We start from the raw sequence: 72,089 nt of genomic DNA, 5'->3' as shown, positions 1-72,089 counted from the left end.
TGGGCTGTATTATACCGTGCTGGACTGTATTATACCATTCTAGGGGGGCTATATACCATGCTGGGCTGTATTACACCATTCTGGGGGAGATATATACCATGCTGGGCTGTATTATACCATGCTGGGCTGTATTATACCATTCTAGGGGGGCTATATACCATACTTGGCTGTATTATACCGTGCTGGGCTGTATTATACCATTCGGGGGGGGGCTATATACCATGCTGGGCTGTATTATACCATGCTGGGCTGTATTATACCATTCTGGGGGGCTATATACCATGCTGGGCTGTATTACACCATTCTGGGGATCTGGGGGGGCTATATACCATGCTGGGCTGTATTATACCATGCTGGGCTGTATTACACCATTCTGGGGGGGCTATATACCATGCTGGGCTGTATTATACCATGCAGAGCCTTATTATACCTTGCTGGGCTGTATTATACCATTCTGGGGGGGCCATATACCATGCTGGGCTGTATTATACCGTGCTGTGCTGTATTATACCATTCTGGGGGGGCTATATACCATGCTGGGCTGTATTATACCATGCTGGGCTGTTATACCATTCTGGGGGGGCTATATACCATGCTGGGCTGCATTATACCGTGCTGGGGATCTGGGGGGGCTATATACCATGCTGGGCTGTATTATACCATGCTGGGCTGTATTATACCATTCTGGGGGGGCTATATACCATGCTGGGCTGTATTATACCATGCAGAGCCTTATTATACCTTGCTGGGCTGTATTATACCGTGCTGTGCTGTATTATACCATTCTGGGGGGGCTATATACCATGCTGGGCTGTATTATACCATGCTGGGCTGTTATACCATTCTGGGGGGCTATATACCATGCTGGGCTGTATTATACCATGCTGGGGATCTGGGGGGGCTATATACCATGCTGGGCTGTATTATACCATGCTGGGCTGTATTATACCATTCTGGGGGGCTATATACCATGCTGGGCTGTATTATATTGCGCTGGGCTGTATTATACCATTCTGGGGGGGCTATATACCATGCTGGGCTGTACAACACCATTCTGGGGGACTATATACCATGCTGGGCTGTATTATACTGTGCTGGGCTGTATTATACCATTCTGGGGGGGCTATATACCATGCTGGGCTGTATTATACCATTCTGGGGGGCTATATACCATGCTGGGCTGTATTATACCGTGCTGGACTGTATTATACCATTCTAGGGGGGCTATATACCATGCTGGGCTGTATTACACCATTCTGGGGGAGATATATACCATGCTGGGCTGTATTATACCATGCTGGGCTGTATTATACCATTCTAGGGGGGCTATATACCATACTTGGCTGTATTATACCGTGCTGGGCTGTATTATACCATTCTGGGGGGCTATATACCATGCTGGGCTGTATTATACCGTGCTGGGCTGTATTATACCATTCTGGGGGGCTATATACCATGCTGGGCTGTATTACACCATTCTGGGGATCTGGGGGGGCTATATACCATGCTGGGCTGTATTATACCATGCTGGGCTGTATTATACCATTCTGGGTGGGCTATATACCATGCTGGGCTGTATTATACCATGCAGAGCCTTATTATACCTTGCTGGGCTGTATTATACCATTCTGGGGGGGCCATATACCATGCTGGGCTGTATTATACCGTGCTGTGCTGTATTATACCATTCTGGGGGGGCTATATACCATGCTGGGCAGTATTATACCATGCTGGGCTGTTATACCATTCTGGGGGGCTATATACCATGCTGGGCTGTATTATACCGTGCTGGGCTGTATTACACCATTCTGGGGGGGCTATATGCCATGCTGGGTTGTATCACACCATTCTGGGGGGCTATATACCATGCTGGGCTGTATTATACCTTGCTGGGCTGTATTATACCATTCTGGGGGGCTATATACCATGCTGGGCTGTATTATACCATTCTGGGGGGGGCTATATACCATGCTGGGCTGTATTATACCATGCTGCCCTGTATTACACCATTCTGGGGGGGCTATATACCATACTGGGCTGTATTATTCCATTCTGGGGTGCTATATACCATGCTGGGCTGTATTATTCCATGCTGGGCTGTATTATACCATTCTCGGGAAGCTATATACCATGCTGGGCTGTATTATACCATTCTGGGGGGGCTATATACCATGCTTGGCTGTATTATACCTTACTGGGCTGTATTATTCCATTCTGGGGGGCTATATACCATACTGGGCTGTATTTTACCATTCTGGGGGGATATATACCATGCTGGGCTGTATTATACCATGCTGGGCTGTATTATACCATTCTGGGGTGGCTAAATACCATGCTGGGCTGTATTATACCATACTGGGCTGTATTATTCCATTCTGGGGGGCAATATACCATACTGGGCTGTATTATACCATTTTGTGGGAGCTATATACCATGCTGGGCTGTATTATACCATTCTGGGGGGCTATATACCATGCTGGGCTATATTATACCATACTGGGCTGTATTATTCCATTCTGGGGTGCTATATACCATACTGGGCTGTATTTTACCATTCTGGGGGGGCTATATACCGTGCTGGGTTGTATTATACCATGCTGGACTGTATTATACCATTCTGGGGGGGTTATATACCATGCTGGGCTGTATTACATCATTCTGGGGGGGCTATATACCATGCTGGGCTGTATTATACCATGCTGGGGTGCATTATACCGTGCTGTGCTGTTTTATACCATGCTGGGCTGTATAATGCCATTCTGGGGGGGCTATATACCATGCTGGGCTGTATTAGACCATGCAGAGCTGTATTATACCTTGCTGGGCTGTATTATACCATTCTGGGGGGGCTATATACCATGCTGGGCTGTATTATACCGTGCTGTGCTGTATTATACCTTTCTGGGGGGGCTATATACCATGCTGGACTGTATTATACCATTCTGGGGGGGCAATATACCATGCTGGGCTGTATTATACCATGCTGGCCTGTATTACACCATTCTGGGGGGGCTATATACCATGCTGGGCTGTATTATACCATGCTGGGGGGGCAATATACCATACTGGGCTGTATTATTCCATTCTGGGGTGCTATATACCATGCTGGGCTGTATTATACCATACTGGGCTGTATTATACCATTCTGGGGGGCTATATACCATACTGGGCTGTATTTTACCATTCTGGGGGGGCTATATACCATGCTGGGCTGTATTAGACCATGCTGGGCTGTATTATACCATTCTGGGGGGGCTATATACCATGCTGGGCTCTATTAGACCATGCTGGACTGTATTATACCATTCTGGGGGGGCTATATACCATGCTGGGCTGTATTATACCATACTGGGCTATATTATTACATTCTGGGGGGCTATATACCATACTGGGCTGTATTTTACCATTCTGGGGGGCTATATACCATACTGGGCTGTATTAGACCATGCTGGGCTGTATTATACCATTCTGGGGTGGCTATATACCATGCTGGGCTGTATTATACCATACTGGGCTGTGTTATTCCATTCTGGGGGCAATATACCATACTGGGCTGTATTATACCATTCTGGGGGGGCTATATACCATGTTGGGCTGTATTATACTGTGCTGGGCTGTATTATACCATTCTGGGGGGCTATAGACCATGCTGGGCTGTATTATACCTTCCTGGGCTGTATTATACCATTCTGGGGTGGCTATATACCATGCTGGGCTGCATTATACCATTCTGGGGGGCTATATACCATACTGGGCTGTATTATTCCATTCTGGGGTGCTATATACCATGCTGGGCTGTATTATTCCATGCTGGGCTGTATTATACCATTCTGGGGGAGCTATATACCATGCTGGGCTGTATTATACCATTCTGGGGGGGCTATATGCCATGCTGGGCTGTATTATACCATACTGGGCTGTATTATTCCATTCTGGGGTGCTGTATACCATACTGGGCTGTATTTTACCATTCTGGGGGCTATATACCATGCTGGACTGTATTATACCATTTTGGGGTGGCTATATACCTTGCTGGGCTGAATTATACCATACTGGGCTGTATTATTCCATTCTGGGGGGCTATATACCATGCTGTGCTGTTTTATACCATTCTGGGGGGGCTATATACCATGCTGGGCTGTATTATACTGTGCTGGGCTGTATTATACCATTCTGGGGGGCTATATACCATGCTGGGCTGTGTTATACCGTGCTGGGCTGTATTATACCATTCTGAGGTGGCTATATACCATGCTGGGCTGTATTATACCGTGCTGGGCTGTATTATACCATTCTGGGGGGGCTATATACCATGCTGGGCTGTATTATACCATTCTGGGGGGGCTATATACCATGCTGGGCTGTATTACACCATTCTGGGGGGGCTATATACCGTGCTGGGCTGTATTATACCATATTGGGGGGCTATATACCATGCTGGGCTGTATTCTACCGTGCTGGGCTGTATTATACCATTCTGGGGTGGCTAGATACCATGCTGGGCTGTATTATACCGTGCTAGGCTGTATTATACCATTCTGGGGGTGCTATATACCATGCTGGGCTGTATTATTCCATGCTGGGCTGTATTATACCATTCTGGGGGAGCTATATACCATGCTGGGCTGTATTATACCATTCTGGGGGGGCTATATACCATGCTGGGCTGTATTATACCATACTGGGCTGTATTATTCCATTCTGGGGTGCTATATACCATACTCGGCTGTATTTTACCATTCTGGGGGCTATATACCATGCTGGGCTGTATTAGACCATGCTGGACTGTATTATACCATTCTGGGTGGCTATATACCTTGCTGGGCTGTATTATACCATACTGGGCTGTATTATTCCATTCTGGGGGGTTATATACCATGCTGGGCTGTTTTATACCATTCTGGGGGGGCTATATACCATGCTGGGCTGTATTATACTGTGCTGGGCTGTATTATACCATTCTGGGGGGCTATATACCATGCTGGGCTGTATTATACCATTTTGGGGGGGCTATATACCATTCTGGGCTGTAATACACCATTCTGGTGGGGGCTATATACCATGCTGGGCTGTATTATACCGTGCTGTATTATACCATTCTTGGGGGGCTATATACCATGCTGGGCTGTATCATACCATGCTGGGGGGGGCTATATACCATGTTGGGCCATATTATATCATTCTGTGGGGCTATATACCATGCTGGGCTGTATTACACCATTCTGGGGGGCCATATACCATGCTGGGCTGTATTATACCGTGCTGTATTACACCATTCTGGGGGTACTATATACTATGCTGGGCTGTATTATACCATGCTGGGCTGTATTATACCTTTCTGGGGGGGCTATATACCATACTGGGCTGTATTATACCATTCTGGCGGGGCTTTATAACATGCTGTGCTGTACAACACCATTCTGGGTGGCTATATACCATGCTGGGCTGTATTATACTGTGCTGGGCTGTATTATACCATTCTGGGGGGCTATAGACTATGCTGGGCTGTATTATACCATTCTGGGGTGGCTATATACCATGCTGGGCTGCATTATACCATTCTGGGGGGCTATATACCATACTGGGCTGTATTATTCCATTCTGGGGTGCTATATACCATGCTGGGCTGTATTATTCCATGCTGGGCTGTATTATACCATTCTGGGGGAGCTATATACCATGCTGGGCTGTATTATACCATTCTGGGGGGGCTATATGCCATGCTGGGCTGTATTATACCATACTGGGCTGTATTATTCCATTCTGGGGTGCTGTATACCATACTGGGCTGTATTTTACCATTCTGGGGGCTATATACCATGCTGGACTGTATTATACCATTTTGGGGTGGCTATATACCTTGCTGGGCTGAATTATACCATACTGGGCTGTATTATTCCATTCTGGGGGGCTATATACCATACTGGGCTGTATTATACCATTCTGGCGGGGCTTTATAACATGCTGTGCTGTACAACACCATTCTGGGTGGCTATATACCATGCTGGGCTGTATTATACTGTGCTGGGCTGTATTATACCATTCTGGGGGGCTATAGACTATGCTGGGCTGTATTATGCCATTCTGGGGGGCTATATACCATGCTGGGCTGTATTATACCATTCTGGGGGGCTATATACCATGCTGGGCTGTACAACACCATTCTGGGGGACTATATACCATGCTGGGCTGTATTATATTGCGCTGGGCTGTATTATACCATTCTAGGGGGGGCTATATACCATGCTGGGCTGTACAACACCATTCTGGGGGACTATATAACATGCTGGGCTGTATTATACTGTGCTGGGCTGTATTATACCATTCTGGGGGGGCTATATACCATGCTGGGCTGTATTATACCATTCTGGGGGGCTATATACCATGCTGGGCTGTATTATACCGTGCTGGACTGTATTATACCATTCTAGAGGGGCTATATACCATGCTGGGCTGTATTACACCATTCTGGGGGAGATATATACCATGCTGGGCTGTATTATACCATGCTGGGCTGTATTATACCATTCTAGGGGGGCTATATACCATACTTGGCTGTATTATACCGTGCTGGGCTGTATTATACCATTCTGGGGGGGCTATATACCATGCTGGGCTGTATTATACCGTGCTGGGCTGTATTATACCATTCTGGGGGGGCTATATACCATGCTGGGCTGTATTACACCATTCTGGGGATCTGGGGGGGGCTATATACCATGCTGGGCTGTATTATACCATGCTGGTCTGTATTATACCATTCTGGGGGGGCTATATACCATGCTGGGCTGTATTATACCATGCAGAGCCTTATTATACCTTGCTGGGCTGTATTATACCATTCTGGGGGGGCCATATACCATGCTGGGCTGTATTATACCGTGCTGTGCTGTATTATACCATTCTGGGGGGGCTATATACCATGCTGGGCTGTATTATACCATGCTGGGCTGTTATACCATTCTGGGGGGGCTATATACCATGCTGGGCTGTATTATACCGTGCTGGGGATCTGGGGGGGCTATATACCATGCTGGGCTGTATTATACCATGCTGGGCTGTATTATACCATTCTGGGGGGGCTATATACCATGCTGGGCTGTATTATACCATGCAGAGCCTTATTATACCTTGCTGGGCTGTATTATACCGTGCTGTGCTGTATTATACTATTCTGGGGGGCTATATACCATGCTGGGCTGTATTATACCATGCTGGGCTGTTATACCATTCTGGGGGGGCTATATACCATGCTGGGCTGTATTATACCGTGCTGGGGATCTGGGGGGGCTATATACCATGCTGGGCTGTATTATACCATTCTGGAGGGCTATATACCATGCTGGGCTGTATTATATTGCGCTGGGCTGTATTATACCATTCTGGGGGGGCTATATACCATGCTGGGCTGTACAACACCATTCTGGGGGACTATATACCATGCTGGGCTGTATTATACTTTGCTGGGCTGTATTATACCATTCTGGGGGGGCTATATACCATGCTGGGCTGTATTATACCATTCTGGGGGGCTATATACCATGCTGGGCTGTATTATACCGTGCTGGACTGTATTATACCATTCTAGGGGGGCTATATACCATGCTGGGCTGTATTACACCATTCTGGGGGAGATATATACCATGCTGGGCTGTATTATACCATGCTGGGCTGTATTATACCATTCTAGGGGGGCTATATACCATACTTGGCTGTATTATACCGTGCTGGGCTGTATTATACCATTCTGGGGGGGCTATATACCATGCTGGGCTGTATTATACCATTCTAGGGGGGCTATATACCATACTTGGCTGTATTATACCGTGCTGGGCTGTATTATACCATTCTGGGGGGGCTATATACCATGCTGGGCTGTATTATACCGTGCTGGGCTGTATTATACCATTCTGGGGGGCTATATACCATGCTGGGCTGTATTACACCATTCTGGGGATCTGGGGGGGCTATATACCATGCTGGGCTGTATTATACCATGCTGGGCTGTATTATACCATTCTGGGGGGGCTATATACCATGCTGGGCTGTATTATACCATGCAGAGCCTTATTATACCTTGCTGGGCTGTATTATACCATTCTGGGGGGGCCATATACCATGCTGGGCTGTATTATACCGTGCTGTGCTGTATTATACCATTCTGGGGGGGCTATATACCATGCTGGGCTGTATTATACCATGCTGGGCTGTTATACCATTCTGGGGGGGCTATATACCATGCTGGGCTGTATTATACCATGCTGGGCTGTATTACACCATTCTGGGGGGGCTATATGCCATGCTGGGCTGTATCACACCATTCTGGGGGGCTATATACCATGCTGGGCTGTATTATACCTTGCTGGGCTGTATTATACCATTCTGGGGGGCTATATACCATGCTGGGCTGTATTATTCCATTCTGGGGTGCTATATACCATGCTGGGCTGTATTATTCCATGCTGGGCTGTATTATACCATTCTCGGGAAGCTATATACCATGCTGGGCTGTATTATACCATTCTGGGGGGGCTATATACCATGCTTGGCTGTATTATACCTTACTGGGCTGTATTATTCCATTCTGGGGGGCTATATACCATACTGGGCTGTATTTTACCATTCTGGGGGGATATATACCATGCTGGGCTGTATTAGACCATGCTGGGCTGTATTATACCATTCTGGGGTGGCTAAATACCATGCTGGGCTGTATTATACCATACTGGGCTGTATTATTCCATTCTGGGGGGCAATATACCATACTGGGCTGTATTATACCATTCTGGGGGAGCTATATACCATGCTGGGCTGTATTATACCATTCTGGGGGGCTATATACCATGCTGGGCTATATTATACCATACTGGGCTGTATTATTCCATTCTGGGGTGCTATATACCATACTGGGCTGTATTTTACCATTCTGGGGGGGTATATACCGTGCTGGGTTGTATTATACCATGCTGGACTGTATTATACCATTCTGGGGGGGTTATATACCATGCTGGGCTGTATTACATCATTCTGGGGGGGCTATATACCATGCTGGGCTGTATTATACCATGCTGGGGTGCATTATACCGTGCTGTGCTGTTTTATACCATGCTGGGCTGTATAATGCCATTCTGGGGGGGCTATATACCATGCTGGACTGTATTAGACCATGCAGAGCTGTATTATACCTTGCTGGGCTGTATTATACCATTCTGGGGGGGCTATATACCATGCTGGGCTGTATTACACCGTGCTGTGCTGTATTATACCTTTCTGGGGGGGCTATATACCATGCTGGACTGTATTATACCATTCTGGGGGGGCAATATACCATGCTGGGCTGTATTATACCATGCTGGCCTGTATTACACCATTCTGGGGGGGCTATATACCATGCTGGGCTGTATTATACCATGCTGGGGGGGAATATACCATACTGGGCTGTATTATTCCATTCTGGGGTGCTATATACCATGCTGGGCTGTATTATACCATACTGGGCTGTATTATACCATTCTGGGGGGCTATATACCATACTGGGCTGTATTTTACCATTCTGGGGGGGCTATATACCATGCTCGGCTGTATTAGACCATGCTGGGCTGTATTATACCATTCTGGGGGGGCTATATACCATGCTGGGCTGTATTAGACCATGCTGGACTGTATTATACCATTCTGGGGGAGCTATATACCATGCTGGGCTGTATTATACCATACTGGGCTATATTATTACATTCTGGGGGGCTATATACCATACTGGGCTGTATTTTACCATTCTGGGGGGCTATATACCATACTGGGCTGTATTAGACCATGCTGGGCTGTATTATACCATTCTGGGGTGGCTATATACCATGCTGGGCTGTATTATACCATACTGGGCTGTGTTATTCCATTCTGGGGGGCAATATACCATACTGGGCTGTATTATACCATTCTGGGGGGGCTATATACCATGTTGGGCTGTATTATACTGTGCTGGGCTGTATTATACCATTCTGGGGGGCTATAGACCATGCTGGGCTGTATTATACCTTCCTGGGCTGTATTATACCATTCTGGGGTGGCTATATACCATGCTGGGCTGTATTGTACCATGCTGGGCTGTATTATACCATTCTTGGGTGGCTATATACCATGCTGGGCTGCATTATACCATTCTGGGGGGCTATATACCATACTGGGCTGTATTATTCCATTCTGGGGTGCTATATACCATGCTGGGCTGTATTATTCCATGCTGGGCTGTATTATACCATTCTGGGGGAGCTATATACCATGCTGGGCTGTATTATACCATTCTGGGGGGCTATATGCCATGCTGGGCTGTATTATACCATACTGGGCTGTATTATTCCATTCTGGGGTGCTGTATACCATACTGGGCTGTATTTTACCATTCTGGGGGCTATATACCATGCTGGGCTGTATTACACCATGCTGGACTGTATTATACCATTTTGGGGTGGCTATATACCTTGCTGGGCTGAATTATACCATACTGGGCTGTATTATTCCATTCTGGGGGGCTATATACCATGCTGGGCTGTTTCATACCATTCTGCGGGGGCTATATACCATGCTGGGCTGTATTATACTGTGTTGGGCTGTATTATACCATTCTGGGGGGCTATATACCATGCTGGGCTGTGTTATACCGTGCTGGGCTGTATTATACCATTCTGAGGTGGCTATATACCATGCTGGGCTGTATTATACCGTGCTGGGCAGTATAATACCATTCTGGGGGGGCTATATACCATGCTGGGCTGTATTATACCATTCTGGGGGGGCTATATACCATGCTGGGCTGTATTACACCATTCTGGGGGGGCTATATACCGTGCTGGGCTGTATTATACCATATTGGGGGGCTATATACCATGCTGGGCTGTATTATACCGTGCTGGACTGTATTATACCATTCTGGGGTGGCTAGATACCATGCTGGGCTGTATTATACCGTGCTAGGCTGTATTATACCATTCTGGGGGTGCTATATACCATGCTGGGCTGTATTATTCCATGCTGGGCTGTATTATACCATTCTGGGGGAGCTATATACCATGCTGGGCTGTATTATACCATTCTGGGGGGGCTATATACCATGCTGGGCTGTATTATACCATACTGGGCTGTATTATTCCATTCTGGGGTGCTATATACCATACTCGGCTGTATTTTACCATTCTGGGGGCTATATACCATGCTGGGCTGTATTAGACCATGCTGGACTGTATTATACCATTCTGGGTGGCTATATACCTTGCTGGGCTGTATTATACCATACTGGGCTGTATTATTCCATTCTGGGGGGTTATATACCATGCTGGGCTGTTTTATACCATTCTGGGGGGGCTATATACCATGCTGGGCTGTATTATACTGTGCTGGGCTGTATTATACCATTCTGGGGGACTATATACCATGCTGGGCTGTATTATACCGTGCTGGGCTGTATTATACCATTCTGGGGTGGCTATATACCATGCTGGGCTGTATTATACCGTGCTGGGCTGTATTATACCATTCTGGGGGGCTATATACCACATATCACAGCGCTATGTCACAGGCTCGATGGCACAGGTGTGAAAAAAGTGACTACAGGATAAGGGAGATTTTGAATTTCTGCACACACTAGTGGACACTGGACACTTTTGGATTGTGTGAGGCCCACTGAATATCAGAGCGCTATGTCACAGGCTCGATGGCACAGGTGTGAAAAAAGTGACTACAGGATAAGGGAAATTTTGAATTTCTGCACACACTAGTGGACACTGGACACTTTTGGATTGTGTGAGGCCCACTGAATATCAGAGCGCTATGTCACAGGCTCGATGGCACAGGTGTGAAAAAAGTGACTACAGGAACACAGAGATTTTGAATTTCTGCACACACTAGTGGACACTGGACACTTTTGGATTGTGTGAGGCCCACTGAATATCAGAGCGCTATGTCACAGGCTCGATGGCACAGGTGTGAAAAAAGTGACTACAGGATAAGGGAGATTTTGAATTTCTGCACACACTAGTGGACACTGGACACTTATGGATTGTGTGAGGCCCACTGAATATCAGAGCGCTATGTCACAGGCAGAAATTGGCTAGTGTATCACAAACTACAAGGTGTATGAAGAATTGGGCAGAATAGGAATCTCCCTAGAGTGTAGGTCTGTAAGAACGGAACAAGTCCTCCACTTATCCTTCCACAGTGACACACAGATAGCTTCACTGTGGCCGTGATAACAGCCGTTACACGGTACTGAGAGAAGCGTGCACGTACACGGCTGTCCGGTGTACGTAAAATTGTCAAGCTCCGTGTTTTTTAAGTAAACGGACTGACACACGCTGTCTCTCTATAGTTTTGAATGTGATCAAACAGCAAATATATTTAACTGTTTGAAAGCTAGACAAAACTAATAGGTGCAGGTCTGTAAGAACGGAACAAGTCCTCGACTTATATCGGAGTGAGGTGGAAAGAATATGTGACTGGTGTAAAGCCAATAATCTTGTACTCAACACTAAAAAAACTGCTGAGATGGTTGTGGATTTTAGGAAAGATCAACATGAGATACTTCCAATCTACATCCATGACGAAGTGGTTCTTAGGGTCACAGAGACCAAATTCCTTGGTGTTATCATCTCTCATGATCTTAAATGGGGGAAAAACGTGGATGCTGTTATAAGAAAAGCACAACAGAGGATGTTCTTCCTGCGTCAGCTGAAAAGATATGGTTTGTCTAAGAATCTGCTGATCTTATTCTTTAATGCTGTCATCAGATCTGTGATTTGTTCCTCTCTGATAGTCTGGTATGGGGGAGCCACTGCGCATGACAAACTTCGCTTACAAAGGACTTTCAGAACAGCAGAGAGAATTATAGGCTCCCCCCTGCCTAAAATCCAGGATCTTTATGATAAGAGTATTCGATCCCACGCATTGAAAATTTCATCCGATCCCTCTCACCCGGGACACTCCTCATTCCAACTACTCCCTTCAGGACGTCGCTTCAGAGTCCCCAAATGCAGTACCAACCGCCATATGAACAGCTTCTATCCACTCTCTGTTCAACAATTAAATCGTCATGTGTAGACTATATACTGTATCTGTCTTGTTAGATGTTACTTGTTGTATCTGTTGTTATATATTATGTTGCCTCTTTGCCACAAAGAATTCCTTGTATATATGTAATATGTACTTGGCGATAATAAATTTGATTTGATTGATTTGATTTTGATTTGACTTATTCTCACAGAGTGACACACAGATAGCTTCACTGTGGCTGTGATAACAGCCGTTACACGGTACTGTGTGAGGAGCGTACACCGCTGTATGGTGTGAAAAAATGCACGCTCAGTACCTCAGCAGGACAAAAAAAAAAATTGGGATTGCTTTTAAAAAAGCAGTTTGCAGAGCAGTGGGTAAACAGCAATGCAGCTGTCAGGAAGCCTTAGAAGGCAGCCTAACAACCATCACCGCTGATCCACCACAATATAGCCTCCCCTTGCACTGCACACACAGTGACTGGTGTGTTGTACAGGCAAAATCGCTAGCAGCAGAAGCAGTTTTTTTTTCTTCTTCCCTGCCTAACGCTCTCCCTACAGAATCAGCAGCAGCAACCTCTCCCTATGCTAAGATCGGCAGAAGTAAGATGGCGGTCGGCGTGCACGCCCTTTTATAACCCCTGTGACGCCCACCAAAGCAAGCCAATCACTTGCATGCCCTTCTGAAAGATGGTGGTGACCCCTGCCTATGTCATCACTTTGCCCACAGTGTCCGTGGATCCTGATTGGCTGAAAAACAGCGCAAAACAAACTTTTGAAACGCGACTTTGGCGCGTAAGTCGCCGACCTCGTGGCCGACCGCATCCTAGGGTCGGGTTTCGTTTCATGAAACCCGACTTTGCCAAAAGTTGGCGACTTTTGAAATTTTTCGACCTGTTTCGCTCAACTCTAGTCGGTACAAATGACAGTCAGTCTAATAAAAGTCATCACCGGTTAGAGTATACATCAAATTTTGTTGAAGAAACCTCCCAATAATAACAGTATAATCTCCAAAATGAATAAAAACTCAAATTGCACTGTTCCAAATTATTAGGCACAATAGAATTTCTAAACATTTGATATGTTTTAAAGAACTGAAAATGCTCATTTGTGGAATTTGCAGCATTAGGAGGTCACATTCACTGAACAAAAAGGATATTTTGGAGTTAAATAGCTTAACAGGCCAAGTTACATGTTAACATAGGAACCCTTCTTTGATATCACCTTCACAATTCTTGCATCCATTGAAATTGTGAGCTTTTGGAGAGTTTCTGCTTGTATTTCTTTGCATGAAGTCAGAATAGCCTCCCATAGTTGCTGTTTTGATGTGAACTGCCTCCCACCCTCATAGATCTTTTGCTTGATGATACTCCAAAGGTTCTCTATAGGGTTGAGGTCAGGGGAAGATGGTGGCCTCACCATGAGTTTATCTCCTTTTATGCCCACAGCAGTCAATGACTCAGAGGTATTCTTTGCAGCATGAGATGGTGCATTGTCATGCATGAAGATGATTTTGCTCCTGAAGGCACGTTTCTGCTTTTTATACCATGGAAGACAGCTGTCAGTCAGAAACTCTATATACTTTGCAGAGGTCATTTTCACACCTTCAGGAACCTTAAGGCTGTGTGCACACGCTGCGGATTTGGTGCGGATTCATCCGCGCGGATTTTGTAAAATCCGCAGGTGAAACCGCAGGTCAAAATACCTGCGGTTTTACCTGCGGATTGCTCTGCGGTTTTGCCCTGCGGTTTTTCATCTCCTCAATGCAGGAGATGGAAAATCGCAGGGGAATCCGCAGAAAGAATTGACATGTCAATTCTTTCTGCGGATTGAAAACCGCAGATAATCCGCGCGGAAAATTCCGCACCGTCTGCACTGCGGTTTTTGATTCCCATAGGGAATCATGGTACTGTACACCGCAGCAAAAGCTGCTGCGGGTCCTCAGCGGCCAAAACCGCTGCGGAACCGCAGCAAAATCCGCAGCGTGTGCACACAGCCTTAAGGGCCCTACCAGCTGTTTCCCCATGATTCCGGCCCAAAACATGACTCCTCCACCTCCTTGTTGACGACGCAGCCTTGTTGGGACGTAGTGGCCGTCCACCAACCATCCACTACTCCATCCATCTGGACCATCCAGGGTTGCTCAACACTCATCAGTAAACAAGACTATTTGAAAATTAGTCTTCATGTATGTCTGGGCCCACTGCAACCATTTCTGCTTGTGAACACTGTTTAGGGGTGGCCGCATAGTAGATTTATGCACCACAGCAAGGCTTTGAAGGATCCTACACCTTGAGGTTCGAGGGACTCCAGAGGCACCAGCAGCTTTAAATATCTGTTTGCTGGTTTATAATGGCTTTTTAACAGCCACTCTCTTAATCCAATGAACTTGCCTGGCAGAAACCGTCCTCATTCTGCCTTTATCAGCACAAACATGTCTGTGCTCAGAATCAACCACAAATCTCTCAACAGTACAATGATCACGTTTAAGTTTTGGGAAAATTTCTAATGTTTTCATCTCTTGACCAAGACATTGCACTATTTGATGCTTTTCAGCAGCAGAGAGATCCTTTTTATTTCCTAAATTCTTTCAAACCTGTGCCCTGCTTAATAATGTGGAACATCATTCTTAAGTAGCTTTCCTTTAATTGAGCTCACCTGGTAAACTAATTATCACAGGCATTTGAGATTGATTTCAGTGATCCAAAGAGCCCTGATACACAATACCATCTATGAGTTTATTTGATAAACAAAAAAATTACATCTTTATGACACTTAAATCCAATTTGCATAATAATTTGGAACACAGTGTAGTTCGTGATGCCACCTGTGGTGTTCGGCAAGTGAGATGTTAAGCCGACGCTGCATGCAGATCCACTGGGACTGATGGTATGGTGCAGCAAAGATGTAAAAGCTCCCCACAGGTGAAGCTATTGTCCCAGGGCAGTGTAGATGTGGTCGGCACGGGAATGTAGCAGTGCCAGAAGGGTAGGAAGCAGACAAAGACACATCGGGGTGCAATTTTTGTACCTTTACTTGATAAATGCAGTCCAGGGTCCTGATTACAGATGGTACCGGAGCAGGCTAGCCTGGAAGCAGCTCAGGGATTCTCTCTCAGCAGAAGGGCTGTGCAGACTCCTTCTTAGCGCTTATTTGAGTGAAGTACTCCTAGTACTGAGTTACACTGAAGTTCCTCCTAATTCTCTTCTACTAGCACTCCTCGTATGGCAGACAGCTGTAGCCGCTATTCCGCTCCTGGCTCACTCTGTGCTATTGTGCCTCCGAGTCTTATATGGGGGTAGGGCATTTACAGCCTCCTACTCCTCTGGTGTCTGTTGCAAGACCATTAGCATCAGTACAACCGTGGAGACCAGACTCCCGTTCATGCGCTCTCACTGGGAGGGAGCGCTCTTTCCTCAGCTCAACCTCCAGCTTCTCTCCACACGTCTGCACACTTCACCCTCCTCACACTAACTGACCACTCCTTCCTCTTGGCCCTCAGAGAGCACTCCTCCCTTCAATTCCGGGTCAGAGTCCCCCCTGCTGGCCTGGAGTGGAACTGTGTTGCATGTATAGATTAACTGCGAAAGAGACCCTTCACTGCTTCCAAGCCTAGCATTACCCTCCCTGGAGGAAGGCAAAGCCACTATGGTGGCCATATTCCTGGGGTCGCCACACATGCACGCTTACACATAGAATGATTTTGATTAGTGAACGTGATAGGCCCCTCTGAACAAATGTGTTTTGAGGGAGCGCCTAAATCTATGCAAATTGTGGATAGCCCTAAATTCTTGGGGTAGAGCATTCCAGAGGATTGGCGCAGCGCGGGAGAAGTCTTGGAGTCGGGAGTGGGAGGTACGGATTAGTGCAGAGGTTAGTCGAAAGTCGTTTGCAGAACGCAGCGGTCGGTTAGGCCGATACACAGAAATGACGGAGAGGAAGGGGGGTGCTTCACTGTGGAGAGCTTTGTGGGTGAGAACAAGTGCTTTGAATTGGATCCTATAATGAATGGGCAGCCAGTGAAAGGACTGGCGAAGAGCGGACGTATCCGAATATCGATTAGCCAGATAGATGACCCTGGCTGCTGCATTAAGTATGGACTGGAGAGGGGATAGTCGAGTAACGGGGAGGCCAATTAATAGAGCGTTGCAGTAATCCTGGCGGGAGTGGATCAATGCTACAGTGAGGGGTCTTGTTGTTTCCATGGTGAGAAAAGGGCGGATTCTAGAGATGTTCTTTAGGTGTAAGCGGCAAGAGCGGGCAAGGGATTGTATATGGGATGTGAAGGAGAGATTGGTGTCAAATATAACACCCAGACAGCGCGCCTGCTGCCAGGGTGTTATTATAGTGCCACCCACGGAGAAGGAAATGTCAGATTTAGGGAGGTTAGTAGACGGCGGGAGCAGAAGAAGTTCAGTTTTGGAGAGGTTGAGTTTCAGATAGAGAGTGGACATGATATTGGAGACTGCGGACAGACAGTCACTGGCGTTCTGTACTAATGTCGGGGAATGACGTGTATAGTTGTGTGTCATCAGCATAAAGATGGTACTGAAAGCCAAATCTGCTGATGGTCTGTCCAATTGGGGCCGTGTACAGAGAGAAGAGAAGGGGGCCAAGGACTGAGCCCTGAGGTACACCGACAGTGAGAGGAAGAGGAGATGACGTGGAGCCAGAGAACAAAACACTGAAGGAGCAGTCAGAAAGATAGGAAGAGAACCAGGAGAGAGCAGTGTCCTTAATGCTTAGTGACTGGAGCCTAGAGAGTAGGAGATGGTGGTCAACAGTGTCGAAAGCTGCAGATAGGTCAAGAAGAATGAGCAGAGAGTGGTCATTGTTACATTTTGCTGTCAGTAGGTCATTGGTAACTTTGATGAGTGCAGTTTCAGTGGAATGTAGGGGGCGGAAGTCAGACTGTGAAGGGTCTAAAAGGGAGTGAGTGGAGAGGTAACGGGCAAGGCAGGAGTAGACTAGACGCTCCAAAAGTTTAGAGATGAAGGGGAGATTGGAGACTGGTCTGTATTTGTTTGTGCAGGATGGGTCGAGAGTGGGTTTCTTTAGTAATGGAGTAATGATGGCGTGTTTGAAGGAGGTAAATAGAAGTAATGTTCAGTTGTAGAAATTTCTTTTAATTGAACCTACCATGTGTGAATTCAATGTTAACATGAATGTCAATTGTGTGAAGAAAAAAACATCATTATTTCACAATACTGCTGCCATCTTTCACCCCAAACAAGCTTCCCATTCTTAGGTGTGCACATAAAAGCAAGTTCATAATTGTGGATATTTTAATAATTATTGTATCAATTTTAGCAATGGATGACATAATAAAAACAAATTAACTTTTTATAAGTGAAAGGAGGAACTCTTGTTTGAGATGTAGAATTACTCTTCATTAGGCAGTAGTGATTTGTGGATTAAAACACTAACACATGATCTGAGGTATAAATATGAAGAGCCTGAGTATTGTTCATACTTGCTTGACATTAATTACTCTATATAGTTGAGTTCTTGAAAACACAGCACAATTCTTAGGAACACTGGTTGTAACACCTTCACTAAGATCTAAAGGGATTATCCAGAACTTTAATGATTTTTGTGTAATGGGCTAAGAAATAACACACTGGTAGTTGCTGACTACCATATTTTTCGGGCTACAAGACACACTTTTTTTCCCCTAAACATGGAAGGAAAATGGGGGTGCGTCTTATAGTTTGAATGTAGCTTACCGATGTGGAGGGGGCAGTGGAGCGGGGTCACAGGAGGAAGGGGCCCAGCTGCAGGAAGCCGGCGGCAGCAGGAATGGGGTAATGCTACCATGCTACGGGTCCTGGGCTGGTATGTGGAGTCTCCTTTCCCAGCGGTGGGATTCAGGAAAATGGCTGTCGAAGGTGGCACATGTGCAGATTGAGATCTCGGACTATAAGACGAACCCTCATTTAGTGAAATTTAATATTTTTTCCTATTTTCCACCCCAAAATTTGAGGTGCGTTTTATAGTCCACAAAATACAGTACTTGCCTGCTATGCACAGGGACGATCTCTGCCATCTCAGCCAGTAATTCCCTCTCATCAAAAGAGTATCTCTTCCGGTCTGCTCTGTCTACATGGCATCACTGCTGACGTCATGCTGATTAAGTCAGCTCCCCTCATTTGAATATTGGGGAGCCAGCTGTCAATCACTATGACAAAGGCAGAGATGCCCGAGTCAACAGAGCAGATCAAGAGAGACGATGTTGCTTTGTTGACGTGATGTCAGTGGAAGCAGGGGAATCACCACTAGGTGCAGTTTGTGATCGCTCTGAGCCGGACAGAACAGGCAGGTAGCTAGCAACTAGCAAAAATAATGAAAGCCACAACTAAACCCTTTAAATGGAACCTGACTCCTTATATATAATGTACGAATCACAGGCAACAGGTATCAGACACAGTCTATATGATTTCAGTCACGATGCGGCGAAAAGTGTGAAAACCGGATCCAGATTGGATTGCATATAGAATGTAATGATCGCCGCATCGTGCCGGATGGACATGCGACGCCTCTGTTTTTTGCCGGAAACGGCAAACCTGCACCATCCAGTGTCAGCAAAAAAACGTTGGCTGCAACGTTTCTTTGCAGCGCCGGACCGGCTTTTTCAACAACCCATGCCCGGGCACTGTGAGTTTTAACCCCACAAGTGCCCGGCGCAGCACAGCGCGTGCGCGTCTCTCCGTCTCTCTCTCTTTCTCGTCCCCGGTGCGGCTCCTTTAAATGATTAACAAGCCGGATCAGGCGCCGCATCTGCATCCGGTGTCACCGCTGCAGGCCTGATCCGGCGGTCCGGCTCTCCGGCGCATGCCGCCGGAACAAACAAAACGGATGTGTGAAAGTAGCCTAAAGCTGTCTGAACCAAGTTGCACAGGAGACTAGTGGGACAGGTGGCTTTTCACTACCCACAGCCATTAACTCACAGGTCTCTCCTTATAAAAGCACACAGGGAGAGACCAATCACTCAAGGGGAATGAGCAGGGAGAAGCCACAAGGTACTCTCCTGTCTGACTAGTCTCCCGTACCTCAAAAAGTTAATTTATTTCAGGTCTTCAATACAAAAAGTGATTATTATAGTCATTACAAACAGAGTGATATATTTCAAATGTTTCTGTTACTGTTGATGATTATGGCTCACAGCCAATGAAAATCCAAAAGTCATTATCTCAGTAAGCTTATGTTTTTATTGATATCATTTTGGTGTAGATATGATGTTCTAATCACCTGTTACTGCACTTTAATCTTGTTTTAATTTTTTTCTCGTTACGCTGTTTACTGATCAGATTACTTCTTTTTATATATTAATAGATCGAGCAATTCTGAACACGGCAATACTAAATTTATGTATTTTTTTAATTACTTTATTTTCAATGGGGCGAATAGGGGATAATTTAAACTTACATTTTTTAATTTTTTAAATATTTTTTAAAACATTATTTTTTTACTTTTTACTTGCTTCAATAGTCTCCATGGGAGATTAAAAGATGCAATCTTCCGATCGCCTGTGCCACACACAGCAGGGCTTCAGCCCTGCTCTGTGTAGCAGAAATGATCACCTGCTATGAGCGTCGACAGCTTGACGGCGCTCATAACTATCCGACAATGATAACAACAGAGGTCTGCTGCAGTCCCCTGGCTGTCATGTTAACCCATCGGCGACCCGTGCTTATGTGACACGTGTGCCGATGGGTGGGGTTTGTAACGAGCTTCCGCCGCAATCAAGTTAAATGCCTCTGTTAGAGATTGACAGCAGAATTTAACATGTTAACAGCCACAAATGGATGGTGATTCCACCCGCTGCTGTTATGGGCACATGTCAGCTGTTGAAATCAGCTGACATGTGCTGGAAAAGTTGAGAGCTCATCTCAGGATCAAACATACCTGACTGAAATCATACAGTTTGTGCATTGTAAGAGAGTGAGAGAATGATCTGCACCCCCTGTATGTCATATTGTAAATGTATTATATTGTAATGATGCATTTCTCAATTGTTGCATTCATTTATACGTTTACTGTAAAATTATTGCTAGCTGCAGGGATTTTAGTAACAAAAGTGCTAAGCAATTAATGGGAAGATCAAGGAGGAACTTTGGATACACAAGGGGCTGTTTGGGCCTTCTACAGTACATCAGAGTGTCTGTAGTTACAACATTAGTTGGACAGAAAGCAGTTTGTCAGAACAAGAATCCAGTAAAAAGTGACAGAAGCATTATCCTGGAAGTGAGTACAGCTTAGTGGGAAGCTGGGAGAGGTATGAAAAGGGATCATACAGTGTCCTGCGAAAGTATTCGGCCCCCTGGAACTTTTCAACCTTTTCCCACATATCATGCTTCAAACTTAAAGCTACCATATGTAAATTTTGGGTGCAGATTCAACAGCAAGTGGGACACAATTGTGAAGTTGAATGAAATTTATTGGTTAATTTAACTTTTTGTGGAAATTCAAAAACTGAAAAGTGGGGCGTGCAATATTATTCGGCCCCTTTAACTTAATACTTTGTTGCGCCATTTTTTGCTTTTGCTGCGATTACAGCTGCAAGTCGCTTGGGGTATGTCTCTATCAGTTTTGTACATTGAGACACTGAAATTCTTGCCCATTCTTCCTTGGCAAAGAGCTCGAGCTCAGTGAGGCTTGATGGAGATCTTTTGTGAACAGCAGTTTTCAGCTCTTTCCACAGATTCAGGTCTAGACTTTGACTTGGCCTTTCTAACACCTGGATACGTTTATTTGTGAACCATTCCATTGTAGATTTTGCTTTATGTTTGGGATCATTGTCTTGTTGGAAGACAAATCTCCGTCCCAGTCTCAGGTCTTTTGCAGACTTCAACAGGTTTTCTTCAAGAATGGTCCTGTATTTGGCTCCATCCATCTTCCCATCAATTTTAACCATCTTCCCTGTCCCTGCTGAAGAAAAGCAGGCCCAAACCATGATGCTGCCACCACCATGTTTGACAGTGGGAATGGTGTGTTCAGGGTGATGAGCTGTGTGTTAGAGTCTGTGGAATGCACCAATAATTTAAAAGGAGATATGAGGTGTGTTCGCAGCCCGGGGTCCACCGTTCAGAGATGGAACCTGCTGCTGAGTAATGGTGGAACTAGATGGTGTTTGAACGCTTGCTCACACGTGGGTTAAATTTACCCAGTGTGAACGGAAGTGAACTCTGTTGCTCCACAGAGCTGCTAAAACAAACGCCGGAGCCTGTTGAACTCACAGAGCTCGACTGAGTTAGCGCTAATTAGAGGTCACAGAACTCTGTCCCAGAGGCACAGGACTAGAGTTCCTCTAGACCACCAGCGCTCGGCGCCATGGCTGTGGTGCCAGCAAAAGGATGGAATATATCAAATCACGCCAAGTGCGCACAGTACCGCTTAGGCGGACGCCACTAACCACCCCGGGTTGGGGAGGAAAGTGCTAGAGTTGTGCACGGCGTCGCCCTGGCAGTTACTGCTACCTGGCTCGGTACAACAGTGCCCTGAGAAGGGAGGCACAGTCGGACGCTAGAAAGTGCAGAGGACTGGGATGCACTGTGGCTTATAGCTTAGCCACTGACAGGCGCTGACTCTAGGCCCTAACAAAAGACACAACCAAGGGTAGGGGTTTCATAATGAGTCATTCGCAGTAACAAAGATCCATCATCATACACACCCATAAGCCACAAGAGTCTATACTAGGACATGGCTGAGCGGCCATGCGACTCTTTTATAGTGGCGTCCTTCTGGGACCTTCCCAGTGGACCAATCAGAGCAGGAACAGGACCTGCACCTGTGACCTCCGACCTTCACTGACAGGTCCTCCCACGGGCATGCTCAGTAGGCCAAATACAGGACTTAGTCCCTGGAGCGTCTGCTTGCTGCTGACTCAAACATGGTGTTACAGCAGAGCCTGAAGAAGCAACCAGAAGCCTAGCATTAGCCTGGGCAAGACGCCTGGACCGACATCTCTGCTGAGCAGAAATCTCTGTGGCCGCAGAGGAATGGGAGACTGCAGAGGACATGGCTTGAGATTTCCCCTGTGCAGTGGGGGATCTTGATGCCTAACATTACCCTCCCCCTGAGCCTCGCTACGCTCAAAGGCCGCAATGAGAAGTGGAGTGCGGATGATTGGAGTGGTCCGATCCTCTGGGCCATGACCCCTCCAATCCATCATATAATACTTTTTTCCACATACTACCTTGCAGCCCACAATGGCGTTCACCTCAAATTCATCCGAGCACAAGCTTGAAGTCCCGGCAGATGACTCGGAGAACCTGGACATGTGAATGGGCTTAAGGAGAGAAACGTGGAAGGTATCAGTGATACCCAGGTGTGGGGGAAGGGCCAGCCGGTAGACTACAGAGTTGACCTGTTAGAGGACCTTGAAAGAACCAATGTAGCGAGGTGCGAGCTTAGTGGACTCGACCCGCAGCCTGATGTTGCGGGCGGAGAATCACACTAAGTCGCCAGGGGAGAAGGTCGGAGCGGGGCGCCGGTGTGCATCGGCAGAGGCCCTCAGTCTCTCCTTGGAGGCCCAGATGGCATCCTGAGTGCGGTCCCAAATGTCACTTGCCTCCACTGCCCAGTCTGCCACCCTGGAATCGGTGGAAGACAAGGGCATGGGAACAGGGACGTGAGGATGCTGGCCGTAATTGAGGAGGAATCGGGTCTGACCAGTGGAATCGGCCACAGCGTTGTTCAACGCAAACTCTGCCCATGGTAGCAGGGATGCCCAGTCATCCTGCCTTGCTGAGACAAAGTGTCGTAGGTATATGACCAGGGTCTGGTTGGCCCTCTCTACCATCCCATTCGTCTCGGGATGATAAGCCGAGGAGAGATTCAGCTCAATGCTGAGGAGACAACAGGGTTCTCTCCAGAACCGAGACACAAACTGCGGACTCTGGTCACTGACTACCTTATCCGGCATACCATGAAGGCGAAAGATATGTTTAATAAACAGCGCTGCCAGACTCCATGCAGAAGGTTACCTCGCGAGAGGCACCAGATGCACCATTTTGGAGAAATGGTCGGTGACAACCCAGATAACTGTGCTGCCCCTGGACTTGGGCAGACCCACCACGAAGTCCATGCCGACCATCTCCCAGAGCATGTCCGCTACCAGCGGGGGGGAAGTAGCCCAGCGGGTCGTTGCCAGAGAGACGTGTTCTGGGTGCAGGAGACGCACGCCTGAAAGTAGTCTCCGACGTCCCGGGTCATATGCGGCCACCAGTACGTTCTCGCCAGGAGCTCAGTTGTCCGCTTCGTCCCGAAGTGTCCACCCCTACCCTGGACGCATGAGCCCAAGAGAGGACCTCCAGTCGCAGACGGGTAGGGACAAATAATTTAACAAAATCTCACATAAAAATAATGTAGGAAAACAAAGGCATGAGCCAAAATATAAAATAACAATTTATTCATAGATAATTAAAAAATTTCCAAAAACAGCCAAGGTCAAATAGTTACACCAGAAAAAAATGAGACAACACTATAATGTAGTCCTATGACAACTGATTATGCATGCATCAATAATTATAAACATATATATATATATATATATATATATATATATATATATATATATACACAGTGGGGAAAAAAAGTATTTAGTCAGTCAGCAATAATGCAAGTTCCACCACTTAAAAAGATGAGAGGCGTCTGTAATTTACATCATAGGTAGACCTCAACTATGGGAGACAAACTGAGAAAAAAAAAATCCAGAAAATCACATTGTCTGTTTTTTTTTCATTTTATTTGCATATTATGGTGGAAAATAAGTATTTGGTCAGAAACAAAATTTCATCTCAATACTTTGTGATATATCCTTTGTTGGCAATGACAGAGGTCAAACGTTTTCTGTAAGTCTTCACAAGGTTGCCACACACTGTTGTTGGTATGTTGGCCCATTCCTCCATGCAGATCTCCTCTAGAGCAGTGATGTTTTTGGCTTTTCGCTTGGCAACACGGACTTTCAACTCCCTCCAAAGGTTTTCTATAGGGTTGAGATCTGGAGACTGGCTAGGCCACTCCAGGACCTTGAAATGCTTCTTACGAAGCCACTCCTTCGTTGCCCTGGCGGTGTGCTTTGGATCATTGTCATGTTGAAAGACCCAGCCACGTTTCATCTTCAATGCCCTTGCTGATGGAAGGAGGTTTGCACTCAAAATTTCACGATACATGGCCCCATTCATTCTTTCATGTACCCGGATCAGTTGTCCTGGCCCCTTTGCAGAGAAACAGCCCCAAAGCATGATGTTTCCACCACCATGCTTTACAGTAGGTATGGTGTTTGATGAATGCAACTCAGTATTCTTTTTCCTCCAAACACGACAAGTTGTGTTTCTACCAAACAGTTCCAGTTTGGTTTCATCAGACCATAGGACATTCTCCCAAAACTCCTCTGGATCATCCAAATGCTCTCTAGCAAACTTCAGACGGGCCCGGACATGTACAGGCTTAAGCAGTGGGACACGTCTGGCACTGCAGGATCTGAGTCCATGGTGGCGTAGTGTGTTACTTATGGTAGGCCTTGTTACATTGGTCCCAGCTCTCTGCAGTTCATTCACTAGGTCCCCCTGCGTGGTTCTGGGATTTTTGCTCACCGTTCTTGTGATCATTCTGACCCCACGGGGTGGGATTTTGCGTGGAGCACCAGATCGAGGGAGATTATCAGTGGTCTTGTATGTCTTCCATTTTCTAATTATTGCTCCCACAGTTGATTTCTTCACTCCAAGCTGGTTGGCTATTGCAGATTCAGTCTTCCCAGCCTGGTGCAGGGCTACAATTTTGTTTCTGGTGTCCTTTGACAGCTCTTTGGTCTTCACCATAGTGGAGTTTGGAGTCAGACTGTTTGAGGGTGTGCACAGGTGTCTTTTTATACTGATAACAAGTTTAAACAGGTGCCATTACTACAGGTAATGAGTGGAGGAAAGAGGAGACTCTTAAAGAAGAAGTTACAGGTCTGTGAGAGCCAGAAATCTTGATTGCTTGTTTCTGACCAAATACTTATTTTCCACCATAATATGCAAATAAAATGAAAAAAAAACAGACAATGTGATTTTCTGGATTTTTTTTTCTCAGTTTGTCTCCCATAGTTGAGGTCTACCTATGATGTAAATTACAGACGCCTCTCATCTTTTTAAGTGGTGGAACTTGCACTATTGCTGACTGACTAAATACTTTTTTTCCCCACTGTATATCTACATAAGGCACCAAAAAGTGGTCAATACTGGTTAATTATGAATAATATATAATAATTTGCATAATGCAAGATAAAAACTATCCAAACAAATTAACCGGTGATTAATTACAAAAAGAACATTTCTTACAAGATGGTATCAGCTGCCATAACACGCATGTAAGTATAACAAATGGCAATGCGTAAACATGCAAAAAGTGTGTACAAAGGATTGCAAAAATACCTAATAAAATGTAAAATAGTTATTTGCTAAATGCAAAAAAACTCTATTCAAGCAAATTTAATTATAACCATTAGTGATATATAGATTATATGCCATTAATACGAAAAATATGCATAAAGAGGTAAAATGCAATAGGTAAATAATTATTGGGAGATAATAGATAAATAATATGCTACATGCACAATAAAAATATCCCTAATTTAACTGTAAATATGATCAAAATCCACATTTAATTACAACCATTAACAATATACAGTGGGGAAAAAAAGTATTTAGTCAGTCAGCAATAGTGCAAGTTCCACCACTTAAAAAGATGAGAGGCGTCTGTAATTTACATCATAGGTAGACCTCAACTATGGGAGACAAACTGAGAAAAAAAAATCCAGAAAATCACATTGTCTGTTTTTTTTTCATTTTATTTGCATATTATGGTGGAAAATAAGTATTTGGTCACAAACAAGCAATCAAGATTTCTGGCTCTCACAGACCTGTAACTTCTTCTTTAAGAGTCTCCTCTTTCCTCCACTCATTACCTGTAGTAATGGCACCTGTTTAAACTTGTTATCAGTATAAAAAGACACCTGTGCACACCCTCAAACAGTCTGACTCCAAACTCCACTATGGTGAAGACCAAAGAGCTGTCAAAGGACACCAGAAACAAAATTGTAGCCCTGCACCAGGCTGGGAAGACTGAATCTGCAATAGCCAACCAGCTTGGAGTGAAGAAATCAACTGTGGGAGCAATAATTAGAAAATGGAAGACATACAAGACCACTGATAATCTCCCTCGATCTGGTGCTCCACGCAAAATCCCACCCCGTGGGGTCAGAATGATCACAAGAACGGTGAGCAAAAATCCCAGAACCACGCGGGGGGACCTAGTGAATGAACTGCAGAGAGCTGGGACCAATGTAACAAGGCCTACCATAAGTAACACACTACGCCACCATGGACTCAGATCCTGCAGTGCCAGACGTGTCCCACTGCTTAAGCCTGTACATGTCCGGGCCAGTTTGAAGTTTGCTAGAGAGCATTTGGATGATCCAGAGGAGTTTTGGGAGAATGTCCTATGGTCTGATGAAACCAAACTGGAACTGTTTGGTAGAAACACAACTTGTCGTGTTTGGAGGAAAAAGAATACTGAGTTGCATCCATCAAACACCATACCTACTGTAAAGCAAGGTGGTGGAAACATCATGCTTTGGGGCTGTTTCTCTGCAAAGGGGCCAGGACGACTGATCCGGGTACATGAAAGAATGAATGGGGCCATGTATCGTGAGATTTTGAGTGCAAACCTCCTTCCATCAGCAAGGGCATTGAAGATGAAACGTGGCTGGGTCTTTCAACATGACAATGATCCAAAGCACACCGCCAGGGCAACAAAGGAGTGGCTTCGTAAGAAGCATTTCAAGGTCCTGGAGTGGCCTAGCCAGTCTCCAGATCTCAACCCTATAGAAAACCTTTGGATGGAGTTGAAAGTCCGTGTTGCCAAGCGAAAAGCCAAAAACATCACTGCTCTAGAGGAGATCTGCATGGAGGAATGGGCCAACATACCAAAAACAGTGTGTGGCAACCTTGTGAAGACTTACAGAAAACGTTTGACCTCTGTCATGGCCAACAAAGGATATATCACAAAGTATTGAGATGAAATTTTGTTTCTGACCAAATACTTATTTTCCACCATAATATGCAAATAAAATGAAAAAAAAAACAGACAATGTGATTTTCTGGATTTTTTTTTCTCAGTTTGTCTCCCATAGTTGAGGTCTACCAATGATGTAAATTACAGACGCCTCTCATCTTTTTAAGTGGTGGAACTTGCACTATTGCTGACTGACTAAATACTTTTTTTCCCCACTGTATATATTGCACACTGCTAAAACAACATATGTGCATACCAAAAGTGCAGAGTGTCAGCAGGCAAATAGTTAAATAGGAGATAATAAATAAATAATATGCTCAGTGCACAATAAAAATATCTCCAATATAACATCCAATATAACAAAGTTTCATAAATAAATTTCATAAATAAACTTGCTTCATATGGATGTAACAATTGAAATACCTGAATGGCAATGAACTCTGTGCACAATACAAATCGGTACTCAGAGTGGTTATAACTAGTGTTGAGTGATACCTTCCGATATTGGGAAATATCGGATCGGATTGGATCAGACCGATACCCCAAAAATATCGGATATCGCCGATTCCGATACCGGAAACCAATGCAAGTCAATGGGACACAAATATCGGAATGAAAATAAACCCTTACTTTCCTTGTAGGTTAATTCTACATTAAGGAAAACAACTAAGAATAATGTAGAATGTATTGGGGGAGGTGGAGGAGACATTAAAGGCATAGAGGTTTAGGCCAATCAAATGGAATAGCAGGAATTCATTTTTTTTTTTAAGACGTTCAGAGTTACAAAGATATTGACTATGTTAAGCTTTTTTATATTTTGTCAGATATTTATGTTTCACTACTTCCATGCTCTTCACCTTTTTTACTTCTCCCACACTTTCTCCTTCATCTTCCTCTTCAGGGTCATCTTCCTTATCTTCTTCAGGGTGGTCTTCAGGGTCGTCGTCTTTAGGGTCGTCGTCAGGGAGACACAGAGTGATTACCAAAATCCATTTCAAAAAGCTTGAACTTGGAAATGTAGCAGAAGGTACAAGAAGGCTGAGGAACTGCTGAGAACCAGCTGACGGTACTGGAACCAGGATGGGTACGAAGAGCCGAAGGTACAAGAGCCAATGGAACTACCGAGGACCAGCTGATGGTACTGGAACCCGTTTACTAAGCAGGAAGTACCTGTGCCAGAAAGCACTACCAAGGACCAGCAGACGTTGGTGGAACTCGGATACCGAGAAGAAGGCACCTAAGCCAAAGGCTCTGCCTGGAACCAGCTGACGTTACTGGAACCCAGGGGCACATATTCAAGATTGACTTCCAAAGAACCAGCTAATGGTACTGGAACTCAGATAGGCAGCAGAAGGTACACATGAAAAAAAAAGTTGCAAGGCCGCGAGCCGGCCGTAGTTATCGAAACCCACAGTCCTACAGGGGGAACTTGTCCTATTGGCACTACGGAACCTGCCTTCATTGCCAGATCCCGCAGCCCACATAGGAAGCACCTAAACTGCAGGCACCATAGAGTCGGCTAACCCGACCGCAACACGACAGTACAACGTATTGGAGGCAAAGTGACGTTGACACTACCCGGAAACAGCTGGCATGCTGGAACCAGGCTGGGCAGGAGGGAGTACCCGTGACAAAGACACTTCTGAGCAGCAACTGGCGGTGTTGGAGCCCAGGGTAAATAATAGAAACAGAGGGGAGGCAGAGGCCTAATTGGAGCAAGTTTAATATTTGTAGTAGTGTGAATGTGGACAGAGCAGGAGAAATTGCCGGACACACAGCAGGGGATCAGCTGACGTTACTGAACCCCAATAACACTGGAGCATGTGTTGACTGTGCAGATGGCACTTATGAGCAGCAACTGGTGGTGTTGGAGCCCAGGGATTACAGTTGAGGTGGTAGAAATATGAACACAACAGGAGACCTGGATACTGTTGCCAACCAATTATTTAATCTGGAAGAGGACTGGCAAATTCCTGCGAGATCCAGGCCTTGTTCCTTTTCAGAAAAGTAAGCCGATCAACGTTATTGGAGGATAGTCGCATGCGACGGTCTGTTAGTACACCACCTGCGGACACTAAAGACTCGTTCCGATAATACACTAGCAGCAGGGCAAGCCAGCACCTCCAATGCATACTTGCTAAGCTCTGGCCATGTGTCCAGCTTAGAGACACAAAACTTGAAGGGGAAGAGCCGTGTGGGAGAACACTGAGAGGGCAAGACATGTAGTCTGTCACCATCTGATGGAAACATTGCCTTCTGCTGACTTGAGCCGTCTGTGATGGTGTAGACATTTGTGGCGGGGACACAAAACTTTGCCACATTTGGGCCATACCGGTCTTGCCTTGTGCTGAGGCGCTGCTTCTGCTCCCTCTTTGTGCAGAGTTTCCTCCACTGCCTCGACGCACTGAGCTGCTTTGTAAAGCACTAGCAGCACTGCTCTTGGGTGGAATGGAGAACATGATGGAATGCACCAGTGTGTCTTGGTACTCCCACATTTCACGCTCCCGGTTCAACGGTGTTATGAGGCTTTGTAAGTTGTCCCGGTAGCGAGGATCTAGGCGGGTGTACACCCAATAATCAGCCGTGTTGAGAATGTGGGTGATGCGGCGGTCGTTTCTCAGGCACTGCAGCATGAAATCAACCATGTGCTGCAGACTACCAACTAGCCAAGAAACGCTGTCCCCTGCTTGAGGCGTCATCTCTGCCTGCTCTGTATCACCCCACCCTCGCTCTACATACTGACTACTAGAGCATTGTGTATCTCCCTCCTCTAGACAGATGTCTTCCTCCTCCATTGACTCCTCATCCTCCTCACAAAGTGTCCCCTGCCTAGGCCTTTGTGAGGAACCACGTTGCGCAAACTGTCCAGAAGCAGATGGCATTTGTGTCTCCTCATCCTCCACAACCTCCTCCCTTAGTACTTGCAGTGTTTTTTCAAGCAGGCAGATAAGGGGGATAGTCATGCTGACTAGTGCATCATCTGCACTCGCCATCCACGTGGAATAATCGAAGGCATGCAAAACATGGCAGATGTCCTTCATAAAGTAGAGGCCCACTCAGTGGTGGTGAAGTGTGAACGGCGAGCAGTGCGACTTGTTTGCGCCTGATGCAGCTGGTACTCCATTACTGCTGCCTGCTGCTCACAAAACCTCTCCAACATATGTAACGTTGAATTCCACCTGGTGGGTAGGTCACATATGATGCGATGTTCCGGAAGGCGGAATCGGCGCTGCAGAGCTGCAATGCGTGATCTTGCCATGCTGGAACGCCGCAAGTGAGCGCACTCTATGCGGACCTTGTGCAGCAGTGCATCAAGATCCTGATAGTCCCTTAAAAAACTCTGCACAACCAAGTTGAGCACATGTGCCAGACATGGGATGTGAGTGAGGTTGCCTAGGCCCAGAGCTGCCACCAGATTTCGGCCATTGTCACACACTACCATGCCTGGCTGGAGATTCGCTGGCACAAACCATACGTTGCTCTCCTGCTTGATCGCATTCCAGAGCTCCTGCGCTGTGTGGCTTCGATTCCCCAAAGAAATTAATTTCAATACGGCCTGTTGACGTTTGGCCACGGCTGTGCTCATATCGGTCGTAACAGGTAAGTGTTCACGGGTCCATGCGGAGGTAGACTGTGACGGCTCCTGCAGCGCTGATTCAGAGGAACTGGAGTATGAAGAGGAGTAAATGTGTACAGACTGAATTCCTGCAATCCTTGGAGTTGGCAGAACACGTACAGCGCCACTCTCAAGATCTGTACCCAGCTCCACAACATTAACCACATGGGCAATGAGGGAAAGATATCGTCCCTGTCCATGGTTACTGGTCCACGCATCGGTGGTCAGGTGGACCTTGCTACTGACGGCGTTTAGTAGCGCATGTGTAATTTTTCCCTCCACATGCTTTTGCAGGGCAGGGACGGCTTGCCTGCTGAAATAAAAGCGGCTGGGCACGTTGTATTGTGGGACTGCCAATGCCATGAAGTTACGGAAGGTGTCAGTCTCCACCAGCCTGAATGAGAGCATTTCAAGGGACAGTAGTTTTGCAATGCCAGCATTCAGAGCCTGTGCTCGGGGTGGTTTGCCGAGTATGGGCGCCTTTTCTCCCATGCCTTTGCTACCGATGGCTGTAGACTGGCCTGGGAGTGTGAGGATGACAGAGAACGTGGTGTTGTGGGTGGAATGACACTGTGTCTCTGTACAACAGTGCCAGAGGTTCTTCCATGGCGATCCTGTGAGGAAGCCGAACCAGCTGTGTGTGAGCTGGAAGAAGAGGCTACAATACGAGCTGAAGAGGTGGAAGGTGGTGCTGTAGGTTGGCCTAGGTCTTCAGTGTGTCTTTGTAACTCCACCATGTGCTTGGTCCGCACGTTTCCACTTATTTGTGGTATTGAGGTTGCTGACACTTTTCCCTCTTTTCACTTTCTGATTACACAGCTTGCATTTGACAAAGCAAATGTCATCTGCAACTGTATCAAAAAAGGACCAGGCACTGCAAGTCTTGGGAGCGCCCGTTTTGGGTTTTGAAAGAGGCATGCTCCTAATGGGTACCGAAGTGGAGGCTACAGGCAACCGAGTCTGCCCCCTCCCTCCTTTTTTGGCCTTTCGGGGAATCTCTTCCTCAGAGCTGCTCCCACCACCTTCCTGTACCTCACGCCATGATGGGTCAAGGACCTCATCATCTACACTACCCTCTTCAAACGACTGCTTCTCCTGGGTAGTCTTGACAGCACAGTACGCACCAGAAAGTGGCACCTGAGTCTCATCATCAGATGCGTACTGAGATGTGCTGACCATAGGCACTGGCCCACCTGCCTCTTCAGATTCAGAGAGACAAAGCTGTTGCACATCACTGCATACTACCTCTTCTTCAAATTCTCGAATTTTGCTTGGCTTGCCCCCTCTTTCCAAGCAGATTCAGAGAACAGAAGTAGAGATGGCTCCTGTCCAGGGCTCTCTGACTGCCTGGGCAATTTGGCAGGTGGTGAAGAGACAGATGGGTGCTCTTCAGTTCTCTAGACCTGAGAGGATCTGGAGCTAATTGAAGTCGATGCGTTAGCTGCCATCCATCCGACAACAGCTTCAATTTGTTCGTCTCGAAGCAGTGGGGTACGGCAAGCTCCTACAAAGCTGCGCATAAAGGACTGTTCCCTGGGAAAACTGGGGGAAGCTGAGTCACTGATGCCCGCAGCAGGCACAGAATCCCCACGTCCTCTCCCTGCAGAAACTCCACGCCCACGACCACGTGCCTTACTCCCTGCCTTCTTCATCTTGGTGGACTGAAAAAGATAGGCAGAAAAGTACTAAGGGCTTAGTGTGCTTATTCCTGAACAGCTGCTAACAGGTATAAAAAACACTAATTTTATAAAGTGTGGACTAGACTTTAATATGAGCTAATGTGGCCTACACAACTGTAAAGTGGAGTGTTTGGTGAACTTTATTAATTTTTTTTTTTCACAAAAAGACACTGGATGTGCCCAAAGATGTAAAACCAATAGTATCACAAACTTTTTGTAGCTATTACAATGCAGGAAGGTAACCTACAATGCAATAGATGAGGCTCCAAAAAATAGGCTAATACTAATCTGGCTGGGGCTGCAGGGCACAAGCCAGCAGAAAGGCTCCTCTATCTACTCCTATATAGTGTTTGCAAATATTCTAGCTGGATATGGATGGAACCACACTTATAGGAGAAATCTGGAAATATGAGCAGCACTAATGCAAAAAAGGACAATATATGAGGCAGTGACGCACACTGAGCGGACTACAACCGGAGGTGTCTGCAGAACACACTACAGCGTGAGCTGCACTCACACACAGAGACCTTGCAGACAGCCGTGAACAGTGCTGCAAGGCAAAAGAAAGCTACAGCGGTTAATAAAGTAGCCTGGGTAAAGCACAATATAGCAAATCGCTAGGTCACACTGTCCCTCAGAACAGCAGCGTCCTATCCCTAACTGAATTCACAGCAGAGTAAACCCAAAATGGCGGCGGCTTTTATAGTGCATCATGACATCATTTCAGCAGCCAATCACAGCCATGCCAGTAGTTACATGCCTAACATGCTCTAACAGGATGTGCCCACACTTCTTAGGATCCTCATTGGCTGAATAAAATTAAACTGGCTCATTGCATTATGGGAACTTCCGATTCCGGTATTCGATATACTAAAAGTATCGGAACTCAGTATCGGAATTCCGATACCGCGAATATCAGCCGATACCCGATATTGCAGCATCGGAATGCTCAACACTAGTTATAACAATACATGCAGTAAATTTTACAAAGTTACACATTACAAGTGTCAAACAACTTACATGGATGTCAGTATCACTGGTGCCCTCTGATCCTTGGCTACCCTGACAGCGCCGTTTCGCCGTATGGCTTCCTCAATGAGGGGCAAACTATGTGTGCTGTGTAAGCACTCGTCTATAAATATCCCCGTAATAAGCTGTTTTCAATGTCGGCATCGCCGGTACAACAATGCTCATACGCCACTCTCTGAACTCACTCCCATACACAAGTGACTTCTCGTTTACCGCTCCTGGAACGCAAGCACGAGACGCTTCAGCGTATCCATGGTGAGCAGAACGGAAAATCAGGGAGCCGTCCTGAGCCACGCTTGCGCTGACCAGGCGCTGAGATATTGCAGAAGTATATATAAATGGAAGACTAAGGCCCTGTGCACACAGTGCGAATTCTGCTGCGGATCCGCAGCGGATTTGCTGCTGCGGATCTGCAGCAGAACTGCAAGTGATGTGCAGTACCATTATAGCCTATGGAAAAAAAAAAAACGCTGTGCACATGCTGCGTTTTTTTCCACGCGGTTTTTGTGCGGAAAAAAAAAAAGCAGCATGTGACTTCTTTTGTGCGGTTTTGCTGCAGTTTTCCACCTGCTCCATTCTACAAATCCGCAGGTGGAAAACCGCACAAAAACCGCATTAAAACCGCGAAGAAATCCGCAGGAAAAATGCAGGTCATTTGACCTGCAGATTTAGTAAAATCCGTGCGGAAAAATCCGCGGGAGGATCCGCACTGTGTGCACATAGCCTAAGTGCTAAGTTGATAAATACCAAAATTAATATGAAATAAATGTGAATCATAACTGAAGTGACAGTGCATAACTAAATAATAAAATTAATTACATATTATTAATATAAATATATCTGCACGAAAATAATGTGAATACGAAATACAAATCAATAATGTATAAATATGTATATATATATATATATATATATATATATATATATATATATATAAAAATACATACAATATTTAACAGTGATATAAAAAATAATACAAGTGAAAAAAATGTGAAATAAAAATCAAATAAAAAAATATAAATAAAAATTCTTCTGTATATTCATATGTTGAGGTTGAAGACTCCTCTCGATTGTCCATAGATACGCTTGTACGCCACATCACATCAGCTAAAGAAATTTCACCTAAGCATTCCTGTTACTATAAAAATATATAAGACAAAGAATTAAAATTAACACAAAAAGACACACACATAAAACAGGATAATAAGTGGAAACAGTATTTATAGGACCAAAAATTCACAGAAATGCATTGAAACCTAAGGTTTCATTAAGCTCTTGTGGTGCCATACTTCCAAGCCAATAGATCAATTTACTTTCCCTCTGCGCTAGCGCTTTGGCAAGATTTCCCCCTCTAAAACCTAAATGGACCTGGTCAATGCCTAAAATCCTAAGACCAGAGGGGTCACTATTATGAAACTGCTTAAAGTGCTTCTGCAGAGTTTTGAGAGTGCTATAATCCTCAATGTCCAATGCCTTTTCTATATCCCTTACATGCTCCCTAGTTCGCACCCTTAATTCCCTGGTTGTTAAACCCACATAAATTTTATCACAGGGACATCGAGAGTAATATACAACTTCTTTGGACAAATGTCTTGCCCTGAAGCACCGACTCTAGGGCGACCGGAGCCACGATCCTTAGGCTCTCGGATGGGACGATCAGCCAAGGCTCTGTCTCCTCCTCCTCCAATGACACTACGGAGCGAGAGAGAGCATCGGCCCGGACATTCTTCTTATCGGACAGGAAATGAAGGGTGAAGTGGAACCGGGAGAATAAAAGCGACCATCTGGCCTGGTGAGAATTTAGCCGCTGGGCCGTCTGTAGGTACGCCAAGTTTTTGTGGTCGGTATATACCTGGAAGGGGAACCGAGCCCCCTCCAGGAGATGTCTCCACTCCGAGAAGGCCAACTTCATTGCCAGCAACTCCCTGTCCCCGATGGAATAGTTCCTCTCCGCTGGTGAAAAGGTATTGGAGAAAAAGAAGCAGAGTTGCTTCCGACCTTGAGCGTCCTTCTGGAAGAGGACCGCTCCAGCACCGACGGAAGAGGCGTCGACCTCAAAAATAAAGGGTTTGTCCACATCGGGACAAAGTAGAATGGGAGCGCTGGCAAAATGAGTCTTGATGGAGGAGAAGGCCTTGGAGACCTGTTCCGACCACACCTTGTGATTGGATCCCTCCTTGGTGAGGGCGACCAAGGGAGCCACCAAGGTGGAGAAGTGGGGAATAAACTGGCGATAGTAATTTACTAATCCCAAAAAGCGCTGCACCGCTTTAAGGGAATGGGGTTCTTGCCAGTCCATTACCACCTGCAGTTTGGCAGGATCCATAGCCAATCCCTGGCCAGAGATGATATAGCCCAGGAAACATAGTACTGTAAAATAGTTATTAAGGTTGAAGGAAGACTTTAAGTCCATCTAGTTCAACCCATATCCTATCCTAACTTGCCCTAACATGTTGATCCAGAGGAAGGCGAAAAACCCCATATGGCAAACTGTAAGCTTCACATTGGGGAAAAAAATTCCTTCCCGATTCCACATACGGCAATCAGACTAGCTCCCTGAATCAACTCAATATAGGAAAGGCAAGGACTCCTGCTCAAACAGGCACTTCTCCAACTTGGCGTAGAGGGAGTTAGCTCTTAAGCGGGCAAAGACTTTGGCAACCTCTCTCCGGTGGGAGTCCATATGTGGAGAGAAGATGAGGATGGCATCCAGATAGACAACCACTGAGGTGGAGAGCATATCCCGAAAGATATCGTTGACTAAGGCTAGTTTCACACTTGCGCCTTTTTGCGCAGCGTTGCGAGCGCACATGATACGCATGCATAAAACGCTTACAAACGCTTGTAAACGCAGCGATTTTTCGTCGCATCATCGTGCGCATTACGACAAAAAACGCTGCGTTTGTATGCGTTTTCACGTGTTTTTCCATGCATTGCATTTTTTATACGCATGGTGTCACAATCACAGGAGGAAAATCCTTGAAAATTTCTTGCAACAGACTCCACCAATGGGACAGCAGTGGGCTTGTGCTATGGGAATTCTTTGTATAGACCCAGTTTACAGCTGAATTCTTCACATTTGCTTTAATTTTCTCTTGACAACATGGATCTGCGCTGGAAGAGTTTTCACTTCAACTTGGATCTGGATATCAGGATGGCTCAGGCTTATGCCGTTGCTTGCCATCAACAAAGGGAGAGAGAGAGACAGCGAAGATGGCAGCGGCGGCGTGTGTGGATATATACGATTATTGAACTCCGGGAGAGCCGTGGAGCGTACCACACCCTCTACAGTGAGCTCCAGGCAAACCCAGATAAAATTACTGGTTACACACGGATGTCCCAACAAATCTTCAGGTATTTGCTTGGTCATGTCCAAGATGCCATCCGCAAACAGGACACACAGCTCCGTGGTGCGATTCCTTCTGAGGAACGGCTCCTGGTCAAATTATGGTACGTAGTATTGCAAAACCAATGCTTGCATAATTTTCTTTGTTCCCACATGTACTATTCCAAAGCGGGCAGAATTATTGTTCTGCCATGTAGTTAACCAAAGGCTGCAGTATTATTTTCATGCCATGTAGTAAAGAATAGGCTGCATATCTATTAGTGTGCCATGTTTTTTGTCTTTTTTTAAATTTAATTTTTTGGTGTTGTAAAAATCCATATACACAAATATTAATTTTTGTGGTTTCTCAGTTTCCCAGATTCCTGGCTACTGGAGAGAGCCTCTCTTCACTGCACTTCCAGTACCAGATTGGAATATCAACCTTGTCTGGAATTGTTGCGGACACCTGCTGGGCTTTGTGGGAGTTTCTCTGTCCCGAATTTATGCCCCTGCCCACCGCGGAAAAGTGGATGGAAATTGCTGAAAGATTCTGGACAGTCTACAATTTCCCAAACTGTTTGGGTGCGGTTGATGGGAAACACATCCGTATTATAAAACCAAAAAGAACAGGCTCTGAGTGCTCTAACTATAAAAAGTACTTTTCTACAGTACTCATGGCCATTTCAGATGCAGACTGTATTTGTTGCAGTTGACATTGCGGCATTTGGCCGTGGGAATGACTCCCAGGCTTTTAAGAGCTCTGACATGGGCCGGAGGTTGTATGGCAACCAGTTCAATTTCCCCATGCCACGGTCTCTTCCCAGCACCGAAGTTCCGCCACAGGCCTTTGTTATGGTTGGGGATGAGGCATTCCAGATGTGCCAAAACATGCTCAAACGCTACTCCAGCCAGGACTTGGACCACACCAAAAGGATTTTTAATTACAGGCTGACCAGGGCCAGAAGAACTGTTGAGTGCGCCTTTGGTGCGCTTGCGGGTAGTGCCCGCATAACCAGTGGCAGAGACCTGGGACAGGGGAACACCTGATTGACCAGCTTCCTGGCCACCAGCTGTCCGTGTTGCTGACCTGCAAGTTGCTTCCTGGCTGTCGGATGGCTGGGACGGGTCCGAGGTCGATCGATGAAGGACCGCTCCAGGGACAGGCTGCAGGGTACTGCTCCAGGTGCTGTGGAAAGAAAAGAAAAACATTACTATCATGCATTTACAAGAAGCATCAGCTGTGGAATAGAAAAGCACGGATTATTAAAAAAAAAAAAAAAAAATTATAAATATATATATATATATATATATATATATATATATATATATAAAAAATACTTACGCTCTGGTGGCAAGGACCGGTCTTAGGAATGCCAACTCACGATGATAGCAGTACTTTGTCCTGGTCCTTGCCGCTGAACCACTGCGAACCTGTCCCTCAGCACGAACATCAGTGTTGAAGCGGTCCTTCATCGAGTGCCAACATGTGCGGACTTTGTTCACTGTTGAAAAAGCAAAGAAAAAACGTTATGCAATGCACTGATGGCAACATCTGTATCATCACACATACACCTGAGTAAACTTGGCAAACATTCAATGCGGCATCACAAAAGAATTCAATACACAATGCAGTCACTGTTGATCTTGAGGACACTGGTGTGTTACTGTAAGAATATATCTTGCAAGAAACACACCAGTATCATCATCAGCAAGATTAAAAGAATGACCAATACAGCATTACAATACACAATGCAGTCACTGTTGATCCTGAGGACTCTGGTGTGTTTACTGCAAGAATATATCTTGCAAGAAACACCAGTATCATCAGCAGCAAGAGTAAAAGCATGATCAATGCAGCATTATGTAAGGTAGCGCTGTCATTCAGATAGGGGACACTCGCTTGGCAGCCAATAAATCACATCCGGCACAGGTTTCTTAACATAACTCCTTAGACCGCAGTTCACACCAAAACAGTTTATGTCTCTTTTACGATACCACACAAGTCCTTGCTGGCACCACCACAGCTCCTGCTGTCACCGATCTCCGACACCTCCGGCTGCCGTTCACACACCCCGCAGAGTTACAGGAAGCCGCTTGTCCCCTTAGTAACCTCACCGAGTTACAGCAAGCCACTTGTCACCTTCGTAACCCCGCCGAGTTACAGCAAGCTGTTTGTCACCTTCTTGACTCCCCTGAGCCGCTGCAAGCTGAGTTGAGACAAGAGAAAAAAAAACACACAACACAAAGCTTACGTGTCCTATCTGTGTGCTATTCAGGACGTCCGTCTCCTCCTGAGACCGTCCAACACACAGGGCGCATCGGGTGCTATTGTGGGAGCTGACCCTCCTCCCAGGGTCTCCCAACACACCGGCCTCACCAGGTCGAGGGGCTCGGCGGGTGCTATTCAGGACATCCATCTCCGCCTGAGACTGTCCAACACTTACGCCTCACCAGGTACAAGGTCATACCACGTGCTCCAGGGATCAGATTCTTCTCCCAGAACCTCCCAACACTGACCCTCCAGGACCTTTGCACACTGAACCCTCCAGGTACACAGTCTTTCTCAGTGACCCAGGTCAGTACAACACGAACACCTGTCTGTTACCTCTGTCGGCCACACAGGTCCTCGGGTACCTCATATCCAGAGAGGCACCCTATCACAATCCACAGTCTCTTTCTCTGACCCCGGTCAGCACATCACACGGTTTTCACGACCGTCACCTGCCGGCCGCGCAGGTTCTCGGACCCCTCTACCGCAGAGGTGTCATATAAGTCTTTTCCACTGACCCCGGTCAATATATCACACGGCTTTCAAGACTGTCAGCCCTAGTGGCTCAGCGTTGCCAGCACTGCACCTTGTGCCTTTGGAAACTGTTGCCCTTAGCAACCGAATTTTGCAGTCCTCTTCCGTTGCTCCTAGCAACAAGGCTACAACACAAGAAAACACTGGTTATGAGAATACGACTATTCCGGCAAAGGCCGGTCACTATAGGGCCGCGGTATGGCCGACTACGGGTCCTTGGTTATATTGTGTCACTTATCCTTCTGGACGTCCCTCAGCGTCCTGGACGATGGTGCTTCAGCGTCGCAGCCGCTGGGCCCAGCTGCTTTGGATCTGGCGTAGTCTTCAGGCATTCCGACACCCAGGCGAAGCAGGAGCATAACAGGCCCTAGAACAGTTCTTTGGCGGAGTGTCCCCCAGCAGGGGCAGCGGAATACCGCCCGGGAGTGGGAGAGTCGAGGCCGCAGCCCTTGAACCGAGGCGGGCAGCGGCGGTGCTGAGTGGCGGTTGGTAGGCCACCGGCGCAGCCAGCGGCTGCACTAGGGGATCCGCAGCGGGCGACGGCCCGGCCCTTGCCACAGACGGGAGCGGGGCGGTGGCGGGCAGCAATGGACAAGCTGGGAGTGGAGCGGTAGCGGCTGCGGGCAGGCCGCAGCCGCGAACCGGAGTGCGGCGGCAACGGCCGCGGGAAGCTGCAGGCAGGCCGCAGCCGCGGGCCAGAGTGAGGCGTAGCGGGGAGGCCGCAGCCGCGAGCTGGAGTGAGGTGGCAACGGCCTTGGGTGGCTGCGGGCAGGCTGCAGCCGCGAGCTGGAGTGAAGCGGTGGTCTTCTGTCGGTCATCTCAGCGCCGTCTCCCCGCAGTCCACCATGAGTCTCCCTCCTGTCGCTGTCCTCCTCTCTGGTTACTGCTCGTGGTTCTGGCTCCCTGGCGCTTCCACGGTCTCCTCTCCCGTTCTGCTGACTCACCCTGGTTGGCGTCCTCCGCCCCTTTTATATTGGCTCCTCCCCCAACCATCCTGTCAGTCTCAGCGGTCCATCTCCTTACTCTGCTCCCCGGGAACAGACCCCCTAGGAACCTAGATGACGGTCCCAGGGGTGAACCTAGCCTCTCTGCTGCCTGAGACTAACTGACTCCTTCCCTCTTGTGACCTCATCAATTGCAAGCCTCTTGCACGACTGCTGCACCAGCGTGCAGAGGCTAAATTGTAGGTGCTGCGGGTAGAGGAGCGCATAATGCCGCCGCCCCCTGCCGCTTCAGCATCTGGCTCAACTCGCCTCATTATAGCTGCGGCCCTGGACGTTCCGGCCCGGACATTCGGCGAGGGCCCTTCCTCCTACACAATCACAGATAGTCCCACCACAGTGAAGGATAACGCCACACCACAATGCATAGTCCCATCCCAAAGATGGATAAAGCCCAGCCATATTGCCTGACAGCACCCCACTGCTATCACGATCATAGTCCCACCACAATGCCACCATACACATTAGGCCGTCTGCCGAACCTGCTGCTATGTTAATCTAATGTGCAGTGTGTCGCCCCCTGTCGGTGGAACTCATACTGACAGCTGCCGACTCTTTCCTTTTTCCTCAATAGTAGGCAGCCATTACAGCCTATTAGGCTGGTGTAACCGGACTTAATTGTGCATGGCTTCTATAGACTGACACGAGGGGGCGCTCACAAAGCATTCCCGAATCCCAAGGGCCGCCCAGAGCAGAGGTCGTGTGACACAAGGTGACACGAGCTGCATCGTCCAACCCCACAATGTCATGTGCATCAGGCGCCTCGGAGGGGGCGGGGCCCTCTGGAAACGTAGGAAGCTGCGCCGGCAAGCCAATTAGAAACAGGAATCCAGGCAAGCCCCCAAACGGCCTGTCCTTGGGAGGCGCCGGTGCGGTCACTTTACCGCCATGTTTCCATAGCCAGGGGCGCAGCTGACATTATCTCCCTCATTGGCCGTAATCTCCATGTTGTTATGTGTTCACATATACTTTTCCACAGAGGCAGACAACTAATAAGGGCATTTTATCACTGAGGATGTAAGTGTACGCTCTAAATTGCCAGGATCCAAAATGTCCGTCGCCGTTCCTATACCCAGCCCAGCGTTCACACGCACGCTTCTGGTGACGTCGGTCACGTGATGTAAGCGCGCTCCTGTGAGGCTGCTCGGTTGCGTTGTATAGTCGGGGGTGCGCGCAGCTGTGGTGTTGCGGTAGCTGACGGAGGTCAGTGTGAGCGGTCATCATGGCTGGAGTCTTGGCCCGCAAAGCAGTGGACTATGTAAAGAGCAAAGAGTTCCGCGAATATCTCATGAGGTGAATCCTGGGGTCTGGCCGTGGTATTGGTGCCCGGGCTGGTAGAGGGCATGGCAGAGGCGTAGTGCGGCTGGGCACCGTGGTAATGGGTCTCGGGGTCCTCAGTACTGGGGGACACAGGGGGTGCAGCCGAGTCTCCTGCCCTGTCACTGCACTATGGGGGCGCAGCCGAGTCTCCTGCCCTGTCACTGCACTATGTGGACACGGGGCGCAGCCGAGTCTCCTGCCCTGTCACTGCACTATGGGGGCGCAGCCGAGTCTCCTGCCCTGTCACTGCACTATGGGGGCGCAGCCGAGTCTCCTGCCCTGTCACTGCACTATGTGGACACAGGGGGCGCAGCCGAGTCTCCTGCCCTGTCACTGCACTATGGGGGCGCAGCCGAGTCTCCTGCCCTGTCACTGCACTATGTGGACACAGGGGGCGCAGCCGAGTCTCCTGCCCTGTCGCTGCACTATGGGGGCGCAGCCGAGTCTCCTGCCCTGTCGCTGCACTATGGGGGCGCAGCCGAGTCTCCTGCCCTGTCGCTGCACTATGGGGGCGCAGCCGAGTCTCCTGCCCTGTCGCTGCACTATGGGGGCGCAGCCGAGTCTCCTGCCCTGTCGCTGCACTATGGGGGCGCAGCCGAGTCTCCTGCCCTGTCACTGCACTATGGGGGCACAGCCGAGTCTCCTGCCCTGTCACTGCACTATGGGGGCGCAGCCGAGTCTCCTGCCCTGTCACTGCACTATGTGGACACAGGGGGCGCAGCCGAGTCTCCTGCCCTGTCGCTGCACTATGGGGGCGCAGCCGAGTCTCCTGCCCTGTCGCTGCACTATGGGGGCGCAGCCGAGTCTCCTGCCCTGTCGCTGCACTATGGGGGCGCAGCCGAGTCTCCTGCCCTGTCGCTGCACTATGGGGGCGCAGCCGAGTCTCCTGCCCTGTCGCTGCACTATGGGGGCGCAGCCGAGTCTCCTGCCCTGTCGCTGCACTATGGGGGCGCAGCCGAGTCTCCTGCCCTGTCGCTGCACTATGGGGGCGCAGCCGAGTCTCCTGCCCTGTCGCTGCACTATGGGGGCGCAGCCGAGTCTCCTGCCCTGTCGCTGCACTATGGGGGCGCAGCCGAGTCTCCTGCCCTGTCGCTGCACTATGGGGGCGCAGCCGAGTCTCCTGCCCTGTCGCTGCACTATGGGGGCGCAGCCGAGTCTCCTGCCCTGTCGCTGCACTATGGGGGCGCAGCCGAGTCTCCTGCCCTGTCGCTGCACTATGGGGGCGCAGCCGAGTCTCCTGCCCTGTCGCTGCACTATGGGGGCGCAGCCGAGTCTCCTGCCCTGTCGCTGCACTATGGGGGCGCAGCCGAGTCTCCTGCCCTGTCGCTGCACTATGGGGGCGCAGCCGAGTCTCCTGCCCTGTCGCTGCACTATGGGGGCGCAGCCGAGTCTCCTGCCCTGTCGCTGCACTATGGGGGCGCAGCCGAGTCTCCTGCCCTGTCGCTGCACTATGGGGGCGCAGCCGAGTCTCCTGCCCTGTCGCTGCACTATGGGGGCGCAGCCGAGTCTCCTGCCCTGTCGCTGCACTATGGGGGCGCAGCCGAGTCTCCTGCCCTGTCGCTGCACTATGGGGGCGCAGCCGAGTCTCCTGCCCTGTCGCTGCACTATGGGGGCGCAGCCGAGTCTCCTGCCCTGTCGCTGCACTATGGGGGCGCAGCCGAGTCTCCTGCCCTGTCGCTGCACTATGGGGGCGCAGCCGAGTCTCCTGCCCTGTCGCTGCACTATGGGGGCGCAGCCGAGTCTCCTGCCCTGTCGCTGCACTATGGGGGCGCAGCCGAGTCTCCTGCCCTGTCGCTGCACTATGGGGGCGCAGCCGAGTCTCCTGCCCTGTCGCTGCACTATGGGGGCGCAGCCGAGTCTCCTGCCCTGTCGCTGCACTATGGGGGCGCAGCCGAGTCTCCTGCCCTGTCGCTGCACTATGGGGGCGCAGCCGAGTCTCCTGCCCTGTCGCTGCACTATGGGGGCGCAGCCGAGTCTCCTGCCCTGTCGCTGCACTATGGGGGCGCAGCCGAGTCTCCTGCCCTGTCGCTGCACTATGGGGGCGCAGCCGAGTCTCCTGCCCTGTCGCTGCACTATGGGGGCGCAGCCGAGTCTCCTGCCCTGTCGCTGCACTATGGGGGCGCAGCCGAGTCTCCTGCCCTGTCGCTGCACTATGGGGGCGCAGCCGAGTCTCCTGCCCTGTCGCTGCACTATGGGGGCGCAGCCGAGTCTCCTGCCCTATGTGGACACAGGGGGCGCAGCCGAGTCTCCTGCCCTGTCACTGCACTATGGGGGCGCAGCCGAGTCTCCTGCCCTGTCACTGCACTATGGGGGCGCAGCCGAGTCTCCTGCCCTGTCACTGCACTATGGGGGCGCAGCCGAGTCTCCTGCCCTGTCACTGCTCTATGGGGGCGCAGCCGAGTATCCTGCCCTGTCACTGCACTATGGGGGCACAGGGGGCGCAGCCGAGTCTCCTGCCCTATGTGGACACAGGGGGCGCAGCCGAGTCTCCTGCCCTATGTGGACACAGGGGGCGCAGCCGAGTCTCCTGCCCTGTCACTGCTCTATGGGGGCACAGCCGAGTATCCTGCCCTGTCACTGCCCTATGTGGACACAGGGGGCGCAGCCGAGTCTCCTGCCCTATGTGGACACAGGGGGCGCAGCCGAGTCTCCTGCCCTATGTGGACACAGGGGGCGCAGCCGAGTCTCCTGCCCTATGTAGACACAGGGGGCGCAGCCGAGTCTCCTGCCCTGTCGCTGCCCTATGGGGGCGCAGCCGAGTCTCCTGCCCTGTCGCTGCCCTATGGGGGCGCAGCCGAGTCTCCTGCCCTGTCGCTGCCCTATGGGGGCGCAGGGGGCGCAGCCGAGACTCCTGCCCTGTCACTGCTTTGTTTTCTAGATCGCCTGTTAACCCCTGAAGGACAGGGCTGTTTGAGCTTTATGGGCGATAGTTTCTTTTCCAAATTTTTAAAGCCTCACTTCCTCCACTGTGTGTGGTGCAGTTTTCCATGTATCGGCTCTCGTCCTCCAATGATATCAGGTCCGATGTGTCAATCATGAGAAATCTAGGGTGAAGCCGTATGCAAATCAGGCTGGGAGTGCACTGGGGGTGTGAGTGCCATGGTCCACGGCTTCTAACTGCAGTGACGCCCCTAGTGCACTCCCAGCCTGATTTGCATACGGCTTCACACTAGATTTCTCATGACTGACACATTGGGCCTGTACTGTAGGTATCATTGGAGGACGAGAGCCGACACATGACTCCTTCTACATGTAGCTCCGCACTGAGTGGATTCCTGAGCCTCTTTGAACGTTGGGAGCAATGAGAAAATGGAACACGTTCTTGGGAGCGCAGGAAGGAGACTCAGACAAGAGATGGGTTTAAACCACAACGCGTTTCGATGGAGGATCCTCCGTCGAAACGCGTTGTGGTTTAAACCCATCTCTTGTCTGAGTCTCTTTCCTGCACTCCTAAGACCGTGTTCCATTTTCTCATTGCTCCTATCCTCCATTGGAGGTTTTCGGCTGGAGCTGCGGTGGGGACCTGGCATCCTTGTCTGCCCCTGGGTTGCTTCCTAAGCGGTCATAAAGGAGCACTTATCACTGACTCTTATTCTCTGAACGTTGGGTCTTTCACTGTTCAGTGTAAATACATGCCCCTTTATTCCGCAGCTCAGTAACATCATGGCGGCTATTTCACACTAAATACTAAGCAGAAAAAGGTTTTGTCGCCGTGAGCCGTAGCATTATTATCTTTCTGTTAGTGAACCATGAATGCTTGATTTTTTTTTTTTTGGTGTCCAACCAGTTTTCTTTGATCCCATTCTAACCTTTTGATCACACTTTATGTATCGTTTTGGCATCAGCTCTAACAAATGCAACAATTCTGGTGTTTTATTTTAATAGGATTGCCAGTGTGATTTAATGGTATATGAAAGGGTTACATAAATGCGTAGGGTCAGGTAGTGCCTATAAAAACAAATGGCATTTATTGCTTCTTATCGTTTTCAGTCATAACTTTGCTATTAAGCTGGTGTCCACTAATGATAAAAATGTATTATTTCTATAGCGCTAACATATTCCGCAGCACTTTACATTGTAGAGGGGACTTGTACAGACAATAAAGACGTTACAGAATAACAAATCAGATACCAAGAGGAGTGAGGCCCCTGCTCACAAGCTTACAATCTATGAGGAAATAGGGGAGACACGAAAGGTGGATGGTAAAAATTGCTTGTATTGTATGGTTCGGCCATCAATATAATAGGGGGATTCACAGCGCTCCATGAACCAGTCACCAGAGGGTTAATAAGTGATGGAGGATGTGAATAGATGCTACGAGGGTCCAGATTTTGAAGAAAGTTTTGAATGGGCAGAACAGATAATTGTTATGAGGCAGTAGGCCAGTCTAAAGAAATCCGTTGTTAAGGCATGCTTAAAACTGGGTATTGGGGATGAATCGAATTGTCCTGAGTAGTGCATGCCAAAGAATTGGTGCAGCACATGAAAAGTCTTGGAGACGAGAGTGGGATGTTCAGATTATAGAGGATGTTAGTTCATTAGCAAAATGGAGGGCACAGATAGACTGAGTCGAGGGAGGAGATGTAGGGTCGTGCTGAACCGTGGAGGATTTTATGGGTGAGAGTGATAAGATTGTTTTTGGCCCCTGTAGTGGATGGGCAACCAGTGCAATGACAGGCATCGGTGTAGCGCTTGGAAAGAAATATGATGCTGGCTGCTGCAGTTGGGTTTGGCTGGAGAGGAGAGAGTCTAGTAAGAAGGAGACTGATCAGTAGAGAGCTGCAATAGTCCAGACAAGAATAAATAAGAGAGTGAGAGTTTTTGCAGAGTCAAAGGTAAGAAAAGATCAAATTCTAGAGATGTTTTTGAGGTGTTGATGACATGAGTCAGTGACTGGCACATTCCCATATAACAATAAAAAATGCAAAACTTGTACCCACATATTCCCAACAAATACAGTCCGCGTACCAAACACAAATCAGGACTATAGCGCTAACTTTTCATATACATCCTCCAACGTGGTGTTTATGATACAATGTATGAGGTGCCCTGGAAGTATCTATATTGGGGAAACCATGCAAAAACTACAAACATGGATGAATCTACACAGACACACAATCAGGAATGAAATGGACACTCCTGTGGGAAAACATTTCTCTGGAACTGGACACTGTATGACGGACTTAAAAGTCTTAATACTAAAAGGTCATTTTAAGGATGACCGAGAAAGAAAAATTTGGGAATTCAAAATTATAAAGATGTTTAATTCTTTGACACTAGGACTCAATTTAGCACCTGAATTTATGACTCACTACATGGATACAAACAATTCACGACTCCAGATAACTAAGCACATCAATCCCACTGCCTCTCCATTTGTAAGAAAATGCCTAATTGGACTTCCTTGGTATATCATTAGGAGGCATCACACCTCCCACCTCCTGAACAAATGCCCTATTGTTGTATCCCTTAAATGTTGTGCCTTTTTCTTATTAATCTATTTGTAATCTTGCCTGAAGAAGGAGCCTCTGTGCTCTGAAAACTTGCAAACCTGTTATTTTCTGGTTAGCCAATAAAGGTATCACCCTGAGAATACTTTTGTCATCATTGGGCAGAAAAGTATTCACATCGATTTTTCTGGCTAACATGGTACCACAATAAGATTTGTTATTGTACAATTGATATGTAAATGAGGCGGAAGAGCTTTTGTAGATTGGAATCCTCTGTCTCTCTGGTTCTATTCACCAACCAGTGTGGCCTCCCTCTGCTTGATTGACAGGTCCTTTGCCTGAAGTCACACAGCATTGACAGCATTGAGGCTGCCATTTAAGTAGGAAGACGTAGTGCCAAGAACTGATAGGCTTCAAGAAGTTATCCATTACTTGGATAACTTCTTTTCATACCACATGCTTGACCTAATAAAACAATAAAACCTATACTTGACTTCCTAGCAGGCACCATTCCCACTGTGTCGACATTCGGTCTCCTGGGGCTCCTGTGCTGTTGTTTTGATGCCGGGGCCCAATCAGCATCACTGTCCCACCTCCTAATTGAGCTTGAAGAGGAAGTCCGAGATCAGCTGTAGCCCGGACTTCCTCTTCATGTTTGATTTGTCGGAAGGAAGAGACAGTAACGCCAATGCTGAATGGGCGCCGACGTCATGTGTCACAACAACAGCACGAAAGCCCCGTGACCACGAGCGCAGACACCGCGGGAACCGTGACAGCACAGGTGGTGAGTATAGGTTTTATAATTTTATGGGGGCCGGATATTTTGATCAAGAAGGGGTTGTCCAATTAGTGGATAACCCTTTTCATATCTAAAGCCTCATTTTCATATCAATTCAAAAACTGATTTCTCAATAATTGTGGAATGGAATATTAATGTAAAATGTATTTCTAGACTGATTCCTTTTAAAGACTGGCATTTTGTACTCCATCCTTAATGATGGGAGTGCTGGTGTGTGATTCGCCAAACTTACTAACAGGCAAGGTCCTCTTAATGAATATGGCACATCTTGCTGCTGCCTTGTGCCCCCAATGTACACCAGCCAAGATCTGGCGCATGCTTTTTCACATTTTTTATGCCACCTTTTTGACTAAATTCAGGATGAATTTGTTCGATGCCCTTGTCCACGCCCTGTCCCACCTGAGCGCCACCGACGTTTTTTTTTCAAAAAGTTCTTCGTGAGTGGTGTATAAACACCAAGCTACAAAATTTTTATGCAACTTTGAGCTTTGCAAAAGTTTAGTGACATCGTAAGCAGTTCTACGCCATAAAACTGTGTAATGAATCAGTCCCTCAACGTCAGTTGGCTTTTTCAAAAGTGACTGTTCCAAGGTGGGTACCTATGAACCATGGCGGTTAGCTACTTGCCTGCCAAACCCATTGATTAAAGGGAATCTGTCACCCCATTTTTCGACTGCGGGCAGCTCATAGTCGAAAAATGGGGTGGCAGATTCCCCTTAAGGCTATTCAGTGTGCGAATCCATGCGAGTGCAAACTGCAAAATCTGCAGCAGAAATTTAGTTTCAGATTTCTACTGCAGGTTGTTTCAAATGGGCATCTTATTTTTCAGTAAAGAGAACCAACCCTCTGATCGTGTCTTATGTGGTGTCCTCGCACCGGAGAACTTCTTGAGCTTTCCATGGTGCTAGTTACAACATGAAAATCAAGGTGATTGCTGATTTTGACGCCTTCACCCTGCATGGCTCTGCTTGACATGTTCTTTAAATTGGTTTCCCTGCAAACATTTGAGATCTGTATTGCCTGGGTCCTTATTACTCTTCCAGCTCATTACTTTCAGACATAAACCTCATTATTAATAATAAATTTTATTTCTATAGCGCCGACATATTCCGCAGCACTTTACATTATTGTGTTATGTCCTTATGCATCCAGTAGGTTTTCTTTCTATAGCAGTTGTAGTTGAGGTTTTGCTTCATTTTGAATTAGTAGGGCTTGTTCTCATACCTTTCACCTGCCATTGCTGCTATTGGTAGCATCACATTTCCCTAGGTTTTTCCAGTGACCAGTGGACCTAAGTTTTGATCTACCAGATACTACTTTTGTGTATATTTTCTTACAATGTGTTTATTCCCTGACGAACCTTTATCACTCTGTTTAATCGCAGGGACCCCCACTACCCCTAGTCTTCCTTTTGGGGGCCCTCTAGATGCCTTGAAGGACTTTGAATAGATTGTTATTACCATAGGGCCTGCCGCTCCATTTATTGTCTGTGACTTGTGTGGATAGACGTTAAAGATTTTCTTTTTTGATAACCCCTTTAAGATGCCATAACAATAAAACCATTAACACTTCTCCAAGCATCAGGACTTACACTCGTGATTCCTTATCATAATTTCAACCATCGGGAAGCCCCTGTAAATTTTCCATGTGTATACTTAGGCCAGTGGTCCCCAGCCTTTCTGACCTTGAGCCACATTCAGCATAGAGAGGGGGCACGAGCCACATCCAGCTCCCACCCCCTTCAAATTATTGTCACCAAAGCCACCGTTACAGGTATAATGATAACCAAAGCTTTTCCACAGAAATCACTCCAGGGGTTCCCACAATCCAGCCCCCCCCCTCCATTCAGTTTTCTCCCATCAAGCACTCCCAACACACTGTCACATCCAGCTTTGAGCACCTCCTCTAACAGGTAGTACCATCCTCCAGTGTTCCATACCTAAAACATCTCTAAACCCCTAAGACCGGTAAATGTGCATCCAGATCTGCACTTTTGTGCAGGGCTACTCAAAAATTCACCATTTTGAGATGTACTCTTCATACATGTTTGCTAGACCTGGACCTAATGCACCAAGCTGGCAGACAGTCGCGAGCCACAGTTCATGCGACCGCGAGCCACATGTGGCTCCCAAGCTATAGGTTGGGGACCCCTGACTTAGGCTATGTTCACATGTTACGTTTTTGTTGCTTTTTTAATGCAAGTTTTAAGCTGCATTTTACAATACCAGCAACAGCAATGAGATTTCGATCATAACTTAAAACCATTCAGATCCCTATAAGCGAGCATTTGATGTTGATTATTGAGAGATTTAGATCGATGTTGGTCTAGTATCTAGATTAGTAAAGGCACTTAGGTATTTCTATATGATGTACTGCAGATAGGTGAGTATTCTGCTTAGGTCAAGTATGCCATTGTCCAAGTTTCTGAATGTGTTCAGGTAGCCTGTACACAATGTTGTAAAGCCCCAAGTCCCTGTGCACTTTGCTGTGGTCATGATGGAATGTATCACATGCTCGGACTGCAGTGACTATTATTGGAATAATAACCTTGCAAACACTGAATGAATGTTCAAGGATATAAGGGTGACGATGAGGTAGGAACAAATCCCACATTGCAATGAAACTGAAGTGTTTTTACCAAGTTATTCAGCTACCCCTATCTTATTGATGGGAGATAACTTTCTGGCTGCTGGCACTGCTGCTGTGCCCATCTCAATCTGACAGTCTTAGGCTACTTTCACACTAGCGTCGGTCGACGTACGTCGCAATGCGTCGTTTTGGAGAAAAAACACATCCTGCAAAGTTGCCCGCAGGATGCGTGTTTTCTCCATAGACTTATTAGCGTCACATTGCGACGTATGGGCGCACGTCGCATCCGTCGTGCGACGGATGCGTCGTGTTTTGGCGGCCGCGACGCACAGAAAATCATTACATGTTAGGTTTTTTGTGCGTCGTGTCCGCCTTTTTCGACCGTGCATGCGCGGCCGAAACTCCGCCCCCTCCTCCCTGGACATTACAATGGGGCAGCGGATGCGTTGGAAAAACTGCATCCGCTGCCCCCGTTGTGCAAAACTTTCACAACGTGCAACGGTACGTCGCCCCGTCGCACGATGCTAGTGTGAAAGTAGCCTTACTGAGACTGGAAGCAGTGGAGGGGCACATGCTCTACCTCTGCGCCATACAGACTGCCATTTTCCGGACCTTTGGTGGTGCCAGTGGTCGGAATCGTAGAACATTAGAATTGGTAGGGACCTCCAGGGTCATCATGTCCAACCCCCTGCTCCATACAGGATTCACTGAACCATCTCAGACAGATGTCTGTCCAGTCTCTGTTTAAAGACTTCCATTGAATAACTCGCCATCTCTTGTGGCAGCCTGTTCCACTCATTGATCATCCTCAAAAAGTTTTCTAATATCTAACTTGTATCTTCTCCCTTTCATTCCATTGCTTCTCGTATTTCCATGTGCAAATGAGAATTAGGGCCATCCTTCTACATTGACATCCCTTCAGATATTTGTACACAGCTATTAAGTCTCTTCTTGGCCTTTTTTGCTAAACGTTCCCATATCCTTTAACCATTCCTTGTAGGACATACTTGCAGTCCGCTCACCATCCTGGAAGCTCTTCTCTGAACTTGCTCCAGTTTTTCAATGTCTTTTTTTTTTTTTTTTTTTTTTTTTTTTTTTAAATGTGGTGCCCAGAACTGGACACAGTATTCCAGATGAAATTCTCTAGTGTTGTCTATCCCTCCTAGCTTTGCATTGTCTGCAAATTTTGTTTACCTACAGTTCCCTTTCTAGATCATTTATAAAAAAATGTTGAACAACACTGGGACCTAGACAGAGACTTGTGATACCCCACTTCAATCCCAGTGATCAGAAACCTACGAATAAAGGAATAATTTAAAATCTTGCTGTAAACATTTTTAAGGGGTTGTCCAGTCTTGGCGTTCAAGTCTGCAGTCACTCTATGTGACTGCAGACTTGTGAATCCGAGCAGCGCGGATTCTCCAGTGCGATTTGCATACTTTCAGCCATATTCCGACTTGACTGGTCCAGACTCATGCAATTCGCTTGTATTGAGCAAGGCTGCGCAGGTCTAGTCAGCATGTATGCATTTTAGTATTGCTTTATACGTTCAGGGAAAGATTTCCAAGTATATGCTAAATGTAAAGGCTCTTTTTCTCCCTTAATAGCATACATTTATATTTGCATTTCCAAGATCCCCATATATTTAATCGCCCAGTAAACTACATTTTTCAATTAAGTGGACAAAAATCAACCTGACATGTTATCAGATCTTTACCGGCAATTGACAGGCTTATATACCTCTGGAACACTTTCTATGGTGAATGCACACTGCAAGCATAGTCTGAACATAGCGTTTAAAGGGTAGTTAAAGCACGTTATCGCCTATCCAGGATAGGTAGTAATTTGCTAATTGGTTGGAGGTCCACACTCGAAACAGGGACTTCTTATCTGCATATGGAACTTTTATCGTTTAGAATGGCGTGGTAGTGCACAGGCCTGACCGCTGCTCCATTCATTCTCTATGGGTTTGCCATGAAATGCTGGCAGCCCTATATAATTGGATGCGATTGGGCATCCGCACTGCTGACCATTTTAACCAAGAGAAAGTTTCTTGTTCTGCGAACCCAACTTTCAGACCCCCATGATTGACAAATTATATCAATTGGTAGGTGATAACTAGTTTCTGCTGGTCAACCCCTTTAAATTAAGGTGTACTAAACTTGCCGAATCAAGTGATGGCCAGAGACGCCTTTTGTTGTTTATTTTCATTCAATGGCTTCAAGCATGAAAAACCATGGTGAGTAAGTAGATTGAGTGACAGTGCTCAGTTTCCAGCAGAGACTAAGCGGAGTAGTTGAAAGCTCACGGGCCTGGATAAGCAGATAATTTTATTACTGACTGTTACTCCTGTGCACTAGTGTTTAGGTGTTAATTAGAAGCTGGAGGACTATACGTCAGGGCCTGTGTGACTGGTGCATCGACATTGCTGTGTGTTTCCACTGCATGGGATTTAAGCAGCAAACTCCACCATCCAAGAACAGGTTTTAATTTAGAGGATAAAAGTAATCACCGTGATGACTAAGTTGTCAGTAAACTGTATTTGGTGGTTTTACATTTCTGTAGTCAATGTGGTAATTTTTTTTTCTCATTCTTTGTCTTTCCTGCTGCGTTTTATGGATTTCTGAAAAAATGGCTGTTAAACCCATAGTACGGTAAGAAAATTTGCCAATTTTTTTTTTCTCTATAGAATTATACTGTCATTGTTGCGTGACATTGCTGTCATAACTGCACTTTAAATGGAAGGAGAAAAGCTATTTTGCAAAATGTATACAATCCAAAGCACAGTTGGCTATAAAACTAACCATAGGTCTGCACAGGCGTACTAACATGGCAGTGACGGTGGCCTTCGGAAGGCAACTCATTTACACCTGGCTATCACATTAGGTAGAAGGGAAGAGCGATGGATGCCCAAGCAGGATCTCATTGCTTCAAGGTGTTAACAGTAGCAATTGTAGCTGTTAGAGGCAGATGCCAGCTTTGTAACGCAGATGTCATCTGTTGTATGTGGGGCATGCTCTGCTCCGGAGCCCACTCCACACACCCCAATATATTCTGCATGGTGGTGTTGAGGGGTTAACGGAGAAGGATCATCTATTTAAAAAGCTCATCTTTTAGCAAGAGCTGAGACCAATATCAAAGAGCATCCGTCTCACCAGAGAACTTGTTCTGCACCACTGGGATATTGGGTTCTTTAGCACTACTCGCTTCTGCATTGAGAGGTTTTCGGCACTGATGCCAAGATACCAGCAGGCAGATATTGTGCATGCATTCTGGTACAGCTGGATTTTGGGGGTCCAGCAGACTTCTTGTGAACAGCATCAGGCCAGAATGAGACGGCCGTATTTCACGATTTGTATACGGACCACAGTAATTGGGCTGTTCGCTGGTCTGATCAGGCTGTAAGTTCACATCGGGAGACCAACAAAAAGTCTGGGCATGTGATCCGTAAGCGAGCTGTGAAATACAGTATTAGAGTACACTCCCAAAAAGTAGAGATGGTCACCTATGTCCATCTAGCGATCCAGACTGATTTGCATCTACTAAAATTAAACCATGCAGAAATTTTATTGTGAGATGTTGATAGACAACGTGTCTTTGGAAGATTGTATTCCTTTTTCATTAGACTATGAATAAACATAATGCTATAATTTGTAACCTGTCGTAGAGTCTGTTCGTGGTTGTGCGTAACACTACTAGCTAGCAAACAATGTATTAAGTATGTACTTATTTATTCTGAATATTCACTTATTGACATTACGATCTCTATAGCACTTCTGGGGACCGGTCGCTAACTGGGGGCTTCCAATTGCTGCGTTGAATGACATGAAAAAATCACCCGAGATCATTAGTGGCCGTATGACGTTTGGTAAGTGATTTTTTTTTTTTTTTTTCCCCTTATTGCTGGTAGACTTGCCAAGAGAGCGAGGTAATGGCTCTATGGGGTTGAAATTCTAATTTGTTAGAGAAGCCACTCTGGGGCATTATGTCTGAAATGAAACAGCTTTTGACCACACTTTTTTATATGTTCCATTTATGGACTTGTAGACGTTAATCACATCCTGTTTCTCTGAAGACTAAATAAATGTAAATATTTTAATACTGTCTCATAACTAAGATATTCCATGTCCCTTGTCATTTTGTTCCCCCCTTTTTTTTTGCTAATTTTCTAGCTTCGGGACATCCTTTATATGAACTGGTGCCTAGAACTGAACTGCATACAGTGGTGCAAAAGAATATTTGATATGCTGACGATTTTTCAAGTTTCCCACCTACAAAGAATAGAGACGTCTGTAATTCTTATCGTAGGTACACTTCACCTGTGAGTTACAGAATCTTAAAAAAAAAAAAAAAAAATTTGGCACGAAAACTTTTTTTTTTTTTTTTTTTTTAATTTACAATTAGAGGTCAGATGTTTCCTGTAGTTCTTGACCAAGTTTGCACACATTGCCTCAGGGATTTTGGCCCACTCTTCCATACAGATCTTCTCCAGATCTTTCAGGTTTCAGGGCTGTCGCTGGACAACATTGAGTTTCAGCTCCCTCCAAAGAATTTCTATTGGGTTCATGTCTGGAGACTGGCTAGGCCACTCCAGGACCTTGAAGTGCTTGTTATGGAGCCACTCCTTAGTTGCCCTGGCTTTGTGTTTCTGGTCATTGTCATTCTGGAAGACCCAGCCATGACCCATCGTCAATGCTCTTACTGAGAGAAGGAGGTTGTTGCCCAAACGTTTTCCATACATGACCGTACCCATCCTCCCTTCAATATTAGTTGTACTCCTCCTTTTTACTCCAAACACAGCAAGTGGAGTTGATACCAAAATGTTCTATTTTGGTCTCATCTGAACACATGACCTTCTCCCATGCCTACCCTTGATCATCCAGATGTTCACTGGTGAATTTTAAATGGGCGTGGACATGTGCTGGCATTAACAGGTGGACCTTGCGTGCTCTGTAAGATTTTAATCCATGACGTCAGTGTGTTAGTAGCGTTAATGTTTGAGACTGTAGTCCCAGCTATCTTCAGGTCATTGACCAGGTCCTTCCTTGTAGTTCTGGGATAGTTTCTGACCTTTCTCGGAATCATCCTTGCCCCATGCTGCATGAAGCCCTATACCAAGGAAGATTGACAGTCATCTTGTGTTTCTTCCATTTTCTAATAATTGTGCAAACAGTTGTTGCCTTCTCACCAAGCTGCTTGCCTATTGTCCTGTAGCCCATCCCAGCCTTGTGCAGGTCTACAATTTGTCCTTGGGAAACACTTTGGTCTTGGTCATGATGGAAAGGTTGGAGATTAATTGATTGTGGACAGGTGTCTTTTATACAGGTAACAAGTTCCAACAGGTGCAGTTAGTACAAGTAATGAGTGCAGAGTAGGAGGGTTTCTTAAAAACGAACAGGTTTGTGAGAGCTAGAATTCTTGCTGGTTGGTAGGTGATCAAATAATCATACAATGTGACTTTCTGTTTATTTTTATATTCTCTCTCACAGCTGAAGTGTACCTACGATAAAAAATACAGAACTCCATTCTTTGTAGGTCGGAAAACTTGCAAATTCGGCAGTGTATCAAATACTTATTTTTCCCCACTGTATTTAAGATAAGGTCACACTAAAGCTGTGTAAGATGGTTGTTTTATGTCAGTGTCCTGAGAGTCCCAATATACTGCTGGCCTTCGAAGCTGCTGATTGACATTGCATGCTTATCTTTAGTCTGTGATCTTACAAATAATCTCAGATCCTTCCTTACAAGTGACTCTCGTAGTATTACTTCCTCTATAACCTATGTGCCCTCAGATTAGTGCCCAGATGCATAACTTTGCATTCCTCCACAATGAACATCATTTGCTAAGGGGATGCTCAAACATTCATTTTATCCAATTTAGCCTGTAACTTGGGATCATCTTCCATAGACTGGACTGTAGAACATATTTGTGGTGTCCAGTGCAAAAATAGAAGCAACACTATTAATCCCATCTTCTATATCATTGCTAAATGCGTTGAATAATAGCGTACTCTGCACTAAAACTTGGGGTACGTTATATAACCGGGGGACCATTTAGATTGTTGTTCACCACAACTCTCCGGGTATGGTCTTTGTGCCAGTTTTCAATAACAATTACAAACCTTACTTTCTAATCCTATAGACCAGTGATCCCCAACCTTTTCCCTCCTTGAGATCCACATTCAGCACTGAGTGTCATAAGCCTCATCCAGACACCCCTTTCCTATAGTAATCACTCCGAGGCAGTTTATCTAAATTGCTACCTAACCCCATTCAATGTTTGTGCACAATCACATCCAGCTCTAAGCACCTCCACAAGTAGTATCTACCGATCTCCAGCTTACCATACTTAAATTTTCTCTAAACACACTTTGTTTCCATGCAGGTTTCCACATTCACTTTCAGAAATGATATTTCTTGAAACTTTGTGGGCGCGTTTCTCTTCACTTACACATTGATCTCCCTATCCACTGACCTTATCCTTCCCCATCACCACCTTTCCTTAGTTTGAAGTATTCTGTCTCTATACTAGAATTTTCTGCCCCAGAAAAGCAATTCCCCTGCACTCTAGAAACCGAAATCGTTTTACTCTACACCAAGACTTTAAAAGGAATCTGGCAGTAGGATCAACTCTCAACTCTGGGGACTGATTCTCAGGGAGATCTATGACTGGATCATAGATCTTAACAGCTCATTTATATATTCGAGAGAAATCCACTTTTTTCTGAACAAGACATCGCAAATATTATGGATTAGGTTTATTACACTTTCTATGACCTGCATTCCCATGTAGACAGCTTAGGAGAGTTGATCCTACTGACCAAAAACCATTAAGACAGGATCCTAGACAAACAACAAAACCCCAAATCAATGATCACTAAAATATAACTTTTAATGAAAAAGTCTAATACTTTTTCATTAAAAGTTATGTTTCAGGGGTCCTGTCTTATTGTTTTTTGGTCCCGCCTAGCATCGGGAGCCAAATATACTCACCTTGCACTAGAGGCATCATCAGCATCCTTCAATGAAAGGCAGGCTGAACTTCAAGTCTTACATAAGGCACTGAGGCTGGACCGTAACTGCTCATTGGATTAGCAAACAGTTATTCACATATGACGTTGGCGGATGGAGAGGTAGGTCTATCACCAAGGATTAATAAAAACAGATTGGGTAGCTGATTGTATTATTTCCGGGTGTATTTTTACTACGGTGAGTGTCCATAGCTGCGTTTACATGTTTTGAAATATACTAGCGGAAGAGCCCGACGCTGCCCGGGCATAGTAACTAACTGTGGTTAGTTATAGCAAATTATAATTATCCTCCATCCCATAGGCCCGTGCCCATATACCCATCATACATATCCTCCATCCCATAGGCCCGTGCCCATATACCCATCACACATCTTCATCTCATAGTCCCATGCCCATATACCCATCACACATCCTTCATCTCATAGTCCCATGCCCATATACCCATCATGCATATCCTCTATCCCATATTCCTGTGCCCATATACCCGTCACACATCCTCCATCCCATAGTCAACCATTATGACATCATAATGAGCGGCGGGGCTTGCAACCTATGATATCAGCGTCGCCATGGCAACCATTATGACATCATAATGAGGGGGCGGGGCTTGACACACACTTTTTCTCCATTATGTAGATAGGGGCAAAATTGTTTGGTGAATTGGAACGCGCGGGGTTAAAATTTCACCTCACAACATAGCCTAGGACACTCTTGGGGTCCAGATGTGTGACTGTGCCAAATTTTGTGGCTGTAGCTGCGACGGTGCGTATGCTAATCCCGGACATGCATGCATGCATACATACATACATACATACATACATACACACTTGAGCTTTATATATTAGATTTAAATGTTAGTGCATTTTTGATGCTAGTGTTAACTTTTTTTTTTTTTTATTTTTTTATTAGCCCTCACTTGCTATTCATTGCTGTTCATGCGGTTTGCTTACAAAGTGCAGCCCCGAAACTGGTTATTGTTTGCATGTCATTTTACCAATGAGGGAGCACAACTCGTTCAAGGAACTCGGCTGATCAAGTACAAGTAAGTTCACGTCTCAACAGAAGAGTTTTTTTTTTTTTTTTGCACAATGACAAAAATAAATGTTTGTACAAAGTGTATATATGAAATTGTATTTATTAAGCGTACAGAGTGAAATAAGTATTGAACACATCACCAATTTTCTAAGTAATTCTATTTCTAAAGGTGCTATTAACATGAGATTCTAATAAAATGTCAGTAGTAACCCATCCAATCCACAGAGGCAAATCAAACTATAGCTGTCCATACAGTTGTGGAGAAGCGACACAGGGAAAAAGTGTTGAACGCATGACGAAAGACGGGCACAAAAATCCATGGAAAGCCAGGATTCCAACTGAAATATATATAAGGCAATCCTGCCACTTAGTGAAAAATATCAGCTGGTTCAACTGTTGATGGCATATAAAAAGGTGTCTCATTACCAAGGTGCCAGACAAGAAACATGACTGATTAAACCAGTGAGCGCGGTCTCAAGACCCTTGCATACAGATTAGTGAAAGGAATTAACAGAAGAGTTGTTCGAGAGCCAAGGAACACTTATGGAGAGCTAGAGAGAGACCAGAAAACAGCCGGTACAATTGTTACAAAGAAGATGAGCAATGCACTCAACCTCCATTGCCTGTATGCACGCTCACCACGCAAGACTTCATTGCTGAACAAAAAGCATGTTCAAGTGCATTTAAAATTTGCACAACAACATGTAGACAAGCCTGGGAAATACTGTGAGAATATAATCTTGTCTCATGAGACCAAACTTTAACTCTTTGGATTCCGTAATACACTGGATGTTTGAAGGACAATGGGGACTGCATTTCTCCCCAAAACGCCATGCTAACATTGTAGGTGAGAACATCATGGTGTGAGACTGTTTTTCAGCATACAGCACTGGCAAACTTCATATACTTGAAGGAAAGTCGAATGGACAGATGTACAAAGACATACTTGATAAAACTCTGCTGCCATCTACCAGGATGATGAAGGTGAAATGGGGGTGTACGTTTCAGCAAGACAATGATCCCAAACACACAGGCACGGAAACTCTCAATTGGTTTGAGACATCATGGCCCAGCCAATCACCTGACTTGAATCCAATAGGAAATGTATGGAAGGAACAAAAGATCTGCGTTTATAGAAGGAGCCCACAGAACCTTCAGGATTTGAATAGGGTTTGTGTGGAAGAATGCGCCAAAATTGCATCTGAGCAGTACATGCAACTAGTTTCTCCATACAAGAGATGTCTTGAAGATGTCATCACCAACAGAGGCTTTTCATGCAAAGTATTAAACCTCAGTAAGCGTATTGTATACTTTTTTTCCCTGTGTCATCTCATTATGTGTGGATTGGATGGACTTTTAGCGACATCTAGTGAGAATTTCATGTGAAATAAAAATATACATACTTCGAAAATTGGTGACGTGTGATTCATATCTGGACTAGAAAACAGGCTATATAAATCAATAACCTGCATTTTCCAACCGGTTTCTGTGTATCAGTTTCTAGCCGATTTCTCAGCTTTCCCATTACATAGATTTCTATATGCAACAACTCTAATAAAATTCTTCAGTGAGCGGAAAACCTGAATCAAGAAAAGGGCCATCTGAAAGATCTGGGTGGGGAATCTTCTTTATTAACCCATTCCCAGCAGATAACATACCGGTACATCCTATTTAGCAGTGATTTGCGACCATATGACGTATCCGTATGTCCATTGGCTTTTGTGCAGGCCCAGGAACTGTCGGTAGCTCTCCATAAGTGATAGCTGAGCTCAGTCTGTCGCAACCAGGGCGGTGCCTGCACTTCCCCCAGCTATTTAACCCTCTGAATGCCATGACCAATAGTTATCTAGCATTTTAAATGCTGCGAGAGAGGGTTCCCGACCTTCGACGTGTGTATACGTCCTGGAGATCGTGCGGACACAGGAGCTGTTCTCACAAGATCGCTGCCGGTTGTTCAGCTTGCATGACATCTGACCAACTTACAACCACCCCTGCTGTTTAACCCCCCCCCCCCAAATGATGCAATCGATATCGATCACAACATTTAAGAAGGCTGAGAGGGAGGGGGCTCACTCTCCCATCCCACAACATCACGAGGGCCCATTCGTTGCCATGTTGGTTGTCCTGACTACATCTCGGTCACCAGGTTCAGTTAAGCCTGGTAGACCATGCTCAGAGCATGGTCTAAGAGGCTTCCGTCAGCGCAGCACTGACAGGTATAAAGTATTGCAATGCTGCTGCATTGCAATGCATTGTACCATTGATCTGCATGCTAAAAGTTAGTCCCATAGAGGGATTAAGTAAGAAATTTAAAAAAAAATTAATAAAATAAAAAATTAAATCAATAAAATATATATATATATATATATATATATATATATATATATATATATATATATATATATATATATATATGCTCAGATTAGAGACCAGGTCAATGCCACACAGAGTTCTAGCAGCAGACACTTCTCTACAACAACTGTTAAGAGGAGACTTTGTGCAGCAGGCCTTCATGGTAAAATAGCTGCTAGGAAACCACTGCTAAGGACACGCATCAAGCAGAAGAGACTTGTTTGGGCTAAAGAACCCAAGGAATGGACATTAGACCAGTGGAAATCTGTGCTTTGGTCTGATTCCAAATTTGAGATCTTTGGTTCCAACCACCGTGTCTTTGTGCGACGCAGAAAAGGTGAACGGATGGACTCTACATGCCTGGTTGCCACCGTGAAGCATGGAGGAAGAGGTGAGATGGTGTGGGGGTGCTTTGCTGGTGACACTGTTTGGGATTTATTCAAAATTGAAGGCATACTGAACCAGCATGGCTACCACAGCATCTTGCAGCGGCATGCTATTCCATCCGGTTTGCGATTAGTTGGACCATTTATTTTCCAATCGGACAATGACCTCAAACACACCTCCAGGCTGTGTAAGGGCTATTTGACCAAGAAGGAGAGTGATGGGGTGCTATGCCAGATGACCTGGCCTCCACAGTCACGAGACCTGAACCCAATCGAGATTGTTTGGGGTGAGCTGGACCGCAGAGTGAAGGCAAAAGGGCCAACAAGTGCTAAGCATCTCTGGGAACTCCTTCAAGACTGTTGGAAGACCATTTCCGGTGACTACCTCTTGAAGCTCATCAAGAGAATGCCATTAGTGTGCAAAGCAGTAATCAAAGCAAAAGGTGGCTTCTTTGAAGAACCTAGAATATAAGACATATTTTCAGTTGTTTCACAATTTTTTGTTAATTATATAATTCCACATGTGTTAATTCATAGTTTTGATGCCTTCAGAGTGAATCTACAATTTTCATAGTCATGAAAATAAAGAAAACTCTTTGAATGAGAAGGTGTGCCAACTTTTGGTCTGTACTGTGTGTGTGTGTGTGTGTGTGTGTGTAATATATTTGTGTGTGTGTGTGTGTGTGTATATATCTATCTAAAGAGCCCGGCGTTGCCTGGGCATAGTAACCAACTGTGGTTAGTTATAACAAATGATAATGATTATATTGCACATAAAAACATTTCACATCATATATTCAACACTACAGATTTGCAACACAAATTAACTAAACTATTACCCAAGTATCGATAGTATTTTATTTTCAACTCATTCAAGAGCCTTTTGATAAACAACATGTGTATCTAACCCTATCCTGTGTGATACTGACTGCTGAGCCGTATATCTATTCCTATCCTGTGTGATACTGACTGCTGAGCTGTGTATCTAATCCTATCCTGTGTGATACTGACTGCTGAGCCGTATATCTATTCCTATCCTGTGTGATACTGACTGCTGAGCCGTGTATCTACTCCTATCCTGTGTGATACCGTCTGCTGAGCCGTGTATCTAACCCTATCCTGTGATACTGTGTGCTGAGCCGTGTATCTAATCCTATCCTGTGTGATACTGTCTGCTGAGCCGTGTATCTATTCCTATCCTGTGTGATACTGACTGCTGAGTGGTGTATCTAAAGCCCCCGTTACACACTGCGATATCGCTAGCAATATCGCTGTAAAGTCACCGATTTTGTGACGTTGCAGCGATATTGCTAGCGATATCGCTGCATGTGATACTTACCTCCGACTGGCTCCACCGCTGGTTATCGCTGATCGCGCGAGAAACTCCTGGACCATTCCAGCGACGCGTGGAGCCGGGCGGGAGGACGCAGGATCGCCGCGTCTGACGGGTAAGTAGCGATCCCCATCCCCAGCGATGTCGCTGGTGAGATCTGCCTGTGTGGCAGCTCACTAGCGACCACCTAGCGATGCACCAGCAATCTTGACTGCGTCATATCGCTAGTCGGGATCGCTGGTGCATCGCTAGGTGTAACGGTACCCTAATTCTCTCCTGTGTGATACTGACTGCTGAGCTGTGTATCTAATTCTATCCTATGTGATACTGGGCTCCCCCTGCAGTCTGCCAGAGGGTGGTCTGTGTTGGCACGATAATAAATTGTGTTATTTCCAGCTTTACAGAAGGATGATAACACCATAGAAATGATAAGAATAGGCAAAATTATTTGGTGAATTGGAACGCACGGGGTTAAAATTTCGTCTCACAACATAGCCTATGACGCTCTGGGGGTCTAGACGTGTGACTGCAAAATTTTGTGGCTGTAGCTGCGACGGTGCAGATGCCAATCCCGGACACACACACACATATAAGATATATACAGGGGTTGGTCAAAATAATGGAAACTCCTAACGTTTTGGCATCATAATCTTCGAACATGTTATAAACATGCAAACCGTGACCTATGGTAATGTTTTGTAGTTGATTATTTGTGTATTGTGATATGTATGTAAATTAACTGTTTTGCAGAATTGGAAGAAAATTGCTGAGAACCTGATACCAATGGCAGACCTCTCGGATTTTCAAAGAGGCCAAATTGTTGGTGCTTGTATGGCAGGCGCTAGTGTAACAAAGTGTCTGAATGCTTGGTGTGTCAAGAGGTACTGTCTCCGAAGTACCGTAATGACTGCGTTTGAAAGAGAAGGAAAAACGTCCGCAGCAAAGCACAGGTCCGGCCGAAAGTCGAAGTTGACTGAGTGAGACCGTCTGACTCTAAAGCGAATTGTAAGAGAGGATTGCAAGACCACGGCTCTGAAAATCACTGCTGAGCTCAATGAACACCTACAGAGCCCAGTTTCCACGAAAATGTTCGTCGGGAGCTGCACAAATCTGGATTCCACGGAAGAGCTGCAATTAGAAAACCGCTGCTCTAAATGACAAATGTTTCCAAGCGTTTAGAATGGTGTAGAAACCTCCAGAATTGGTCCCTCAAGCAGTGGAAACGTGATATTCTCAGACAAAACATGTGATATTCTCAGACGAATCATCGTTTACCCTATTTCCAACCTCTGGCCGAGTGTACGTTTGGAGACAGCCGAAAGAAGCATTTCATCCAGACTGCCTTCTCCCAACCGTAAAAGATGGTGGAGGTTCTGTGATGATCTTGGGTGCTATTTCGTGGAGATCCGCCGGGCCAATGATATCCCTTCATGGAATAATTAACAGCCGAGATTATTTAGGCATTTTGGGCGACCAAGTGCATCCTATGGTCCAAGCACTGTTCCCGGAGGGGAACGCCATCTTTCAGGATGATAATGCACCAATTCATACAGCTAGAATCGTTAAAGCATGGCCCCAAGGAACATTGTAATGAGGTTGAGCATCTCATCTGGCCCCCACAATCCACAGACCTCAACATTATTGAGCATTTATGGTCTATTTTAGAGATTCAAGTTAGACGTCGATTTCCGCCGCCATCGTCGCTCAAAGAACTGGAGGGTGTTTTAACTGTAGAATGGGCTACAATTCCTTTGGAAACAATTCGCACCTTGTATGAATCCATACCTCGGAGAATTGAGGCTGTAATCGCCGCAAAAGGTGGACCTACACCATATTAAACGAACTTTTGTTGATGTTTCCAGGTGTTTCCATTATTTTGTCCAACCCCTGTGTATATATATATACACACACACACTAAAAGTACACTTATTTGGAATCGACATTTAACAACCCTGCCTATATAACGGTCACACTAGTTAACACCTTCAGTGAACACCATAAAAAAAATTCTGAATGTACCGTAAATAAAAATTGTATTGCTAAAAGTGCATCTTGTCCCACAATAACAAACTCCATATAGCTCCATCACTGGGGTAAAAAAAAAAGCTATAGTCCTTTTCAGTTTTTTGCAACGCTGTATTCTGAGAACTATATTTTTTATGTATTGCGTGTATGGTAAAATTGATAACGCAGCTTTATTTTTCTGGTCAGTATGATTACAGCGATGCCACTTTTATATATTTTTTGTTTTGCCACTTTTACACAAATTTTATTAAAAAATATATTTTTGCATCTCTATTTTATTTTTTCTATAAAATGGCTTGCGGTATGTAAAAAAAAAAAAGAGCAAAACAAATTATATAAATGTGGTATCGCTGTAATCATACTGACCCGAAGAATAGCTGCATTATCAATTTTACCATATGCATAAAAAAGATAAAAAAATTCCTGATTTGCTGGTTTTTTTGTTCATTCTGACTCATTTCTCAAATATGGCAATGCAAAAACTTGTTTTTTGAAAAAAGAAATTCTTTTAGTGTGTGCTATATTCAAACATAAAAAACGGATATACATCTGTGTACTCGCACTGACCCAAAGATTAAAGTAATCTAATTCCTCATACTGCATGAGGATTGGTGTAAACATAAAAACAGTTCTTGACCTACTATTGATATGTTCATTTTGCCTCCCAAAGAACGCAATAAGGCTTGACTCACATTTATCCTAAGCCCTACGCTGAGCGCTTACACTGGGTTCTCCCTTTTAAATCTCTACAATATATGATTCAGACAGAACCTCTGGCAGAAGATTCACTATAATGAGGCGGAGGAACTGTAAGCGCAGTCTGGAACATGATCCGGCGGGGTCCGTCTTTTTTGGCACCACAGTTTTCTGCAGTTCTGAAAAGGACAACGCTGAGCAGAGGCCAGACAGAGTCCATAGTATCTCTGCTGCCTCATTATAATGAATGGATCCCTCTGGGATTTCATCTGAATCATATGATTTGGAGATTCAGGACTCATATTCATCTATCATCTACTAAAAAATGGATAAATCAGATTGCACTCAGACCATTGGTAAACTGAGTCCCTGCTCTTCTGCGATTATTTTTATTTTTTTATTTTTATTTTTTTTTTTTTCTCTCCTTCCCCGAAAATCAAACTAAGAGAAAAAAAAATCACAGCATCCTGTGATCGTTCTCATATTTCGGATGAGACTCGCCAATGCGTGTCAATGGATGCAAGAAAAAATTGCACAGCACTCGGACCATGCGAGTGCTGTCTGATTTTTGCACATCCATATCCTTGAAAGCCCGAAACTTCAGCAGCCGCGTACAGTAAAATCTTAGCGTGACTCAACCGAATACAATAGTTCTATACACATAGAATAGATATAAAGGTGTCAGATATATATATATATATATATATATGTGTGTGTATATATGTACAGTGTGTGCAGCTTACTGTACATGTATTAACAGATGTTAACTGGGAAAGGGGTAATACACATGGAGCCTCTCAGGCTATTTAATATCAGCTCACGGCAGTATACGTAGCCTTTACTGATTATTAAAATGAAGGACCTATCAAAAAATAAAAAAAAGTACGGTTCACCTATAATAACCTACAGAAGCTAGACAGACAGCTGCAGGCTGATATTAATAGCCTATGATGGGGTCATGGACTTTGGCCCCCTCTCAGACTATAAAAACATCAGCTCTCAGCCACACCAGAAAATGCATCCATAAGATGCACCAATTCTGGCACTTAGCCTCGCTCTTCTTACTTGCCCTGATGTGGTGGCAAGTGGGGTGATGGTTGGGGGTTGAAGTCACCTTTGTATTGTTGAAAATCGCATGACACTTGTCCCAGTTTTCTGGGCCGAAATCGGCCTTTTTTTTTTTTTTTACAGTGATGATGGAAGCCCCGATGTAAGTCCTCAGCGTAGAGCGCAGGAGGAACGTGATCCAAAATGTTCCCAATAAAAGCAGTCAATGGAAATATAGGGGCCTTCCGTGTTACTGGTAGAACAAAGGGTTTGGAAAAGCAAAATGGCTCCATAACCCTCCCAAAGAATTCCAGCTAATTCTTCCCTCCCCAAACCAAATGCCCCCATACCTTATCCGCTCCACAGTGTGCCTAAATCTTATTTACCGTCAACATGTTTGGCATTTCTGTAGTGATGACAGCCTGCCAAAATTATGGGTGCGTATCTCCAGAATTACAAGCTGGGCATAATGTACTGGGCACTGCAACAGCAGATTTGCAATGTTTATTTAGTAGTAGTTTATAAAATGGGGTCATATGTGTGTAATTGAAGAAAAAAAAAAAAAAAAACACACATGGGCTCTGCAAATGTCATGGTGTCCCCAATCTATTCCAGACTATTTGGTTCTCCAAAACTCAAATGGCGCTCCTTCCCTTTTGAGCCCTGCCCTGTGTCCAAACAGTAATTTTTCACCACATATGGGGTATCTATGTACTCGGGAGAAAATGGACCATATTATGTGTTGCGCAATTTCTCCTGTTACATTTGCGAAATTACAATATTTGGTATCAAAAACAATATTTTTGTAAGGAAAAATTACAAATGTTTTCCTTCCACATTGCTTTAATTACTGTGAAGCACCTGAAGGGTTAATAAAACTCTTGAATGTAGTTTTGAGCACTTTAAGGTGTGCATTTTTTAAAACTGTCATTTGTGGGGGTATTTTCTGTCAGGCCCCTCAGTAACTTCAACTGTGATGTGCCCCCCCAAAAAATTGGTTTAGTAAATGTTGTTAACACCTTCATGACCCAGCCTATTTTGACCTTAAGAAAGAAACTTGGCACTCAACTTCAGAATGAATGCAGTTGTATTTAATGCAGCCAAGTTAAACAAAACGTTTTGGCCTCGTGGCCTTCATCAGTTAGCAGACTGCTTGGAGATAGGAAAAGACTTTGGTCAATGAAACAGGAAGGGAATATATCTCATTTAAATGCGGCTGCTGGTAAGCAGCAGTAGGTAAGAGCACAATGCTGTACAGCGTCCTTACAGATGTCAAGAGTGTGTGCGTTCTGCCTCCAGTGACACTGTTTCCACCGTTTGTTGGCCGTCGAACGGTGGAAACCGCGTCGCTGCAGGCAGCACGCACACCTGCAAAGAATGAATTACCGTATATACTCGAGTATAAGTCGATCCAAGTATAAGTCGACCCCCCTAATTTTGCCCCAAAAAACTGGGAGAACTTATTGACTCGAGTATAAGTCTAGGGTGGGAAATGCTCCATATATTATTCCCCCATATGGTGTCCTCAGAAGAAGCTCCATAGATTATTCCCCCATATGCTGCCCCCATAAGAAGCTCCATAGATTGTTCCCTCATATGCTGCCCCCATAAGATGCTCCATAGATTGTTCCCCCATATGCTGCCCCCATGCTGCTGCATGTAAAAATAAAAAAAATGACATACTCACCTCTCCGTCGCTGGGTGTCAGATTCTCACCTGTGCTGCGTCCATGGCTGCTCACCGCTATCTGCCATGTCATCAGTCAGTGACGTTCAGACTGCAGGGGGCGCGGCGCACACTAACCACGTCACCGCACCCTCTGCTGTCTGAAGTCACTGACCGATGACAGACAGCAGCAAGCAGCCATGGACGCAGGACAGGTGAGTATCGCTGTACTTACCCGTCCTGACGCTGTGTCTTGAGCCCCCAGCTTCTCCGCGCTCTCTCTTCCTGCCTTCAGCGGTCATGTTGTACCGCTCATTAAAACTCATGAATATGCGCATATTCATGAGTTTTAATGAGCGGCACCACGTGACCGCTGAAGGCAGGAAGAGAGAGCGCGGAGAAGCTGGGGGCTCAAGACACAGCGTCAGGACGGGTAAGTATGACCTGACACCTCCGCCCCCTCCGACCCCCTTTGTATATGACTCGAATATAAGACGAGAGGGGGACTTTCAGCCCAATTTTTTGGGCTGAAAATCTCGACTTATATTCGAGTATATACGGTAATCTGCCAGCTGGCAGATTCGGCAGGTGCACTGTGCATGCGCCCGCCATTTTGGAAGATGGCGGCGCCCTCAATGGAAGACTGAGGGACACCAGGAGGGAGCGGAGGGCAGGGGAGGGGGAGCAGATACAGACTGCAGTGGAAAATCGCTGCCGTCAGTCGGTGGCGGGGGCAGATCGTAGTCTCCAGCCATGGCCGATGTTGTTGCAGCATCGGCCATGGCTGGATTGTATTTCACCAAATTTCATTGGTGAAATATTACAATCGCTCGGATTGGCTGTTTCACTTTCAACAGCCAATCAGAGCGATCGTAGTCACCCCCCGGGGTGAAGTGTAACACTTCATGTACCTGTGGGTCGGGTAACCTTTCATTGACCCCTGTCACCCGACCCGCAGGAGGGCGATTAATTTATGACGCCATGTAGGCGTCATGGGTCGGATTGGCACCGACTTTCATGATGCCTACGTGGCGTCAAGGTCGGGATGGGGTTAAAAAAAAAAATTGATTAATTTTTAACCCTTAACATACTAACAAATAATATATGAAAAAAACGGTGCTGATGTAAAGTAGACATGAGGTAAATGTTTAATGATTTCATGTAGTCTGGTTTAAGGGCATAAAAATTCAAAGTTTGACATGTTCAATTTTTTGTTTTGTCAAGTTTTTGATATTTTTATAAATAAGTGAACATCCTATCAACCTACTATCATGAAGTACAATATGTCACGAAAAAACAGTCTTCGAATCACCAGGATACATTGAAGCGTTCCAGAGTTATTACCACATAAAGTGACAGTGGTCAGAATTGTAAAAATTGGCCTGGTCATGAAGGTGAAAACAGGCAGGGGGGTTAAGATATGTTGAAATATCTTCTCTTGTAATATTTTAATAAAACAAAATATTTCCCAGCATACATTTTAGAATTGAATGGTTATGAATGATTAATATAGCCAGGCTTGAACTGGCCCATAGGGGAACAGGGGAATCCCCCGGTGGGCCCCTGGGCCTCCAACCTTACTGTATGGGCAGTACTTGTCATAATTCACTTGATTCACTCTGTACAGAAAAAAGTAGCATCTCAATCATTAACCAAATTACCCAGTTTATTAGAGATATAAGCAAATTTGTGAACCAGGGTTGTGTAATATTTGTATGCAGGTGAAAAGTGGGCCCACAAAGTCAATGTTACTGGTGGGCCCTTGTCACCCCAGTCCAACACTGAATATGGCATGGAATTGATTTTAACACATTTTATTTTCCGAACGTTTACTGTAACTATTAAATGTAGAATCCAGCCCTGTTTGGAGCTATAAACATGCCTGTGCTCTTTTTTTGTGTGATTTTTTTCCAACCTTTTTGAACTTTCTTTACTTTTAAAGTGTAACCTCAATCCCTTTTTTTATTCTAGAATGTCAAAAAAGGCGACTGAACAAAAATGAACAGCTTGTCTTCATCCTTGAATACCTCCAATCGAACAATAGGATCTTGCCAACAGTTTATTTGCACTGTGCATTGTTTGTAAATCTTTAGAACTCTGCATCTACCACTACATAGTAGTTTTTATTTATAGTAATATGTGCTCTTCAGTATCATCATGTCATGCACACTCTGGTTTTCTGCCATGGTAGACCAAGATTCAGGCTATGTTTGGAGAGAACAGATTGGTGCTTGAGTGATATTCAGAAACTAAAGCAATCATACTAATGAAGTTGAAGCCTTTATAAATAGTTCAGGGTATTCATATTATATTATGAATTTTTAAGTGAACATTAATAAAAAAAAAACAAAAAACTTTCTATGACAGTTTAATGTGTTTTTTGTTACCCCACTCTTGTTTACCCTCCCTTTCGTGCTCTTTGAAAGTTTGTAACCTTGGAACAGTTATAGATATCTTATGCTTTTAATACTAAAGTTAAAACAAACCGAATAATCACAGCTAGCTTGCATATACAAACTTTAATTTTTTTCATTAAATTTGCTACCAAAAATAGATAGCCAGGTCTGTTTTTTTTTCCTAAGTGAGTTGTCAACTACTCAGACCACCCATTCTCAATATCTATGTTCTTCCCTTACAAAATAACAGCTATACTCGCCTCCAGTGCGGATGCTGTTATATAATGATTGAGAAATGGTTGTGTGAGTAGTGCACAACCCATTTAATATTTGAGTGCAAACGTGAACCTTTTTTTTAAAGAGGCTTTTCAAGCCTTATAAGGACAAATAAGTTCCTTTCTGTACCTTTTATGTG

At 45.9% G+C, this 72,089-nt stretch overlaps 1 protein-coding gene across 2 annotated transcripts; it reads left to right on the top strand.

Annotated features, from left to right (window-relative positions):
* The first annotated feature begins 42,619 nt into the window (after positions 1–42,619).
* On the top strand, positions 42,620–71,637 carry MPC1 (mitochondrial pyruvate carrier 1). Of its 2 annotated transcripts, XM_073560204.1 has the most exons (4): positions 42,620–42,843; positions 54,359–54,362; positions 55,480–55,576; positions 59,649–59,785. In XM_073560204.1, exons 1-4 carry the CDS (start codon positions 42,773–42,775, stop codon positions 59,783–59,785), a joined length of 309 nt encoding a protein of 102 aa, XP_073416305.1. In that variant the 5' UTR covers positions 42,620–42,772. The 2 variants fall into 2 exon arrangements, with proteins under 2 accessions (XP_073416305.1, XP_073416304.1); XM_073560203.1 differs by lacking the exons at positions 42,620–42,843; positions 54,359–54,362 and adding an exon at positions 71,250–71,637 and having other exon boundaries at positions 55,484–55,576; positions 59,649–59,781.
* The last annotated feature ends 452 nt before the right edge of the window (positions 71,638–72,089 follow it).

Source organism: Dendrobates tinctorius, unplaced genomic scaffold (assembly GCF_039654945.1).
Source record: "Dendrobates tinctorius isolate UK_male_01 unplaced genomic scaffold, ASM3965494v1 ptg000293l, whole genome shotgun sequence".
NCBI classification, from domain to species: Eukaryota; Metazoa; Chordata; class Amphibia; order Anura; family Dendrobatidae; genus Dendrobates; species Dendrobates tinctorius.
Note: the sequence above shows the minus strand (reverse complement) of the source record. Positions and strands in the feature narration are given on the sequence as shown.

Coding starts and splice junctions, on each gene's coding strand:
- MPC1 (XM_073560204.1), top strand. CDS start 42,773: ATGGCTGGAGTCTTGGCCCGCAAAGCAGTGGACTATGTAAAGAGCAAA. Junction 55,577..59,648: donor TAGTGGCCGTATGACGTTTG/GTAAGTGATTTT, acceptor TTTTTTTATTAG/CCCTCACTTGCTATTCATTG.